The sequence below is a fragment of the Diospyros lotus genome, chromosome 2 (genome assembly GCF_014633365.1).
Source record: "Diospyros lotus cultivar Yz01 chromosome 2, ASM1463336v1, whole genome shotgun sequence".
Classification (NCBI taxonomy): domain Eukaryota; kingdom Viridiplantae; phylum Streptophyta; class Magnoliopsida; order Ericales; family Ebenaceae; genus Diospyros; species Diospyros lotus.
In genome coordinates, this window is record NC_068339.1 from 25058376 (window position 1) to 25130464 (window position 72089).

Genomic DNA, 72089 nt, shown 5'->3' on the forward strand with positions numbered 1-72089 from the left:
TCAAAATAAATATACTTTTTGCATAAGTAATAAAAGCATTTATCAATAAATGAAAATTAGAACATAAATTTTTTAGACATAAATTATCAAAAGAAAGAAACATGTTTAAGGACAATCCACCTTTAATTCTAAATAAATTTACTCTTTATACTCACTTTTAATTCAAAATAAATTTATTTTTTTTATATGAGAAAGAAATACATTTATATCATAAAAATATTTTTGTTAATCATTAAAACTTAATTAATATGAGCAAGTTGGCTCAACATTCTTCATTTTTTTGATGATGACAAAAAACTGATTTATGAGGTGATTAATGTGATAAAAAAAATTGAACTCCCTCTTAATTTTATATTATAAGCTCCCCCTTTCAAAAATACTAATATCATAAAAATATTTTGAATATACCTTAATAGGTAAAATAATTTTTAAGAGTTTTAAAGATCAAACCTAATTGTCAAATCTGATTGTCTTGATTGCACCTGGTTGATGTCTTATCTCTCAGATATACTATTTCCTCACATACACGAAAAAATATCATAATATATTTTTCTTCCCCCATACAAAAATAATATACAATTCACACTCTCATACATACAATCTCTCATCTCATAACATCTTATTCCTCTCCCCATTTTTTGTCATAATCAAAAAGACATTGTTAACGAAGAAAATAGAGATATATAAACAATATAGCTCATGAGAGGAATATATAGAGCATAATTCAAGATTACACAACATCAAAGAAAGTAATCATAGTATAGTCAAGGGATATAGTAACATTATAAAATTTACAAAGCAGTAATCTAAGGCACCCATGTTGATAGCTTTGGATTTCGTTGATTCTCAATGCTGATGATGGTTGCCGAACACGACGGATCCAAGTTCATCTATATCACCTGAGAATTGCCATTGACTACTGCTAGTTTCGACTGGAAAATGTTGCAAACTAACCTCTTGGAAATAAGGAAACGATGCATTTTCTTCTAGAATGACTGGGTTTTCAAAATTCCAAATAGGGTTTGGATCATCCACGAGGAAAGATCCATTGTCATAATATGGGTTTGAATTGGTTTCTGGGTGAAACCAATTTTGAACATTGAGAGGGTTTGCAAATAGTAATTGCTCTAATAAAGCTAGATGAAAATTGAAGATCGACAACTTGTTGTTGGAAGGAAAAAATATAAGATATACAACCATAAATAGGATCTTGAAGCCTAGCTTGAGCTTCATACAAGAGTGTAGCGACAGCTCCATAACGATCACTAATTGGAAGCTGGGACAAGAACTTTGAGGCATTATTGGCACAAAAAACCTTATGGATAGTTGCAAAATTAGTAGGTCCTTCTTCATGGTAGAAGAAATGGGAAAACACGCATGATTGGGTACACTTTGTTCTTAATACTTTGCTGGCACCACACAAAGAATCGGGTCCTGACATGATCTTCTAATTTTTTTAATTTTATTTATTTATTTATTATTATTATTATTATCATATATATATATTTTTAAGATTGGGCAGATCTGGATACTAGATAGATCTGGGTAGATTTAGGTAATTGGTAGATCTAACCGGATCTAGGTAGATCTGGATGGATCTAGCTGGATATTGGGTCTGGGTAGATCTTGGTAGATCTAACTGGATCTGGGTAGAATGGGTCGGACAAACAGACGGACAATGAATAATCGAGAAACCCAAACAAGAACAGTCACAAAGATAGAAAACAAAAACGAATAGAGACTCATTGAACCTTGGTAGATCGAGTAACTGAGGCGACCATGGATCTAGGAGGCTGCAACAGAGGCTGCGGTCTGAAGCCTGAGACGTCAGAGAGGCAGATTTGAAGGCCGTGATGATGGAGAAGCAGCGAATGCAGTGGAGCTGAAGGCGTGGATTCGATCTAGCGGGAGCAATGGCCAACACAGGTTTGGGCGACGACAATAGCGATGGCGAATGCAGATCTTGAGGCCGCAACGGTGACGAGCACGGATCTGGGTGACAACAACTACGGCGATGAGGCGACGAACGAGAGGATGATAGAGAGGCAACGAATGAGGGGACGACGGCTACCGGTTGAGAAAGAGGCAAGCGAGGGCGACGAGAGAGAGAGAGAGAGATATTGGTTTCCGGAGACAAAGAATAAGAGAGAAAGAGAGAATAGAGAGAGGATTCAGGTGAGAGGATGAAAAGAGTGAGAGAGATAAGGGTTTGATTTTTTTTTTAATTTAATTTATTTATTTTTAACAAAAATGAAATTTGCACATATTTTTTTTTTTGTTGTTAAAGGCTATAGCATTTGTGTTAAGCACACAACATATTTCTTCCAAATACACTTAGCATAATAATTTCTTAATAGATTAATGTATACTATTATACACTTAGCATAATAATAGATTAAATAAATATTCTTAACTAAAGCTTTTAAATATATAAATTATTTATTTATTTACATGTACGTAACATATGACGTAACTCACACACACACACACACACATATATATATATACTACAAGGCCTAATACATTTATAAATGAAACATTTAAGCACACAACATATTTAGACCATTTCAAAAAATAATAATTCTTCTAGAAAATAGGGACTAAATTGTCCAAAATCTCATTTTTCTTCCAAACAAACTAATTTTGCTTGCATTGAATGACTCCAAAAATATATCTATCACAATAGGTCATGCAAGTTGGATCAACATTATGGAAATGTGGGTTTTCAAACAAAATTTCAAACATTTAAATACTATGGAATAAAACCTAAACATAAGCATGAAAATTTTTATTAAGCCTAGTTCTTTTATAAGCCACAGGATGATTTTTCACATTTTAAGGCATTTGACAAACTTAGATTTCAAGCCATAATAATTTTAGAATTTAGGAATGAGGTGATTACCCAAAAACCAAACCTCTCTTATTTCCATTTATCCTAATGGCTTTTCATCCTATTTTTTAGAGTGAGGTTTAAACTATAGAACTCCTCACCTCTCTTGTGCCATGAGTTTCCACTTAAACAAATATAACATGTTTCCCATGTGGATCTCATGCACATTGGCACACATAAGGCTAAGTTTTAGCCTTGGGTACCCATCCATAGATGAGACCTTTGGCTTTTGGCTCTTGAATGCCCTTTGCCTTAGTGTTGGACCCTGTAGGAGGATCCAAAACTCTCATTTGTTGAATAACCCCTTTTGGCACCCAAATTTTGATTTCATTTCTCTTAGGGGATTGGGAAGTCCATCTATATGGTTTCCAAGATTTCTTTTGATATTTTGGCTTTGGCTTTGGCTTTGGGGGATTAGAATTCATTTTCACAATTAAGGTTTCCAAAGACTTATCTATTACACCATTTTCTAATGTGAGCTTGGAGTTTTGAGCTTTTAAAACCAATACTTCTTTCTCCAAGATGGGGATTTTTCAACCACTTTATCATCTATTTTTGCTTCATTTTTCTTTTTAAGCTTTTATTCTAGGACTTCATTTTCTTCTTTGAGTTCTAGAATCTTTTCCTTTAAGATCTCTACTTCATTTTTCAAATATTCATTCTCCTCATCAAGATCTTCTTTTTCCTTAGCAAAGAATTTCTTTACATTCTTAAACTCCTTTTAAGAGACTTAAATTTAACAAATAATTCCTTAAATGACTCTTGGAGTTCATCAACTCCTACATTCTCTTCATTTTCATCCTCAAAGGCCATGAAACATACTCTTGCCTCTTCTTTTTCAGATTGGAAAGATTCACTTGATTTACTTCCATCCCATGCATTGAAAGCATATCTTTTTGGATATTTTAAATGTTTCTTCTTCTTTTTATATTTATTTTCTTTCTCTTTCTTTGGACACTTATTTTTATAATGCCCACCGTCTTGACAATTGTAGCAAATAGGAAGCGATTTCTTGCTATCCTTACCTTGCTTTTTCATTAAACTCTTTAAAGTCTTTTCTAGGGGAATTACATCATCAGTTTTACTAAAAGACTCTTTAGCATCTTCATTCATTTTCCTTAGCATTCTAAAAATATTTGAGGCTTTTTCAAACCATCCATTCAAATTACTAATTGTCTTACTAAGCCATAACTTACATATTTGATATTGAGACATAAGAAAACTCATTTTAAAATTATTGGTTCCTTCATGAATTCTCTCTAATTCTTTTCATAATTCATGAGATGTGGAGCATGAAGATAATTTTCCACACTCACTAGACATTAAAGAACTAAGAATTAAATACCTTTCCCTATGGTCCATTTCTATTTTTCTTAGGGCTTTATTTGACCATTCTTAGGGCTTTATGGAAATGATATAGGATTCCATCCTACTCTTCCAAAAGCATAATCCTTTCTAATGAGCATTGGAGGACTAGAGGGGATTGAAACATCATCTAAGGATTGGCTAAAATAAGAGGCCATTATAAGATCTTATCCTAAGATTTGAGATTGATAATCACAAATATTTAGGACCAGCTCTGATACCAATTATTAGTCCCTTAGGGTATAGCCACTTAAGAGGGGGTGAATTGAGTGATTAAATTTTTTTTTAATTTTAATAAATATTCTTAATTAATGATTTTATTGAAAAATATATATTTGATAAATATAATAAATTATATTTGAGATTAATAATAAATGTAAGCCATAAGATATAACAAAAATAAATAAAATGAGGCACAGGACAATTTATAGTGGTTCAGTGTCTTCACATATACCTAGTCCACTCTCCCAAGGTTTAACCACTATTGGGGCTCCACTAAATCAAAATCACCAAGGTTTTTACACTAGCTCACATTAGAAACTAGATACACACCTAAATTACAATAGATTCTAGGCAATCACTACACTGAGATTTTCTCTCTAGCTTACCTTGAAAACTAGATTCACCTAGATTTTAACGGATCAAGAAAACCTATACAATCCTCAACAATAATTTAAATATTTACAAATAATTTGTCCACACTTGTACACAAATAAACAATTAAGAATAAATTATACAAGCCAATAATAGTTAAATAAATAAATAGATTTATAACATCAAATGGAAAAGTTCAGATTTGGCGTAAAAGACTTGAAGAACTTTTCTCCTCTTGCCTTGTAGCTCTTTGGTGGATGAACAATAAATCTTTGAGAGCCTTGAAATGCTTGAAAATTAGCTTGAGAGCTTTTGGGAACTTTGGATATGAAATATGTGCAATGGATACTCAAAAAATGAGTTTGGGAGGTATTTATAAGCATTTTAGCCACTAAAAAAGGGTTAATATGAAGTTTAAAATTCAAAAAATGTTTAGACTTTCTCCAATAATAAGAAAACATGTTTCACATTTAATTCAAAATAAATTTACTTTTTGTATGAGAAATTAATATTTGAAAATTCAAATATAAGCTTTGAGATATAAATGATTGAAACAAGAAAACATGTCTAAAAACAATCTCCTTTAATTCAAAATAAATTTATTTTTTGCATGAGTAAAAGAAAATATGTCTAAACCAATTCTCTTTAATTCAAAATAAATTTACTTTTTATATGAGAAAAAGAAAGCATGTCTAAAAGTAATTCTCTTTTAATTCAAAATAAATATATTTTTTGCATAAGTAATAAAAATATTTATCAATAAATGAAAATTAAAACATAAACTTTTGCGACATAAATGATCAAAAGAAGGACACATGTTTAAAGACAATCCACCTTTAATTCAAAATAAATTTATTTTTTTATATGAGAAAGAAATACATTTATATCATAAAAATATTTTTATTAATCATTAAAACTTAATTAATATGAGCAAGTTGGCTCAACACTAACTATTATTAGAATCCAAATATTACTTGTATTTTCTCTTGAAATATCGAATTTATTGATATTTATTTGTTTTGAGGGTTGCAACATAAAGACTTCCCAAGGGGTTCACCCATCCTATCACTACTCTCACCCGAGCACGCTTGACTTTAGAGTTCTTATAATATTGGTTGCAAATTTGGATGTAATGCATGAAAATTTGGATGTGAGTGGCTTGCACACTAGTACCATTTGAATGGCACCAAAATCCATTCGAATGGATTTGGCAAAACTCAAGCATTATAACGTGATTTTGCAAGGCCATTCGAATGGTATACTAATGTATTCAGATGAAAGGCTCAATGCTCGGGAGACCATTCGAATGAAAGGGAGGCCATTTAGATGATACAAGAGACTTATTCGGATAACATCAAGAACTCATTCGGATAACACTCATGTCATTCGAATACTACTCACATAAACACTTAAAAGCCATCCGGATATCTCTTAACTTATCCGAATGCTACTCACATTCTTTGATAAACCATCCGGATATGAGAAGGCTCATCCGGATGATTGCAACTTAAAAACCAAGAACATGACGATTATAGAGACACCGATCTGGTTCAAAACTTAATGAATCTATATCATTTCGAAAGAAATCTTGGCAGAACAAATCCCAATCGATATAAAATAATATCAAGATGACTCAACGATCATATTAGACAGGAAACGCTATAAGAAATCATGCATAACTTATTAAAACTCATTGTATGTTGATGTAACTGCATGTATATAAATATGTATACTTCTCTATAATCGATAAAACTTTGAGAATTGAATGAGAAATCTTGAATAACTGATAATATGACTAAAACAAGATCCTGTTAGAATGAATTATAGGGATGGATACTTGCCTTGATAATTCTAATCGACTCAAACGATTTTGACGGAAGCCTCATATGTAAAGACACTATTGCAGTTCTTGAGTTTTCTATTTTTCACACAGCGTAAAGAAAACTGAGATCTAAATATATATATATATATATTATATAATGGAAAGGCAGCCCTAAAACCCCACATCTCCTTCTCCTCCTTTAACTTTAAGACTTACCAATCCTAATCCTCATGTGTGGCTCTTCTCATTCTCTTAATATCACAAAATAACTCTAATTAAATAATTAAATGCTGAAGATAAATTCTTAAATGACCATCATGTCCTTGCATTAATTTTCACATAATTAAATGTCATTTAAATGCTAATTTCTCACTTAAAGATTCTTAAATTGCCACCTAGGCAAATTCTCATAACATAAGAATTAAATAAATAATTAAATAATTCTTAAATAACTTCTGGATCCTCTAATGGGTCGTTACAGGACTGGTCCTCAACTACTGCTTTATATTTACTTGAAATGACACGAGAGTACAACAAGGTAGGCCACAAGGCTCAATAAGTATATTTATAAAGTATGGAGATATAGAATCAAAGGCATGGATAATCAAGATAGAGTAAATTGTTGTTTTACTTTTATATACTTAGTTTTGATGATGAAAAACAATATTTTATTTAATCCCTAAGTTATGAATCAAGGTTGTGGTTTTCAACATAAATCAATTTCAATATTAAGTATTATTTTGTGAGAATGAAAACTAAATGAATTTCAAGTATCAAGAATTCAAAGTCATATTTTTCTAAGTCTGGAAGGTTAGAGCACCTTATAAGGAGACATATATAAAAATATTTTAGTTTTAGAAAACTAACTCCCAGTAATTCAATAGTTAACATTCATTGGTGATAAAATGATTTTTAACGAATTTTTCAAGAAATAGAAAGTGTATATCTTAGAGGTGGTAAAATCGCAAAATCCTAAGTTCCTACTAAAATCCAAATTCTACCTTTTTATTCTTATGGATTTTGATTTTTTTGATATTTTTATTGAATCCAAATGGGGGGTACTTTCTTATTTACATTTATGTATTAAAGTAAATGGAAGGTAAAATATAAATTAAACAAAATGAGATGTAAATATGTTGTAATGTTTTCAAAATTCATTATGTTGACTATATCTTGCATCTGTCGACTATTTTTGCATCTGTCGACTATTGTGAAAGGATAGTCGACTATGCTATTTCATCTGTCGACTATGTTTGTACATGATATTCAAAATTTTCTTTGTAATTTTTGATCTGTCGACTATGTAAAAGGATCTGTCGACTATGAGAAGTTTTGGTTGAAAAATAGTCGACTATGCTTTCTCATCTGTCAACTATCCCTAGTTTTATTTGAAGAAATAGTCGACTAACCCATTTGATCTGTCGACTATGTGTTTCACAGAAACTTATAACGGCTAGTTTTTCAATCTCCAACGGCTAGTTTCTCATTCTTCAACGGTCACAAACGGCTTCATTTCTCTTCAATCTTGTGGGAAGCTTATATATACATATCAAGGAGATCAAGAGAAGGCTAATGGACGGGAATGAATTAATTTGAGCTTACTGTTACTCTCGTTTGTATTTACAGTGATTGTGCTTCAATTTTTTCTCTCTTCAAGGCTTTGATTTTAACTTGTATTAATTCATTCAAGCCTTGTTTTTATTGTGAGAGAACTTGTAACTAAGAGTGCCAACTCTTAGCATCTTGTTTACATTTGTATCACTCTTATTTTCCTAACTTTGTGCTAGAAGACTTGCTCGTTAAAGCAAGTGGCTGTAATTCCTAGCTAGGTGCTAGAGGGCTTGCTTGTATAAGCAAGAGGTTGTAATTCCTAGTCTTGGACTAGATGACCTACTTGGTTTAAGTAGGGGGTTTTAGTGGATGGTTTGAAAAATCCTTAGTGAGGAGCTAAAGTAGTGGATTAGGCTTGGTTAAGCTGAACCACTATAAATCCTTGTGTTTTCTTATGCTTGTGTTCTTTGATATATTTATCTTTCCAAGCATTTCTTAATTCCTCACTCGGTTCTCATATTTATCTTTGTTCATTTGTCATTTTTATGGTTTACGTTTTAAAACTCTAAAACCTCAATCTGTATCAAAAAGTTTTTATTTTAAGTTCTATCAATTAAAATTTTAAAATAACCAATTCACCCCCCCTCTTGGTGTGTGCCATAGCACCTACCCGTTCTAACATAAACAACAACTCTATGAGAAGATATCAGTATAACACAACTCATAAGTTTTCCATTTACATCAATTTTCCCTGCTCATGCACATACACCAATAGTAAGGAATTTTTCAAATAATTTTCAAGACTCCCACGACCAATATATCCATACATGAATATATATGCATCATGAAAATACATCAACAAACAATAACAATTTGAGACTCGCCTATTGGATTGATGGTCACCTTACCCGAGTTAGGTACTCATAGGATATCATTTTCTCACCCATGGATATAGCCACCGCGCAAAATAATAGGTGCGCAAAAATAATAATCATGCATCACACATACATATCCCAATTTCATGTCAATCCTTAATGATTAAGAAAAATCCCGCATCATGCTTATTATGCACAATTACATAAATTAAGGTGTGCACTATCTCATGATCACATGGAAAATTTTTACCCTAACAACAACTGCAAAAAACACCAAATCTTACATGACTCTAGACCCCAATCAATAAATGTGTCTTTACTTAAGAAATATAGGGTAATACAAAACCCTATCAAGGCTTCCAACAAGACTCCACAAAATATAAGAAAATTCCAAAACTTAGCAAAATAAGGGAAATACAACCCATTCAGCAAAATAGGGGGTTTTTCATGGGAAAAAACCATGATATTAACATAGGAAGTGTAGCAACACAACAAATTCTCAAAATCTTTAGATTTCAACTGCAACTTCGAAGACCTATTTCTAGCTCATAACTTAGTTAAATATTATGAATAATATAACCGAATCGAAACCCTAGACCTCTAGTTTCTAAAACAATAAACTAATTCGAAATAAAAAATAATCACAATGAGTTATTGCCCAATAATAGAACCAAGGTAGATTACGCCGTACAAGAAATTTCCAATTTTTTGGATAGAATTTAACAAGGTCATTACAAGTCCAAATCATAACCAAATAAGTCAATTAATAAACCAAAAAGAATCCTATAATGTCTAGTTTATAGAGTAATAAACGAATTTCAATTTAGATATGAACACAGAAAGTTATAGGCCAGAAACCGAAGCAATAATAGATTACACAGAAATAAAAATTCCAACTTCGAGTAGGTTTTTCACAGGGCACATGCAGGCTCAATACTTGGCCAAAAATTCCAAGTAATATATCAAAACTAAGCTTAAAAATTCTAGTTTACATCACAACAAACGGATCTTGATTTGGATGTAAACATAGAAAGTTATAGGTCAAAAACCGGAGTAATGACAAATTACACAAAAATAGAACTTTTAGATTCGAGTAGATATTTCACAGGGCACTTATAGGCTAAATACTTGGCCATAAAATCCAAGTAATATATAAAAATGAAACTCAAGAATTCTAGTTTACATCACAACAAATGGATCTTGATTTGAATATAAATACGGAAAGTTATAGCCTAAAATGTACAACATGCGCAAGTTGGTCAAAAATTTAATAATTTCAAAATGAAGAACATGAAGGAATGGAACTTTCCTTAGATGGAGAAACTGAATTTAGAGTAGAAGAAGTCTGCTAAATGCTGAAAAGCCACACCATTATAGCTAAAAATTAGTAAAAGAAAAAAAAAAGAAAGTAAGAAGTTGGAGAAAAAGAAGAAGAAGAAATACTAACAGGAGAGAGAGAAGGGAGAAAGAAAGCAAGAAGGAGGAAATTAAGGAGGGAAATGGGGGAATGTCTACCCCACCCCCCATTTATGCTTTCTCAACTTTGCCCCTCCACTTGCACACACACACACACATATTTTCATGCCCTTTTATATCATTTGGCACTCATTTAATTTTCCTTTTAAATTTAAATCATCATTTTGTAAATGGGCTCAAGCCCAAACCCATTCATCCTTCACATATAATTTAAGCCCAACTCATTTAATTAGGACCACATCTCATAAAACCCAAAAGGCTTATTTTCAACTTGGTCCAACACTTAAGGCCTAAAAGATCTATTTTCCACTTGGTTCAATCCACTTCATTTAAAATAAACTATGGACTCTCTATACATAGTTAGGCCCAATCTATTAAAATGGTTTCATTTAAATTCTAACTACCATTTTCCATGGGCTTTCTCACATTGGCTCAAATCTAGCTTCATTAAACCCTCAATTCATTTTATTTAATTTTAAAATAATACCATTATATATATACACCAAAATGAAATAAATATCAATAATGGCATAGACCCAATAACAGGTCGTTACACGAGATTTCTATTTGGAGACAGATAATGGTTCTAGTCTTGTGTTGTGTTGAGAGAACATCTGCCTAAATTTGATTTTTACAAATAGACTTGATGATGAAGGGTTATGCAACACCTTCAATAATGGTTAATGGAAATTCACTAAAGGTGTTTTGGTAGTTACTAGAGGAAAGTTGTCCACACTATATTTGATGCAAGTAAGGCTCTCCAAAGACATAGTGAATGCAATAAAGAAAGGTGATATAGTTGAGTTGTGCCACAAGAGACTTAGTCACATAAGTGAAAAAGAGATGAGATGGTTAGTCAAGCAAAATGTGCTAATTGGGATGGACAATGTTCTTTTGAAAAACAAATGTCCTTATTGTCTAGTAGGGAAGAAAAACAGAGTTTCTTTTAAGAGTTCCTATCCTTTTAGAATGAAAAATGTGTTTAGATTTAGCATACTCTGATTTATGTTGTCCAATGCTAACACACTTACTTGGAGGTGCCTTTTACATTGTGACATTTATTGATAATCATTCAATGAAGATTTGGGTTTACATCTTGAATTCAAAGGATCAGGTATTATATGTGTTCAAATAGTTTCAAGCCTCAGTTAAGAGATAAACTGGGAAAAAGTTGAAATGCATTAGAATAGACAATGGTGGTGAGTACATTAGACCTTTTGAAAACTATTGCAAAGAGTAGGGTATTTGACATCAAACTTCACCTACAAAGACACCTTAGTTGAATGTCTTCGCTGAGAGGATAAATAAGACATTAATGAAGAGAGTGATATGCTTACTTTCACATGCAAATTTACCCAAAACCTTTGGGGGTGAGAATCTAAGTACAGTTGTACATGTATTAAATCTCTCACCATGTGTTCATTTATAGTATGGTGTTTCAAAGAAAGTATGGTCATGTAAGAATGTTTCCTATGATCATTTATTGGTCTCTGAGTGTAAAATTGTTATGCTTATTCTAAAAGATGAAATGTCCAAACTTGTTGTCAAAACACGATAATGCATGTTTATTGGCTAGGGCCAAGATGTCTTTGGATTTTATGATCCAGCTCAGAAAAAGTTTATAAAATGTCGTGATTTTGTGTTTGTTAAAAACTAGACCATTCAGTATAAAAGAAAGTTGAAAAGTCAATTCCACGAGATATTAATGATCCAAATGACTTTGATATAAATCCTCTAGTAACAGTACCAGAAGGAATTGAAAAAGAGATACTAGATGACCGGCAAAGTCTAGGTAATGTTGATGCTCCCATGCAGTTGAGCTAGATCACAACAATCATAATCACTCATCAATAACAGTGGATTCACTTCCCCTTATACTTAGGAGATCTATTAGAAATAGACAACCTCTACTAGATATCCTAGTAGTCAATACACATTATTGACTTATAGGGAAGAACCAAAGAGTCAAAGGTGCTATGAAAGATGAAAATAAAGAGAAACGGATTGATGACATGAAATATGAGCAGTCTTTGCATGAAAACAAAACCTTTGAGTTTGTGAAGTTGCCTAAAGTTAATGGAGTTTTAAAGAACAAATGGGCATTCAGGGTGAAACATGAAGAACATAGCCAACACCCACGATATAAAGCTAGATTGGTTGTCAAATGATTCAGGCAAAGAAAATATATTGATTTTGATGAGATTGTTTCCCTACTGTGAAGATGTCATTCATTTGTGTTATGCTTGGTCTAGCAAATAGTCTTGATTTCGAGATCCAAAAGATAGATATTAAAATTGCTTTTCTTTAATGTGAACTAAAGAAAAAGATATACATGAAGTAGCTATATGGTTTCAAGGTTACAGGAAAAGAGGATTATGTTTGTAGATTGAAAAAAAGTCTTTATGGCTTGAAATAGACACCTAGATAGTAGTATAAGAAGTTTGAGTTAGTCATGGAGTAGCAAGGTCATAAGAAGATTACTTATAACCATTTTGTTTTTATACACAAATTCTCTGATAATGATTTGATAATTCTTTTTCTCTATATGGATGATTATTGATAGAATGCTTCTAGGATTAACAGCTTGAAGAAGCATTTCAGCAAGTCTATTTCCATGAAAAACTTAGGACCAACAAACTAGATCCTTGGTATGCTAATTATTCAGGATAGAAATGCCAAGAAGCTGTGGTTATCACAAGAGAAGTACATTGAAAAAATATTCCAAAGTTCAATATGGACAAGGTTAAAGTGATTAGTTTTCCTCTTGCTAATCACTTTAAATTGAGCACTAGATAAAATCCTTCTGTAGAGCAAGAGAAAGCAAAGATAGACATAGTTCCATATGTTTCAGTTGTTGATAGGTTAATGTACTATATGGTGTTGCCAGTCGGTTTCTTTTAAATTCGAGTAAAAAACATTAGACTGTAGTTAAATGAATTTTTAGGTAATTTCGAGTTACTACCGGTGTATTTTTGTACTTTGGCAATTATGCACATATATTGCTTGGTTATATAAATGCAAGCATTTGACTCTAGAAAGTTTACTTTAAGGTACTTGATCACTTTTGCAAGGGGAGCTGTGTCATGGAAATATAAATTGTAAAAATGTATTACGCTTTCTACTATTGAAGTAGAGTTGTTGTATAGCCTACAGAAAAATGGTAAAGAAAAATAGAGGATTTTTTAAAGCAAGAAATGATCTTTAGAAAGGACCTTGCAGTAGAGAGGGCCTTGCAACAAGGTGGCTCTTCCGGCATGGTCTTGGCATAGAGGGATCATTGCGGAAATATGCCTTGCGACAAAGGTGTAATCTCAACACGGATTGGTCTTGAAACAGTATGCCTTGCGGTATTGTACCTTGCGACAAGGGTGTAATTTCAATGTAAATATGCCTTGCGGCAGTTTGATACTTGTGGCAGTATGGCTGTAGTGGCTGAATAATCCTTTTGGCAAAGAGTTTCACAAGGCCAAAGACCCTCGCAGCAGTGTGATGATGTTCACTTTGGGAATTATCTTAACAAAAGCCTCGCATGACCAAGGTGCTTGTGGCCATATAATCCTTACGGCAATGTGATTCTTATGGCGTAATGGTCTTATGGCATAATGGGTCTTGTGGCAAAGGACTACTCTCATCAATACCAAGGCTTCCTCTCAGCAAGTAACACGTGTCAACACCTGATATTCTCAGGATTCGCACCCTATAAATACCCTGCTACAAAACTCAGAAAGATATCCAAAAATTTTGGTTAACTCTAAACACTCAGAGCATTTCTACTGTTTCTTTGGGAATACTTGTTTCTCATGGGTATTGACTTAGGCATCGGAGAGTCATCGCAGGTGAGGATTCCCGTGAGCCTTCTAATCCTTTTTTTTGTGAGTATCAATAGGAGAATGGAGAATCCTTGGGGCATGCCCAATTTCTTTTGGCAAGAGACTTAACTTTTGCAGCAAGCCCAATTCCTTTTGGCATGAGGCTGAACCTTTGCGGCAACATCATCCTTGCGGCAACAACATCCTTGTGCCAACTGAATCCTTACAGCAACCTCCTTAGGGAAATAGAATCCTTGTGGCACTCTCATTCTTGTGGCAGTTACATCCTTGAAGCAGTCTCATTCTTATGACAGCTTTGTTTCTCTATACAATCATCGTACTCTCAGTAGCCCATGCCATTCCAGGAACATAAATTCACTTTTGGTAGTATCATTTTACCTGGACATCAAGCTTAAGCACACAACTGCAAGTTTCATATCATAAAATCTAATTGTTATATTTTTTGTAACAACAAAAGTTTATTGCAAGAACAAAAACCTGTAAAGAGTTGTTATGGAGGAAGAAATTTGTTCAGGAACTTGGTTTCAAACAAGTATAAACTATTTTGTAATAGTCAAAGTGCTACTTACCTTGGTAAGAATTCTAATTTTCACTCTCGATCCAAACACATTAATGTGAGATATTATTGAAATATAAATGTGTTAGAAATGAAATAGTTACAAGTTGAAAAGATCAATAGTGATGACAATGAGTATGATATGTTGACAAAATCTTTATCAGGGGAGAAGTTTGAGCTATGTTATTATGTAGTTAAGATGACTACTTTCCCATATGAGCGTGAGGCTGTGAAGCATGGAAATAACTCATAGATGTTGAGTTGTTTCGGCGTTTCCGAACTGTTTCCCATTTCAAAAACAGGGAAGACGTCCCAAAACGATTTTCAAGTTATTTTTGTAAATTGCAAAACGTTTTGAGTCCGTTTCACAATTTAATTTTTTTTTTTATGTGAAACGCGTTTGCATTTCTAGCGATCGTGGTGAAGCAACCGCCTGCAGTGAGGAAGACGAGGGTCACCAGATCTACAACTTAGCGATGGTCGGCGGCTAGGGTGAGAGGCGGGACAGATCGACGGTGAGAGGCAAGACGATGGCTAGAGTGGTAAAAGAGATAAGGCGGTGTGTCGATGGCAAGGGAGACAACGGCAACAACAGAGATAGATGATGCAGCGACGGTCGACGATTGGCAACGAGGCGGCGAGACGGGCTGATGGCGACAATGACAGCGACTGTAACATCTCGTTCGAGCAATAGGAAGGACCGGAATAACTTACCCTGATGGGCCTACACGAACTTCCCAGGGGGGTCACCCATCCCTGGATTACCCCAAGTCAAGCACGCTTAACTTGGGAGTTCTTTGTCAACATTCAGCCCAAAAAGTATCCAGCTGGTGTTGTTTCCTTTCTTACACTATCCTCGATATATTCTAACTTCTCTGGGCTCTCGGGGTATTACATTCTCCCCCCCTTAAGCACATGACGTCATCGTTATGCGACCTTACAACTGGTCCCAGATCTCCCCCCGTGCATGGCCGATGTGGGATTCGCCTAAGGTGCCTACACGCACCCCCCATAGGGGCCTCACACCCCCATCGGGACTCAGCCTCCTCGCTGAGGTTTGCCCCACCACCACCCTCAGAGGCTCGGGCGTCGGCTTTGATACCATTTGTAACATCCCGTTCGAGCAATAGGAAGGACCAGAACAACTTACCCTGATGGGCCTACACGAACTTCCCAGGGGGGTCACCCATCCCTGAATTACCCCAGGTCAAGCACGCTTAACTTGGGAGTTTTTTGCCAACATTCAGCCCAAAAGGTATCCAACTGGTGTTGTTTCATTTCTTACACTATCCTCGATATATTCTAACTTCTCTGGGCTCTCAGGGTATTACAGCGACAATGATGCTGCTCCAAACCTTCAGACTTTAACGAACAGACTGCAATTGTTTTGCAAATTTGTAATATACGGTTTACTACTTATAATACTATTTATATCATATAAATTATAAACTAATTTCACATGCACCCTTATTTATTTTATTTTAATAATTATATTTTTTATTATTTTCATGTATATCCTTATATTTTTTAAATTTACAATTTATCTCGCATTTTTATTTTCTACTTTTTTGAGAAAATATCATTTCTTTATTTTCATTTTTTTGCAACCTAGGCGTGAGAGGATAATTGTTAAATAGTGTCCCGCCCATTGTGGCCTATTTAGAAATAAAAAAATAATATATATTATATATAAAGGTGTACACATGTGCGTTAGTGTAATAAATTAAAAAAACAAAAAGGAAGAAGAAATTGAGAAGCAGCGAAGAGTGAGAAGGCATGAAGAAGAAGAAAAAAAATAAAATGTTTGATTTTGTAAACTTTTGGCCAAAATTAAGTGTTGATTTTAGTTTCGATCTTGATGAATTTTTAGTACGTTGTCATGTTTGCTAAATTCTACAAGGTGTTTAGCTCGTTTTAGGTATTTTTCATATTTCTTGTTTTAAATATTCACAAAAATACCTTTCTTTGTGAATGACATGAACTTGATTCTTGATATTTAATTGAGAAGTTACGTCTATAGTTTAGCTAAAAAAAATTTGTCTTTACCCATTATTTTGATAGTGAATGATTAATTGACTTGTTCATGTGATTTTTACTTTCCACGGGTATTTTTTATGTAAATATTATATTTAGTATTAATTATTTATTTACTGTGATTTTTAGTTAATTTGTTATTTTTCGCGTGTTTCTAACAAATGGTTCCACAAAAATATATGTTGATCGATAGAATCAGGCCGTGGATAGAAAACCGCAAACATGATCAGATGAAATAAACCGGGCATTTCTTATCTCTGTAACTGGCCAATATGAGGCCGTCCGGTCCAACACCGGCGGCGCAGCTGGCGTGCATCTTGTGGCGCTTACTCGTCCACGACACCACCTTAAACCGGATGGTCGACGTCAATTGCAGCCGGAAAATCACCTCCCCTCGCGACCGGTCCGCCTGAAACTGCATCCACCGCTGGTTGTTCACCGTCAGCGTCGCGCCGCCGCTCAAAATTCCGGTAAGCGCCGTCGAGTTCTTGGGCTCCTCGTAGAACGACCCCACAATCAATGCCCCGCCGATGTTCTGATCCTGGTAGTACAGCGTCACCTGCGTGTAGAGGTAATTTCACAATCAAATTAAGTCAATTAACTGATTTTATTTATGATATAATAGAATCAAAATTTTAAACAAATTCTTTGAAGTTCAAAATGAACTGAATCATTTAAAATTAATCGATTCGATGATCGAATAACTAATGCTCGTCCTACCTCCATGGCATCGTAGTAAATCCCCATGTTCTGGTTCGAATTCCGAGCCGTCACATTGAAGCTCACCTGGGCATTCTCGAAGCCGTTGGCCTGGGCCAGACCCGGCATCGAGAAGTCCCGGATATGGATCCTGGGTCGATGCGGGCGCAGACTGAGCCACAAAATGAAAACAAGGAGTCCGATGATGAAGAGAAAGGTTAAGAATATGGTACAGATGAGCTTCACCACCCTTCGGGTCAGGCTCTCCCGGACCCGGTGCGCGTAGTATCGGGCCGTGTGGTTTCGCTTGAGCTCCCGCTCGTCCTCGCTGTGGACGGGTATTTCGTTGGACTGCATTGTCTCCGGCCGGCGATAAGTCGATCGGAGAGATGACAAGGGCGAGAAATCTATCGGAGACTATATATATATTGAGAGAGAGAGAGAATAAATATGTAGAGGAATCTGGGCTTGATTGAACCTTTTGGACAGGGAAAGAAAAGAACAAGCTCAGTGCGCTCGAATGCATGGCGGAGAGGCGAGGAAGAGGTAACCTGGAGTGCAATGAAAGCACAGATACCAAGTCTCTCCACAATATAGTCTTGTAAATTATTCTCCATGTTGTTGTTCATTTTTCCAAGTCCCGCGCGTGTTCTTATTTCGAAAGACATGTCATTCAATACTTAGGTTCACAATTGAAAAAGAAATTGCAAAAGTTTTTTTGAAAGGGTGAATTAAACCACATATATATATATATATATAATTAAGCATGGAGAGGAGCCACTTTCAGCTGAGTAAATCACGTGATGTGGAGCATATATACCTTTGAGTTGGTTGTCCAGTATTTACTGCATATGAATAGGCACAACATCCAGCACGTCAGTCAATCTATTGTGCCCCAAAATATAGTAACTGCAAATTTTTAAAAAATAATAAAACAGCTATATTAATTTAAGACACTCATTTCCAAGGTCACCACTGTGAGACTTATTATTTTTGGGCAATATTACAATAAATATATTTTCTTTTAAATAATATGCAATAATTATATTTTGTTTTTAGATAATAAAGGATTTTTTTAACCTATACTTGAGACACTCGTTTAAGATGTATCTAATACATCTTGTTTATATTTTATGCTAATATATAGATGTTAATCAAAAGTAGTGTCAAATATTCATTGAAATTTCAGCATCATTTAATAATTATTTTATTCATTTATTATTTAAGATTAGAAATTTTACAAGAATATTGTTATTATATTATATTTACTTTAAATGTTAATGAAACAACCGTATGAAAGAGTTTTGTAGTTAGAACTTAGAAGTTGATCGGATCCCATTATTAATAAACTTATATAATTTTCTTTGAAAAAAAAAATCTATTCACACGACATTCCTCTGCAACAGCCATCGCCGGCGTAAAAGTTTAAACCCATTTGGAGCCAACATGTTCCTGAATCCGCATCTCTTCTTCTAATTACAAATCAAACGAAACTCTTAAACAAATCCGACTTCGAAAAGAAAACAGGATCATATCGACGGTGCAAACTGAAGAGAATCAGATGAAATAAGAAAGGCATCTCCGATCTTTGTAACGGTCCAAAATCAAGCCGTTCCGGTCTACCCCGACCAGACAAATGCTGTGCATCTTCCGGCGGCTAGTTTGCCTCTGGAACACCCTGAACCGGATGGTGGACGTAATCTTAAGACGAAACGTCACTTCCCCACGCCGGCGATCGGCCTGAAACTCCATCCATCGCCGCTTATTTACCCCCATCATGGAGCCGCTAAACACCCCGTGGAGCACCGTCGTATTATCCGGCGGCACGTAGAACGGAGCGAGCAGCTTCGCGCCGCCGAGGGTCCGGTACCGATAAGTTAGCGTCACCCGCATGGCATCGTAGTAAACCCCGATCATGTGGTTCGGGTTACGGGCGGACAGGTGGAAGTTCACGTTGGCGTTGTCGAACCCATCTGGGTGGGTCAGACCCGGAACCCAGAAGTCCCGAATATAGATCCAGGGCCGGTGCGGGCGGATACTGAGCCAGAGAATGAAGGCTAGAATGGATACCAAAAGGAGAAACCCGAGGAAGATGGTGCAAACAAACTTGAGGAATCGAGTATTTAGGTGTTCTCGGACGTAGTGGAAACGACCCGAGCGGTGGGGCCCTGATTCGGAGTCGGAACGGAGCATCTTTTTTTGGAGAGGTTTTAGGTTTAAGAAAAGGTTGATGGATGGACCCGCTTGGGAGAGGCAGCGTATTTATATTTAAGGGAAAAAAAATTGAAAATGCTTAAATATGTAATAGACTTTCTGAAGGGGCAAAGAAAAGAATAAAGCAAATTGTTTTTGGAAGTGGGAGCGGTAAAGGCCAAATGGGGGGCTTCTTAGAGTACATGGAAAGTATACAAAAAGACATTTTGGACAATTGATTTATGTATATATTTGTTATTTATTTTTATAAAACTATACAAATATACATTGTGAAATTAATTAATTAATTAATTAACTACACACTAAAATGTATTACTCTTAAATTTTGAGTGAAATTTTGAAATAAAAAATGAATAAATGACTTTTTTATATATTTAAATTGAACTCATAGGAGTATATAATAGAAGTTCCTTATTAAATGAAACATAGATGGAGATCTAAGTATATGAACCGATAAATACAAATAGTGGTGTTAGGAAGGAGCATCCGATTATATACATTCCATTACCATTAATCCCAATTAAGTTTCTAGTCACCCAAGTAAGTTTTTTTTTTTTACCTACAAAACGAAGTAATACGAATGTATGACAAGTCTTTTTTCCTTTTCATACAAGCAAAGAAAAGAATCCCCCCCCCCCCCCCCCCCCCAAAAAAAAAAAAAAGAATAGCTACAAGAAAACAAACTCCTTGCTATCCACTTATTGAGAAGCTATAATACCCAGTGGAGATGGAGTGTGATTTTGTTCCCCCCCCTCCCCCTCGCAGCTTAACGAGGGCAAACATAACCCTCATTAAAAAACTAATAGGCCTCTTCTTTCCTTTCCTCTCTCTTCTTTCTCCTTTTCCATTTTCTTCTCTAGCAAGCCTCTCGCCGTTACTTGCCTCTCCCACGTCAACCATCGCAGAGAGAGAGGATGCAGCGGCAATGTCATAACAGCAAGAGGCTTGCCAGAGAAGAAGAAGGGAAGGAGAGAAAGGAGAAAGGAATGAGGAGATGAAAGAGTACATCTAATATATGAGTCTATAGAGAAAAGGAATGGCTCAAATGAGCTAAACCATCCACCACAAATTTTATCTCTTGAACTAGTATCATGACCTTTGAATCAATAGTTGAATCTCCTCAATTAGGGCTCCATAAGGAGGAGAAATCAAAGATATACCAGAAAGAAAAAACTGAATAACCACTTAAAAGAGTCTAAATAAACTTCAAGGGCCCAAATATCCTTTTCCCAACAATGGAAAAACCTTTTCGCAATGCATTAAGTTTTGCTACAATAATAATATTAGTTCCAATGTTTACCACAAATCCATCGCCTAGAATGATCCTAAACCACTCCTCTAGTCATTGTTGGCTTAGGAATTTAGTTGTTAGCATTCGATCAGTTCAATTAACAAACCAACCAAATTATTCATGATGAATCACGTGATCATTCTATGTTCAAATATGTGCATTTAGTTTTAATGATGAAAAATGTATTTTGATTTTTCTCAAATCTATTATCGAAAATGAAAACCATTTTTCATTAAGTTAAGCAAAACGTTTTTGGTAAATCTAGCCATCTTGATCAAATTAACATTTATACATATAGTTATGAAAAATTATATTCAAAAGATTGTATATGTAATATCCCATATTTTCAAAAGGGTTTAAGAGTAATTTTAACTAGGGTCATAGGTGAAATTATCAAAAGATTTGGAACTTAAGTATAATTTCTTACAGTTATCAGTACCGAATCAACTGCAGGGAATACCCTGGAACATAGATGTCTAAGAAAATTAATATGGTATTGACGAATGTTCCGAAATAGGATTTATGGTATTAAAAGAAATCTGAATCAAAATTATTTTCGGTAGAGCTAAAATGTAACACTCTACCTTCCAGGGCATTAAAATATATGCTAGGATTTTTTTTTTTTTTTACATCAAACATAAATCAACAATAAATCCTCAACATAACCTTTATATATAACACTCCCAAACATAGCGAATGAATGATACATTTTTAACATAAGCGGAAACAAGATCAGAACCAGCTGTATGAAACCTCAAAAACATAACAAGGGTTTATAAACATCATTTACCCAACAAATCCTTACAAGCATTTATTTAAAATTCAAATAATACAGCCGAATGAAATATATGGTCCTAGTCCCATATGAGACCCACAAAATTTCCATCGCAATCAGGCTTTGATCACCTTTTTGCCCTTTCGGCCACTTATCTCGTCTGAAATGTAGAATATTCCAGGGACATAGTTCAATATTAGAAGATGAAATCTTCTAAGTGATGGTTAGATAAGCATGAATGAATGAATGATGCATGGACATTTATAAATAGATACCCTAGTGTAACTTCCCTGACCCACCAGCCTGGCACGGAACCCTGGGCAGAATCCCGAACCTCCCCAGGATAAGCCTAACGTTGTTTCATTAATTGCCCTTGAGGAATTACGGCTAGACTCTTAAGGCGACATCTCAATCCCATTTGCGAGTTTCAATATGACAATAATGTCGTACCATGTGAATATCACAATTTTTCATGCAATAGAGTATGAACAAATATGACGAAGATGATCATAACATACATAATATCATGCATAGAAAGGTATTCATGTCGTATACGGGTTATAGCGACAAAATTACTCATCTTTCTCAAAAATCAAGATACCTCGAAAACCATGTGACTTGCTTCGTTTTTCGTGCCAACTTTGAAATTCGCACCAATTGTTTCACCTCAAATCCCAAGGAACCCTAGGCAAGATATTTATTTAAATTATCAATAAAAACTATTTTTCCTCATTTTTCTTGCCATTTTCTCTATTTTTCTCTAATTAATTTCACTAACAAATAATCTAAAATAAATACCTACGTCATCTTTCTTTCAAATCTTTTTTCACAGAAAATCCTAAAATAATTTTCCAAGAATATTAAAAAAAAAATTAAAAATTAACAAGGCCCCACGCGCCTGCACGCGCCGGTGCGTGATAGGGTTAGTGAGACTAGAGCGTGAGCTTCACACACCAGTCATCTTCCTCGGCGACAGCACACTGGAAAATTGAGATTTTTGCATCTCGACGAAGCCTAGACCAAGTCGATCATGATGGTACCTAAGATGGCTCGAAAGGTGGTCGAGAAGCCGGTCAACTTGAAGCTCGAAGACTCGGCTAGGCGGTCCGCCTAGGTTTCAGTGAAGCCTCGGATCTCCTTCGTTTTTGCTTTGTTGCTCGCCAAATTCTCCAGAAATGCTCTCCAACCTATGGGCAACAAAACCCCTCTATTCTTACTTCTCAATTCGTTCGAAAATGGCCTCGATTTTGAGCTTCAATTCTCTAAAATTTTCGGCCAACACATGCTCTATATATAGGCAAAGTTGAAGCTCGAAATGGTCTTGGCCGCCTCACCCATTGCCTTAAACGTCCTCACCTCCCCTGGATCGATCTAAAAGCATCCACCCGTGCCTAAAAAAGCAAGTTTTAGGCATTGTTAAATCGACTAGCTTTCTTGGCCAAATTTCTAAAAAATCCAGCCACCCCGGTGGCCATTGTCGACTCATCATCACTCCTTGGCCCTCCACGACCACCTCTCATGTGAACCCAGTGGCTTTTGGTGACCCCTCGTGGCCTGGTCGAATTCCATAGCCAAGATCTTCATTTTTTGCACTTTTTCCCACTATTTTTTTTCTTTTCTGATTTGACCCTCTTTCACAAAAGCCCCCCAACTTTTGAATATTTTCATGAAGTCCCTCAAGTTTTAATCTTTCTATATCTCCTTTGAAACTTTCAGAAAAATGTCATTTTGACCCCCTCCAGCAATTTTGAAAAATTACACTTAGGCCCGCTTCTTCGTTTTGGCTGTAAACCTACTTGTTTCTTCCTGATGTCACTGAAGGGTTGTTCTACTCGACGAATTGAAGCTTCCTGAGGCTTCCGTCATCACTTTGAGAGTCTCCTACAAGAATTCAATTTTTAAGCCCGATCCATAGTTGTATCTATAATGGTTTCTAATTTGATTTCTTTCGGTCTTTAAAAATCATGCCTCAATATGCTCGTTAAAGGTGTTCCTATTTCCTTAGGCATTTAAGATTCAGGGTACTCCCTTCAGCTGATTTGGTAAATTTTTTGGGCTTTTCAGATACCTATTTTCCCTGAATTTCTATTTTTCCTTTAAAATAATAACCCAAAGTTCTTGGGTATTACATTCTCTTTCCCTTAAAGAAATTTCGTCCTCAAAAGTTTTGCATTCATATCTACTAAAACATCGATATCTAGCTAACAAATTATAAGAGCAACGTCTTCCATCTCTTAGCCAAGCACTATCATCAATCTTTTTGCAACCACATCAATTTGCACTACTTACACAAAATAATGCCTATCGGGCATACTATGTCTTTTACAGAATATCCTATTGTAGCTCCTTACCATGGGTCACACACATCAAGAATAGTCTATATTTTCTCAAATGTAAACGTGCTATTCATTATTATTTCTTTATTTCACAAGACTCTTGGTGTATTTCATAAAAACCACAAAATTTTTCTATTCTCATTCTATTTCCTCGAATAACTGGGGATATTTTTCCCTAATCGTATCCTTGAACTCCCACGTAGCTTCTTCTTCAGTGTGATTTCTCCATTGAATATTTACCAGTGAGATGACTTTATTCCTCAGAGCTTAGTCGCACTGATCTAAGATTCACTCGGGCGACTCTGGATAAGTCAAATTGTCTCTTAGCTCGATTACTTCCACTCGAATTTCCTGGGTCGGATCTTATATGTGTCTCCAAAGCTGAGACACATGGAAGACATCATGGTTGTTGGATAGGTTAATAGGAAGTTATAAATGGTAAGCTAACGGTCCAACTCGTCCTTTGACCAGATAAGGTCCTATAAATCAGGGTCTCAACTTACCTTTCTTATTTCCCCGCATTGCCAAATGCTTGGGCGATACCTTTAGATACACATGATCTCCTACCTCGAATTCTAAATCTCACCTCCTTTTGTCTACATAAGACTTTTATCGACTTTGTGTTGTTTGAATTCTCTCTTGTATCTTCCAAATCTTTTCTGTAGTTTGCTGAACGAACTCGGGTCCCAATATTTGTCTCTCTCCTACCTCGGTCTAACAGATAGGTGATCAACATTTTCTTCAATACAGAGCCTCATAGGGTGCCATTCCGATAATGTTATGGTAACTGTTGTTATAAGCGAACTCTACCAAGGGCAGATGCTCTTCCCAGTTACCCTCAAAATCCAAGGCACATGACCTTAGCATGTCTTCTAATGTTTGAATGGTCATTTCAAACTGTTCATCCGTCTGCGGGTGATAAGTCATACTAAGATTCAATTGGGTCCCCATGCACTCCTGTAAGCTTCCCCAAAATCTTGAGGTAAATCTCGGATCTTGATCGGAGACTATGCTTACCGGTGTGCCATGAAGTCTGATTATCTCTCCAATATACTGCTTCGTAAACTTTAGTACTGGCCTATCCATCCGCGTAGGCAAGAAGTGTGCTGATTTCGTTAGCCTATCTATGATGACACAAATTGCATCGTTACCTTTCTGTCCCTTGGGAAACCCTGTCACGAAATCCATCATGACATGCTCCCATTTCCATTCTGGGATATCTAATGGTCTCATGAGCCCAGTCGGTCTCTGGTGCTCGATTTTTACCCTCTGACACGTATCACATTGAGCTACTTTCCTTACCACACTTGTTTTCATTCCCGGCCACCAATAAACCTCTAGGAGATCTTTATACATCTTCGTGGCTCCTGGGTCTACTGTATATCGAGTTTTGTGGGCTTCATTCAAAATTCTTTGCCTCAAGTCCTTCAAGTTTGACACGTAAATCCTTCCTTGAAACCTTAGTATGCCATCATGCATTTCAAAATCAGATCTCTTAGGCTGGTCATGCTCGTCCACCCATAGACGTATTCGCTTATCATCCACATATGCCTCCCATATTTCATTCACCAAATCCAGCTGAACTGTCATGCCAGCGATAAGGACGAACGATTCCTTCAATACTACATTCACCGTCAAATGGGTAAAAGCCTCCAACATCTGCCACTCACGGGCTATCATCTCGGCCATAGAAATAGGCACATTCCTACTCAGTGCGTCATCCACCACATTGGCACTCCCCGAGTGATATCGAATGGTGTAGTCATAGTCCTTCAAAAACTCCATCCACCGTCGCTGTCTAAGGTTCAACTCCTTTTGCAAGAACATGTACTTCAGGTTTTTGTGGTTTGTGAACACCTCAAAGGTTTCACCATACAGGTAATGTCTCCATAGTTTCAGAGCATATATCATGGGTGCCAATTCCAGATCATGCGTTGGGTAGTTTACTTCATGCCTTTTTAACTATCACGATCCATACGCATTCACTCATCCTTGTTGCATTAACACGCAACCTAGATTTATCTTAGAGGCATCCGTATACACAACGAATCCTCTGGGCCCACCTGGCATTGCTAAAATAGGTGTTGTGGTTAGTCGATCCTTGAGCTCTTGGAAACTTTCCTCGTACTTGGCAGTCTATTCAAACTTAACATCCTTCCGAATAAGCTTCGTTATAGGTGCGGCTAATTTCAAAAATCCCTCCACGAATCTTCGATAGTAACCTACCAATCCCAAAAAGCTTCACACCTCCATCACGCTCGTTGGCTACTTCCATCCCTGAACAGCCTCATCTTTTGCCGAATCTACCGAGATTCCTTCGGCAGAGATCACGTGTCCAAGAAACGCGACTCGGGGTAGCTAGAACTCGCACTTTGGGAACTTGACGTACAACTGATGCTTCCTGAGAGTTCCTAGCACCGCCCTTAAGTGCTCCTCATGATCGCTCTCATTCGAGGAAGATATCAATATATCATCTATAAATACGATCACGAACCGATCTAAATAGGGTCTGAACACCCAGTTCATGAGATCCATAAATGCTGTTGGAGCATTCGTTAACACAAGTGGCATCACGAAATACTCAAAAATGGCCATACCTTAACCGAAAAGTCATTTTTGGAATATCATCAGGCTAAATCCTCAACTGGTAATATCCAAACCTCAAGTCAATTTTTGAAAATATCTTTGCTCCTTGTAGCTGATCGAACAGCTCATCAATCCTCAGAAGTGGATACTTATTCTTTACCGTGCCTTTATTCAGCTGACGATAGCCGGTGCACATTCTCAAACTTTCGTCCTTCTTCTTTACAAATAGCATCGGCGCACCCCACGGTGATGTGCTCGGCCTAATGAATCCCTTATCTTTCAGTTCCTAAAGCTAACTCCTTAATTCCTTCATTTCTGCCGGAGCCATTCGATATGGAGGAATTGATATCAGTTTGGTTCCTAGCACTAGCTTAACTGAGAGCTCGATCTCTCGAGGTGGCGGTAGTCCTGGTAGTTCTTCCGGAAACGCATCCTCATACTCTCGTACTATCCGCACCTTCTTGAGTTTTGGAACTTCTTTCTCTTCCAAACAAGCATAAGTTATACATCCATGGGTTCCTTAGTTTATCAACTTTTTTGCCTTCTCGGCCAAAATCATTTTCCCATTCTCAGGGTCACCCTATCCTCTAAATTTGACCCATTCCCCTTGGGTTTTCTTTATGGTCATTATTTTTCTTTAACAATCTATGCTGGCATCATATCTAGACAAGAAGTTCATTCCTAAGATTACGTCGAAGTCATATACTTCTAGCAAAATTAGATCAACTTGAAATTAAGCATCACTTAAGCTAATTTCACATCCTTTTAACACTTTTGAAGACCTTGCACTTTTACCCATGGGCGTTGAAATTACTATCGGAGACCCCATAGGTTTAGTTTCTACCCCCAAACCCTCAGTCAAATCATATGTTATAAATGAATGCGTTAACCCGGGGTCTATCAATGCATGCACGGGGGTATCCAATATAAAGAGCGTACCTTGTATGATTGCCGGATATGTCCCCACATCTTCCTTGGTGAGGTTGTAGACTCATCCTTCATGAGTCCCACGAGCCTCCCTTGTTCTTTTAGCTGGTCCATCTGCTTGTCCGAGTTTAGGCTTATTCAGACAGTTCCTTGAATAGTGCCCTTGTTGATCGCACTGAAAACACACAACCTTCATTAGGTCTTTCACTGGAGGTGTTTCTTTTCTCTTACGACAGTCTCTACCTATGTGTCCTCATTCTCTGCACGAGTAACAGCTAGATATCCCTACCAAGCATTTCTTCTCTGGATGGTTCTTCTTGCATTTAGGGCATTGCCTGCTATTTTGGGAACTTTTATTTCCCGGTTTCTGTTCCTAGTTTCCCTTCATTTCACCACACCTAATAAGCTTCACTCGAAGAAGATTCCTTTCTGTTGTCAAAGCTTTACTCAAGGCTTCTTCATAGGAGTCGATCGACTAAGTGCTCAAAGCCTGTAGCAGCTCTACTCGAAGCCCTGACATAAACTTCTGTGCCTTTTTCCATTCATCGTCATCAGACATTGGCACGTACTTAATGAGCTGATTGAATCAGGGTGTCATATTGAGCCATCGACATTTCCCCAGTCTGCTTTAGGTTTGAAAACTCCCAGCTCTTCTCCTGCTTCCAACTAAGAGGGAAATACTTATTGTTGAAGGCCTTCTTAAATGCCTCCCAAACTAATACCGGAGTCTCAACCGATTCTGATCATCGCCTCGAGTGGGATCATTGTAAAGCTCGTTCTACTGTCTGCCACCATCTTCCAGCTTCTTCCTCCAACATGAAAGTGGCACAATTCAATTTGTCCTCATCATTGTACTGTAGATGTCGAAGCAACTTCTCTGTCTGCTCGAACTAGTACTCGGCCATGCTGGGGTCATCATTGGGTTTCCCCTTGAACGTTGGTGGTCGTTGTTTCCGGTACTATTCCAGCACATTATTAGTGTGCCTAGCTAGTTCTCCCCTGGTCGTGTGGGTTATGAGATTCTTTATAATCTTCTCAATTCGATCCAATCATCCTCGGGAACTGTTGATTCTGTCTCTTGTTCCTTAGTCTAGATGTTACTACTATTAGCGCGACTGTAGTGGTAATTCCCATTGTTTCTTACATCCTTGATTTCCTGATTGGGGTTGATAGGAGTCACGTTCCGTTGTTTCCTTGTAGTTACCATCTAAAAGATAAGACAAAATCTCATTCCACGAGAATTTCTTCAAAACAAAATTTCATTTCAAAACATGATATATATAACATCGTTTAAGAAAAGCACACAACACATATCTGACACACTAATAAGCGAAATAAAATCGTCTATGATTCTTCCTATGGGTTAGCTGACTTCCAGACCCAAGCATCGTCGTTCGCTATGTTGTCTTCAGACTCGGTTACAGGTCCCTCGAGGTCGTCGTGCACAGTTGCTTTTTCTTCTTCGTCGTCCAAGTCAAAGTAGCTGGCACCCATCATATTGGCTTCGGCAGCCTCGATGTCATCCCAATCTCCATCTGAGTCTTCTTCTTCTATTATGGCTCCCTCGAACAAATCAATGAACTGATCGTGGAATGGCATATAGAAGAAATGTAGAGATGCGTAATCGCCTTGCTGGCGTATCTCTTCAGCTATGGCTCTCCATTCTTCTTCCATATGATTTACCAGGAACTCTACCTGAGCGTGCATTAGGCTTGGTCGCATGAAGCTGCTTGGCAGCACATCCCTCAAGATGCCTTCTAGAATTTCAAGGCGACCGAAGACGTCTCCCATCATTGGTTCATTGTCTGCCCATTGGTTGGTCCAGTAGGTCACCCAGAATTGCTTAAGGTAATCTCCTTCCATTCTGACATTGAAAAACGGATTAGATTGTCACTATTCACCAAGAGTAGTAGTCACATAGTGTCTGTTCATGAATAGTATACCAGGTAAGCTCCCAGAAAAGAGAGATGGGTCACAAACGGACGCACTTAAGTACCAAGTCTTTCCTTAGTCAAAACTTTCCTAAACATGTACTTTCACTACAGCACACTTAAGTCCATAATCTCTAGATAAGGATTTATTAATCTAAGTTTTCTAAACCTCAGGTTCATAGATCCCTAAAGATCTATCCTAAATCTCCAAATGAAACTTTGGCTCTAATACTAACTGTAACACCTCACCTTCCAAGGCATTAAAATATATGCTAGGATTTTTTTTTTTTTTACAACATAAATCAACAATAAATCCTCAACATAACCTTTATATATAACACTCCCAAACATAGCGAAGGAATGATACATTTTTAACATAAGCGGAAGTAAGATCAGAACCTGCATGAAACCTCAAAAACATAATACGAGTTTATAAACATCGCTTACCCAACACATCCTTACAAGCATTTATTTAAGATCTAAATAATACAGTCGAATGAAATATATGGTCCTAATCCCACATGGGACCCACAAAATTTCCATTGCGATCAGGCCTCGATCACCTCTTTGCCCTTCCGACCGCTTGTCCTGCCTGGAATGTGGAATATTCTAGGGACATAGTCTAATATTAGAAGATGAAATCTTCTAAGTGATGGTTAGATAAGCATGAATGAATGAATGATGCATGGACATTTATAAACAGATACCCTAGTGTAACTTCCCTAGCCCACCAGCCCAGCATGGAACCCTAGGCAGAATCCCGAACCTCCGTAGGATAAGCCTAACGTTATTCCATCAATTGCCCTTGGGGAATTATGGATACACTCTTAGGGCGACATCCCAATCTCATGCGCGAGTTTCAATATGACAATAATGTGGTACCATGTGAATATCACAATTTTTCATACAATAGAGTATGAACAAATATGACGAAGATGATCATAACATACATAATATCATGCATAGAAAGGTATTCATGTCGTATACGGGTTATAGGGACAAAACCATTCACCTTTCTCAAAAATCAGGATAGAAAAGCGTGTGACTTGCCTCGTTTTTTGTGCCAACTTCAAAATTTGCACCAATTGTTTCACCTCAAATCCCAAGGCACGCTAGGTAAGATATTTATTTAAATCATCAATAAAAACTATTTTTCCTTATTTTTCTCTAATTAATTTCACTAACAATCTAAAATAAATACCTACATCACTTTTTTTTTCAAATCTTTTTTCACAGAAAATCCTAAAATAATTTTCCAAAAATATTAAAAAAATTCAGAAATTAACAAGGCCCCATCCGCTCGCACGTGCTGGCGCGTGATAAGGCGAGTGAGACTGGTGCGTGAGCTTCACGCGCCAGTCATATTCCCCGGCGACAACACATCGAAAAATTGAGATTTTTGCATCTCGACGAAGCCCAGACCAAGTCGATCACGATGGTACCTGAGATGGCTCGATAGGAGGTTGAGAAGTCGATCAACTTGAAGCTCGAAGACTCGGCTAGGCGGTCTACCTAGGTTTCTAGTGAAGCCTCGGATCTCCTTCGTTTCTGCTTCATTGCTCGCCAAATTCTCCAAAAATGCTCTCCAACCTATGGGAAAAAAAACCCTCTATCCTTGCCTCTCAATTCGTTCGAAAATGGCCTCAATTTTGAGCTTCAATTCTCTAAAATTTTCGGCCAACACATGCTTTATTTATAGGCAAAGTTGAAGCTCGAAATGGTCTTGTCCGCCTCCCCCATTGCCTTAAACATCCTCACCTCCCTTGGATTGACCTAAAAGCATCCACCCATGCCTGAAAAAGCAAGTTGCAGCATTGCTAAATCGGTCAGCTTTCTTGGCTGAATTTCTCTAAAATTCGGCCACCCCGGTGGCCATTGTCAACTCATCATCACTCCTTGGGCCTCCTTGACCACCTCCCATGAAAACCCAGTGGCTTTCGGTGACTCCTTGTGGCTTAGTCAGATTCTATGGCCAAGATCTTCAATTTTTTTGCACTTTTGCCCCACTATTTTTTTTCTTTTTTGATTTGGCCCTCTTTCACAAAAGCCCCCCAACTTTTGAATATTTTCATTAAGTCCCTCAAGTTCTAATCTTTCCATATCTCCCTTGAAACTTTCTGAAAAATGTCATTTTGACCCCCTCCGACAATTTTGTAAAATTATACTTAGGCTCGCTTCTTCATTTTAGCCGTAAACCTACTCGTTTCTTCTTGATGTCACTGAAGGGTTGTTCTAATCCATGAATCGAAACTTCCTGAGGCTTCCGTTATCATTTTGGGAGTCTCCTACGAGAATTTAGTTTTTTAGCCCGATCCATAGCTGTACTGAAAACGGTTTCTAATTCGATTTCTTTTGGTCTTTAAAAATCATGCCTCGATATGCTCGTTAAAGACGTTCCTATTTCCTTAGGAATTTAAGCTTTAGGGTACTCCCTTCAACTAATTTGGTAAATTTTTTGGGCTTTTCAAATACCTATTTTCCCCGAATTTCCATTTTTCCTTTAAAATAATAACCCAAAGTTCTTGGGTATTACATAAAATACAACTATGATTTGCTCTAAAAAATTGAATTATCATAGGGGACTTTTGAAAAATAAACAAAACCTTAATGGGGCTCTAATTTTACTTAAGAATCAACCCTGAAGTGGTTTCGGGATGAAACAAAGGTCTGGTGAAGGCACATGGACAAAATCGTCCTTATCGAGTAAGCCATGAGTTATTAATTTTAGTTTTTTAGTATCGTAATACAAATTAATTTGATATTTGAGGATGTAGATGCAATTAGAGAATTGTCTAAGTGAAATAAAAATAAATTTTGGGATTTAAAGGTGTATTTTTCTTATTATTATGGGGTAATATATATAATGTTATATATATATATATTTGTGTGTGTATATCAGTGTTCGCGTGATAGAGCCTCTATGAGATCTTTATCCGAGATTTGCCCAAGTTGGAGAGATATGGCAACAAGATTTGAGGAGATGGCAGCAAGATTTGAGGGAGTGAGGATTGAGATTGGATGTGATGTATATATATATATATATACATTTTGCGTGGAGCTCAAACTGTCACTACCTATAAATTGGCAGTAATCTTGGCCGAGAGAAGATAAGGAAATGGAAGAGAGATTGAGAAAGAGGGCTTAGGCTGAACATGGCTGAGAGAGAGAAGGAGATCAAGAGGGAGAGATGGAGTGGCTAGGCACGGCCATGGCGGCCAATGCCTCAACACAACAGTCATGAGAAGGCAGGGGTAGCGGCAGTTACACGACGCAAGGGTGGCCTGAGGCGGTGGTGCTGGAAGCATGGCGGTCGGGGATGGCCATCAGCAGCGGCGACGAAGGTGGGTGGCGAGTGGTTGCGGGGACTGGTGCGCAGGAGGCGCACTGTGCCCGCGAGCAGAGGAAGAAGAGAGGCGGAGAAGAAGAAAAAGAAAAGGAAAAAAAGAAAAGAAAGGAAAGGAAAAAGAAAAAGAAGAATATAGGAAAAAATACGAAAAAGTTCCTGAAAAATTTTAGAAAATTTTAGGAATTAATTTGGGACTTGATGAGTATGTCTGGAGTCAGGAAATTGACCGGGCACGCATTTTGAGATCAGGGCACGCATACTAAGGAATCTTGAAAGGCTAAGATAATGTGAGTAAAATTTCTTAGAAAATTCCATAAATCAAGAAAGTTATTTTATGAATTTTATAGAGAAATGTTTGAGAAAATATTTGAGAAATATTTATTTTGGATTTATTGAGGAAAAATATGAAGAAATAGAGGAAAATTATGAGAAATTTAGAAAAAATAGGATATTGATATTCTTGTATAAATATGATGGCCAGGGTATGTTGAGGATCCAAATTAAGTATGTTAGAAGCCTGGCATAAGAATCAAATTGTTATGAGATACGTACGAGATAAGTGGTTCAACCCAAAACCCAATTTCATGCAAATGTTTTGTTATCATGTTGTCATGTCTTGGTATGTTATGCATCATGTAGAGTGCATTTATATTTTTTGATGATGAAATATGCATATGTGCACGATGGGATTTTTTGGTCATACGCTGTGTGGGTTTGGAATTAGGGACTAGCACCATTATTTTGTCAAAGGTGAACCCATACACATTGATCTGGCAGGGAGACTGTAAAAATGGCGGGCAACAATTGGGTGCGGTCGACCCAAATATAAAGTAATGATGAATGTGCATTAAATGATGTACCCTTATTTAGATGATTTAGCATCTAATGTGGGCTTTGCCCCTGAAATATTCAAACGTTCCATATGGAGATTATAGCAGGAACAATAATGAAAGTGACATGTAATGGCACTTAACAAAGTGCATGATGTAATGAATGCATGTTATGTTATCTATGTATTTAAGTTCTGCTACTTTGAATTCTAAACGTTTTGAAGAGTGATGATGTATAACATTTTTATTGGTTAATGTTAAAGTTATGGTTCGATTCTAACTTCCGCAATTGATGTTTATGATGTTCTTATTCGAGATAGATGAATGGAAATTTTGGGATAGATATGAAGAACGAATGATGCTTATACATCTGGAAAGTGGGGTGTTACAGTATGAGCCATCAATCAAAAAGGTTTTAAAATGAAGGAAAAAATTTAAATTATTAAGGTCATATGTCAGCCGGTCATAGTTTCCTATCGATCGATTTTTAAATCTTAGCACATATGTCAATCGGTTACCCGTGGTCTATCAACCGACAGAATGGTTGCTTGTTTGTATTGACATTAATTATGCATCTGTCGACTAGCAATATGCATGTTCTGAAGACTGGTCTCATCTGTCGACAGACACCTCATCATCTGTTCCCCAGCCTTATATTTTTTATGCATCTATTGACTGGAAGAATGTCAATCCTTGGTACTTCGATAGTTTGCAAGCCATCTGTCGATTGATGCTTATACATCTGTCAATTGACAAATGCTTGCACAAGGAACTATCAAGAGTCTCAAATGAACTGTCAACCAAATTTTGAATATTTGCTAACATGTCGACCGATACCTTGCATTTGTCGACCGTTGTTTTTGCAAGGCTATTTCTGAAGTGCATTTAATGAGCATCCAACCACCCCCAATGGTTAGATTTTTGGATGCTAGTTCCCACAACTTTAAATGGTCGTTATAAAGAACATTTAAAGTTCTTAGATGATTCAACTACCAAGCTAGCAAGTGTCCAAGAGAATTTATTGAGATTTCATTCTTTTATCTCACTCATTCATTGTAAAGGCTTGTAATCAAAATTGTTTAATTTCTTTCAAGCCTTATCTTTCATTAAGAGATCAAACTCTTAGAACTCTCTTTACTATTGTGTTCATTTGTTTCCAAACTAGTTGAGCTTAAGGGCCTATCTAGTTGATAAGGGGTTGTACCTTCCTAGTCTTTGGACTAGAGGACCCACTTGGATTGTGTTTTAAAATTATTAGTGAGGAGTTAAGATAATGGACTAGGCTTGGGTAAGTCGAACCACTATAAATCATTGTGTTCTTGTGTGCTTGCATTACTTATTTTAATTTTTTTAACCTCTATTTCTTACTCGTTTTTGTATCAATCTTTCTTTGGAAAACAATCTACATTGTTTAAGATTTTGAAATTCATTTTTTTTAAAAGAACCAATTCACCCCCCTCTTGGTTTGTGCCCTACAACTACATTTCTATCAATTCAAACTAAATAGACTGAATTAAACCAGATAATCAAACCAAATAAATTGGATTGTTTCTCAAATCAAATAGACTAAAAAAAATTTGGTTCAATGGATTAACCAAACAAATTGAAGCTAAAAGAATTACAAACTCACCTCACTTGAAGGCTAAAACCAGACATGGACGAAGAAGACAAGTTACAAATAAGAGGATTCCTTTGTCTGAGTTTGTCTACATTGAGTTGCAAAGGTACGGGGTCGACGATAACAAGTCACAGAGCAAAGGGATAAAGAATGGAAAAAGACAACGATTGACGATGGTAGTGAGTTGTAGACTAAAGAGACAAAAAAACTAAAGTCGACAAATCACGGAGGGTGTGGGTTAATGGTGGTGAGTTGCAGACTAAAGGGACAAAGAAGATAATGATCGACTAGTTGTGGGGAGTGTGGGTCAACAACAAGTCAAAGACCAAATGGATGAAAAAGATGAAGACAACGTAGAACAAAAAAAGAAAAAGAAAAAGAACAAAGAACAAAGATATGTTAGTGTGACGGAAGATGACGTGTTGCAAATCACAATCCAGATTCCAAATGGAAGATGTAGAGAAGGAGGAGGAGGGTCTGAGGTAGGGGAGAGCAAAAGTTTGGTCTACCCAAACTAACCGACTCAACTTGTCAATTCGGTTAATTTTTTTGCAAAAGCTCAGGTATTCAACTAATTGAACTGACAAAACTTTAAAACAACGTCATTTTGATAGTTATATGTTCTTGTATTTGATTTTGGCCATTCGATTTTTTGGTTATTTTTTTGGTTTTTGATTTGTCGATTTCTTCAGTTTTGTCCGTTATTTGGTTTTTTCGGCTTATTTGGTCTTCGGTTGGTTTGGTTTTTTGTTTGTTTGTTTGGTTTATTTAGTCGGTCTAGTTTTTTTTTTTAAATCTTTAGTTTGTTCGATTTTTTCATTAATTCAATTGGTTTAGTTTTTTTAGTCCGATTTGATTTTTTCAATTTTTGAACTTCAATCGGTTTGATAATCACATTGCCTGTTTGCACACCTTTAATACCCAATATTTAATATCAAATGTATTTTTTGAAATTGTGGGGTCAAAATGAAGTTTGTCGAAGTTTTGGGCCAACGTGTAATATCCAAAACATGAATGAAAGGCATGTGTTCATGTCAAAGCAAGTCAATGAAGTTAAAGTTGCCCAAATAAGAAGGATTTGTCTAAACCAAGAGATTTACAAAGGTTTGAGGTCAAAAACACGCGATTAAGGGCATTTAGGCCAAAGTGCAGAAAATGTAAACTGCTCAAGGGAGGTCAAAATGACGTAGTTCTAGAAAATTCTTGAGGGAAATGAAAATTTTGGAACTTATAGGCCATAGTGGAATTGTTAGAAAGTCTAGGGGTATCAAGGAAAAGGGAAAAATGAAGTTGGAAATTAATTGAGGGGTGAAAGTGCAAATAGTACAAAAGTAGTGGGAAACCGACCAGTCGCCCTATGGCCGTCGGGAAGCTTGCCTAGAGGCTTCAGAATAGCCTCCAAGTGATGGTGATGCAAGTAGGAGTGGCCATTGGTGGATCATGGCGGCAATGTGACCGGAATTAATGGCGGAAGTGACCCATGGTTTGGCCGAGATTTTTGAAAGATTTTTCTCATGATTTAGGGCTATTAGATTGATTTAAACGCTAGATTTGGTGTTTAAGAGATAAGAACAACCAAGATTTGGTGGATTTTGGCGTCAAAAATAGGTATAAATAGGGGTAGCAGGCCGAGGGTTTCAAAACAAAAATTGAAGAAATTAGCCACGTTATAGCTTGAATCGAGCAATAAGGTTAGAGGGTTCCTTGGGTTGTGGGGAGCAATTCTGAAAATTTTGGGAGAATTTGGTGTAGAGTTAGCAAGGTTTTAATGACTTGGTCGGAAAGTTAGGCCTCGCTGGAGCCGCACTTGCAACCGACCTTTAAAGTTTTTTTCAGTGACTTTTTTCGACATTTAAGGACACCCCCAGGTTCGCCTCAAGGAGAGCTTCAAGGCGGTGCAATCAGTTTGGCCATCGGAGATCATCGCAGCCGACCGTCGTTGGAGAAGACAGTTTACGCATATGCACGAGTGGACTTCACTCGTAAGCCAGTCGCCTAGCTTATGAAGGTACATGTTTAATTCGAAATTAATTTTTTAATTTTCAAAAAAATATTTTAAGAATATCTGTGCAAAAATATTTGGTGAAATTGGGTGTTAAGTATTATCTATGAATTTTTCAAAAAAATAAAGGTTATGAAAAATAGAGAAAAATGTAAAAAATTGAGAAAATTTTGGAAAAAATAGGAATATTGATTTCTATAGACAAGATGATGATCATGAGATGAATTGACTGTTATAAGAAGAGATTTCATGACTTTCGAGGTCTAACACGCTTTACGAGGTGAAAATTGACTTTTTTCAAGATAAGGTGAGTGGTTCGATTCCAGTTTTACCTTTTGTCTTGAAAATGGTTTGGTGTGTATGTAGTGGGTTCAGGTGAGCAATTCTACCTTCCCGAGCTTTGATTACACTTGCTTATACCAATTCCAACGAGCAATTATACCCTCCAGAACTTGGGATGTGGCGTGTAGGCATTTTACTTAAGTGCTTGTGGCATCGTATGCATATTGAACTTGTGGTGTATTGCATCAACTTTTTTTACTTAAGAAAGAGTCGGTGCATGGCATGTGATTGTCTTATCATCGTGGTGTTGATTTAGTGTCATTGTTATGTCTGTGGAGGATGGGATAGGGTATGCTTGAGAATGGGGCAAGGTTAATCCCAGTGATTGGGTGACATGGATAGGCACTCGAGGATTAAGTATGTCGTGGCAAGATCAATTCCAACGGTGTGTGGAATGGATTTTCCATGGGAGGTTGAGTATGCTAGGAAGATTTCTCAAAGTTAGATGTGTTGCATGTTGTTGTTGTCTGTATATGCCATACTCGTGTGTTATTCATGCATTTAATAAACTGTATCATGCCATCACTTAGATGTTTTATCATCTAATCTGGGTTATGCCCCTAGAACATTCAACGTTACAGTCAAGGACTGCTACAAAGGCGAGGACATGGCCAATTGAGGGCCGACAGTGTTTAGTGTGATAGTTGTTGTATCATTTTGAAGTAATAGTGCTTATTTTGATATATGTATGAACGATTGCGTGTTAGTGTTATCGTTATTTTGTTTGTAACGTTGTAATACTTGTTTGATGTGAAAACACTATGTATGAACCTCATGGTAGGCCACAGTATTTTGATGTTATTATATCCACTGCGTAATATTATGTCTTGTTTAGTTTAAGACTATTGATCTTGTTAGTTAAACAGGCAAGATTAGGGTTTTCGGGATCTTGTGTGCATGTGAAGATTGTTCTTGGAATCACCGTGGGTGCCGGCCTATGTGTGCATGTGAGGATTGTTCGTTGAATCATGTATGGGTCAGGCATGTTGAAGCATGTGAAGATTGTTCTTGATACACTGCGTGTAATGAACTTGAAAAAAAATAGATTCCCGAAAATTCCCTTATAATAACGCGCCCGAGTAAGATAGGGTGTTACAACACCCCTCGTCGAAGGAGGATGACAATGCTTTTCTTTAATCAAAATTAGAAATGGCAACATCTAAAGCAAATCAGTTCAATGATATTTAGTTAATTTAGTTAAAAGCATCACACTATTGTTTTTAAAAAATTTGGTCGTTCAATTATTTTAATTTTTTTGTTTTGCAAAAAGACGAAACCAAACTGAATTAATTGAACTAATCCAAAAACCTAACCAAACTGGTCTATTCTACAAAATGAATCGAACTGAATCGGTAATTTTGATCAATTCAGTTAAGTTAATTTGGTTTAACCAAATTTTTACGCATCCTTACGTAAGATTACCCAAGCAATTACTACTTACATTTACCAAAAATGTGGTAAATGTAATAAAGACCCTTTTGTAGTTAAAAATTACTTTAAAAACTCTTATGATTTACATTTTGTGCTTTATCACCTCTTTCTTCAATAATGACATTAATTAAAATTAAATTAAATTACCTTAAATAATAATTAAGTAAAAATGAAAAACATTACAATAAACGATTTTAGAGAGATAATTTTTTCAATCTCTAATAGAAACGGATTTCGCAACGAATTTGAAAAAATAGTCTTAGAGACAAATTTAGAGAAGAAAATTAGTTGTCTCTGCTTTAGAGATGGAATTAGAGATGGACTTTTTCTATCCGTCTTTGATTTTTTTTTATTTAGAGACAAAATTTTACTGTCTCTAAAATCAAAAACAAAAAAATTGTCTCTATATTTTTCCCAATCAGACCCTCAAAGACGATGTCTTTGCCCTTAACTTTCTGTCTCTATTTATGCAAAATAAAATAACATAAAATCAAAATAATAAAAAGTGAAAGCATGCACGTAATAATAAAATAATTAATATTTTAGAATATAAACAATTGATATTTTAGAATATAAAGCATGCGTGCAATAATAATTGTTATTTTAGAATATAAAATAAATAGTATTTATATTTTAAAAAATAGTATATATAAAAATATCTGAGTTCAGAGATGAATTTTTTTTTCTCTAAACTCGTTAGTGGTGGAAAAATCTATCTTTAATAACGACATAATTGATTTTCGTTGTTAATTGTGACGGAACATTCTATTATCATTAGAGACGGATTTAAAAATTCATCGTTAAGTAATTAGCGACTCTTGCTTAAGTGACAGATTTTAATTTGTAGTCAATTTGATCTTTAATTATTTAGTGACGAAAGTTTAGATATTTAGCGATAGATTTTTTGTCATTAAAAGTCAACTTTTTTATAAATAAAAAAAAACGCTTGGCTAGGCTAGAAACATTGCGGAAAATGATGGGCTCCGTTATGACACAAAGCTGTCAATTGTATGGGCATTCATTATGACATAAACCTGTAATTTTAGGTTTAATTTTGTGATTTTTTGAACAAACCATTCTATTCATCTAAAGTTTGACCTAGTTAATATATAAAATGTGAGTTTCTCTTTCTAAAATATGTAACCTCTTTATTTTTCTACTTATTTTCTTTCTCTTTTTATAAAATGATAATTTTTTCAGATCCATCTCTAAGATAATGATTAATGATTTAATATAATAATATAAATATTTTGAGTTTAAACTTCCTTCTCAACTCGATATTTATAAAAATTGACAAAGACACCCTGATATTTATAAAATCATGTGTTTGAATATTTAATTATATAGTAGAATTTAAATAAATACAAGTGATAGGTTCATCGAATATATAACTATCAATATTAGATTCGCCCCACAAACCCATTTAGAAAGGTAAATCAAAATGAGTCACGTGTGAAAGTGAATGAGAATTGATCAAACATATGTTTCTTTCAGTTAGACTATTCCCACTTCACCGTCAATGGACAAACGGTGAGGCTTTAGTGGAGAAGACAATCATACCATTACTGTATAACTTCTTCGTGCCCTTTCTTTCGGTTTTCTTTCAGTTAGACTATTCCCACATCACCATCAATGGACAAACTGTGAGGCTAATGGCGAGGCTTTAGTGGAGAAGACGACGGTTGACGATGGCAGTGAATCGCAGACTAAAGAGACGAACAAGGCTAAAGTCGGTGAGTCGTGAATGGTGTGGGTTGATGATGGTGAGTTGCAGACCAAAGGGACAAAGAAGACTGCAATCGACCAATTGTGGGGGGTGTGGGTTAGCGACGACGAGTCAAAAACCAGATGGATGAAAAAGATGAAGACAACGAAGAACAGTGAAAGACAAAGAACGAAGAAGACGTCAGTGTACGGCAGACAACGGGTTGCAAATGACAATCTGGATTCCAAAGGGCAGAGGCAGAGAAAGAGGAGGAGGGTCGAAGGAAGGGGGGAGCAAATATTTGGTCTACCCAAACTAACTAAATGGAACTGACTTAATTTATCGATTTGGTTCATTTTTTTTCTTACATAGATTTAGTTCAATTAATTTTTCACAAAAGTTCGGCTATTCGATTTCAGTTTTTTTTTTTGTTCAGAATAATTAAACCAATCGAACTAATCGAACTTTAAAACGACATCATTTTGATGGTTATATATTTTTATATTTGATTTTGTTCATTCGATTTTTTCGGCTTGTTCGGTCTTTGGTTGGTTTGGTTTTTTTTGTGTCTGTTCAATTTATTCAGTCGGTTTGATTTTTTTTAATTTCTGTTTAGTTTTTCGATTTTTGATTTGTTCGATTTTTTTGATTAATTCAGTCAATTCAATTTGATTTTTTCGATTTTTGAACTTCGATTAGTTTAGTAACTGAATCGACCACTTGCACACCTCTAGTCGAAGGGGGATGGCAGTGCTTTTCTTTAATCAAAATTAGAAATGGCAACATTAAAGCAAATCGGTTTGGTGATGTTCAATTAATTTAGCCAAAACGACACTACTATTTTGAAAATTTTGGTAGTTCAATTATTTTTTTTTTCTTTTGTAAAAAGATAAAACCAAACTGAATTAATTGAACTAATCCAAAAACCTAATCGAACAGAACTATTCTAAAAAATAAATCAAACTAAATGAATCAATTTAGTTTGATTAATTTGGTTTAACCAAAATTTTACTCATCCCTAAGTAGGATTACTCAAGCAATCACTACTCACATGTACCAATTTTTTTGGTAAATTGCATAAAGACCCTGTTTTAGTTTAAAAATTACTCTAAAAGCTCTTATGATTTACATTTTGTGCTTTTAGCACCTCTTTCATCGATAATGACATTAATTAAAATTAAATTAAAATAAATTACCTTAAATAATAATTAAGTAAAAAAGAAAAACACTACAAAAAAGAAACAATTTTAGAGAGAATTTTTTTTCGTCTTTAATAGAAATGGATTTAGTGACAGATTTGGAAAAATAGTTTTAGAGATGAAAATTAGTTAGCTCTACTTTAGAGATGAAATCAATCTTTGATTTTTTTCGCTCAGAAATAGATTTAGGTACGAAAATTTTGTCTCTGTATGTTTTTTTTGACTAGTCCCTTAGAGACGGTGTCTTTGCCCTCAACTTAGAGACAAAATTAATCCTGTCTCTATTTATACAGAATTAAACGACATAAAATCAAAATAATGAAAAGTGAAAGCATGGGCTCAATAATAAAATAATTGGTATTTTAGAATATAGAGCATGTGTGCAATAATAATTTTTATTTTAAAATATAAAATAATTGATATTTATATTCTAGTATATGTAGAAGTATCTAAGTTCAAACACACAAAAAAATCCAATCTCTAAACTCAATTCAATTGCTAATTGAGACTGATTATTAGAGACGATTTAAAAATCCATCCCTAAGTAATTAGACTCTTGAAAAAAAAAGAAGAAAAACTTGGCTAGGGTAGAAACATTGCCAAAAATGATGGGCTCCATTATGGCACAAACCTGTCAATTGTATGGGCATTCATTATGACATAAACCTGTAATTTTAGGTTTAATTTTGTGATTTTTTGAACAAACCATTCTATTCATCTAAAGTTTGACCTAGTTAATATATAAAATGTGGGTTTCTCTTTCTAAAATCTGTAACCTCTTTATTTTTCTACTTATTTTCTTTCTCTCTCTACAAAATGATAATTTCTTCAGATTTATCTTGGACCGTTCTGGCCCGATCGAGCCCAGCCTAGTAGAAGCCCAAGACCCCTACCAGTCTCTTAGCCCAATCATGACCTTTCTCTACCTGCTAGCGGTGATCATCATCACCTCTGTACCTGCAACACTATTGTGCCTGCCCCAGATCTCATCCTCATTAATGATAGATCACATCTGCATTTAATGAAGGTCTCGTCGGCACCATGCCACCATTAGGGAGTCCCGTCAGCGTCGGATATCTAGTCCTATCATCATGCAACGCCCGATGCAAACATGCATGCAGGAGAATCTCTCATCCCTCTATTTAAATCAACTTTATCAAGAGCTAATATATGTTCTTTTCTAGCCTTCCAATACTCTGCCACTTTATTCTCTCACTTACTTGAGCATCGGAGTGCTTGCAAGTGCCAACCACCCCCTGACGTCTATTCCCTATCACTACAAACTCACGTCCGATCACCTCTCTAGGCCAAGAAGGAACATTTGGCGCCCATCTTGGGTCACGATAAAGCATACCTACTCCACACACCCACCCAAATCTCTCAATTTACCCTTCAACCAGATGTGAATAGAACCAAAAGCCAAAACAACTTCATTCCCATCCCAAAAAACTTGAATGCCAAAAACCACCAACCAGAAAATCCAACCACCATGGAGGTCCTCTTCTGAACTGTTCAACAACTTCAAAACCAAGTTACTAAGCTAACCCAAAATCTGCAGCATGACCAACGTAACGAGTGGGTCGGTGGCGACACAGAGGGTAGTCATCGTCAACAACACCAGGCTACCCATGTTATACCCCAGAACTTGATATAAAGCTTGGATGTTGTAATGGAAATTATAGTAGCAAAATGAATGGTATTTTGATTCAAGACATTAACGTAACAATTAAAGGAATGATTGCAATGATGATTACTTATCCTAGAAGACATGACTTGGAGAAATAAGATTGGATTTGGGAACTTTACCCTAAAGTCTTATGAAGGAATGATTGTAATAATGAATTTTACCCTAAAAGTCTTAAGGTGGCATGACTTGGAAGAATAAGATTGGCATGGAAAAGAAGAGATAATGGCCATAATGGGTTCTTATCCTAGAAGTCACGTGAAGGTGAGATTTGGAGGCTTGGGACTAGAAGGAAATGAAAACTTGAATTGGAAGATAAAATCAAAGGGATAATTCAAGTGTTGTAATGATGGCTTGGAAAGAAAAATGGGGTGACTTAAAGGCTAAGGGATATCTTATGATTTGGGGTCTTGGGAGACTATATAAAGGGGAGGGGGAGAGACCCACGTGAAGCTAAAATATAGCAAGTGAACAAGTGCGACAAGGAGAAGAAAGAAATCAAGGAAAGCAAAAAAGAGAAAGGGTAAAGACACCTCATCGAAAATTAGCAAAAGCAGTTGGGAAATCAAAGAGGTAAGTTGATTTTATTTTTTTAGGATTGTAGAGCACGAAAAGGAGAGTCCGTAGGTTCAAACGGAGAGTGAATCAGAGCAAAAATAAGCAAGTTATAGCATTTTTAATTTTCAGTTGCAAAATCCGTAACAAGGAAGAAGACGACGCGTGACCACTCTTCCAAGGGCGGGTGAAGGCGTGTCCAACCTCCGTTTGACCTGAAATTTTTATCATAATTCTCCTATTTTAATTATCTACAACTCCATATAAACATATTTAAGGTTTGGTTCACTGAAATGCGTGATTTCTGCAAAAACAGCCCCTCGTGCTCGAAATCGGGCTGTAAACGTGCTATCGAAGGGGAAACGATCAACGTGAGTGATTCCTGCATGTTTTGTGACACTTTGAGCATTTTTTTCTTCACTTGTGTGTAGATGTTGGCTTGCATATCATGCCTTTGTGGCTTACATGTCATATTTTCCCTTGGCTATGCATATTTCTTCTGCTTTGTCATATATCATGTTTGTGTTGGTGACTGTGGCTGGTTGTTGGGCCATCATAGAAGAACTCGTGCTCTTACGGTGAGCCAAGGAGTGACTATGATAACTGTGGGGGTGATTGCAACACCCTGGCATTGCTACCACAGGGGTGGATTTTATAATGGCATTATTCCATTTGCACGCAGATATATTTCCTTTTCTGATTCACTCACTTAGATGTTATTATCTAACTTGAGTGTTTCATACCCCTAGGACATTCAATGTCCCAAGTTTATCAGAAGTGTCAAGTGTTCTAGGTTCTGGTTCGAGCAAGGGAAAAAATGTGGTGCTTGGCTAGCTTTGGGTTTTGCAGCTAGCTTTTGGTTTTATTTTATTATGTTCCCTTATAACCAAGTGATATATTGTAATAGCAGCTAGGACACTCAAGATTGTAAAGGGTGTGTGTGGGGGTGTCCTACAATTGTACCTGCTGTGATGTGTTGTGTTTTATGGAGTATTGAAGGTCGTATGCATTTCTTGAACTTACAAAGGAAATCTAGTAGAAACCCCTTTATTTAGCTTTGGTTAAGCTTGCAGGTTCAATCAAATGCTTTCGTTGGTAAGTGTTTTCATAACGCCCGTAGGTGATGTCTTAATTATATTTCAAGTTTTTGCGTATTTGGAAAAGTGGGGCGTTACAACCCACACTCCCATTCTTTTACCTTTCGCATCCTTATGTGCTTCGAGCCACCCCTTCTCGGAGTTCATAATGTTTGTGCCTTTGCCAAATGGCTTACGCCTCCCCAACACCTTGGAACCATATGAGGACACCTCTGACCCTTAAGAGCACCTAACCATGTTTAATGCCATGATGTTGTTAAGCGGGAGCACAAACCTGATCATGTGTCGAGCATTTCCCAGCACACTCAAAAAGTTAGCCATGTTGTGGTTCTCGTCCTTAGAACCAAACTCCATTCATGACTTCTTCAAGCTAACCACATGCTTCGTCACCCACTTTTTCACCAACTGGGCACATCGTAAAACGTTAGCAAGCCTCATCAATCTAAAGTAAGAAGAAAATGAGTCACTCCGAGCCTTCCTACATAGATTCAATAAGGAGGCTATTCAAATCAGGGATTTAAACCTGGTCGTTTCCCTACATGCCATTATAACCGGGATTAAACCAGGGCCCTTTGTCGACTCGTTAGCTCGAAAACCTCCAGCTAACCTAGACAACCTCAGAATATGGGTCGTGGGTTATATAAATGTGGAGGAAGTCTCGATCGTCTGGCATCACAAACCCTAACCAAAGACTAAGCCATAGATAGCCCAACGACCAAGACCCTTTACTGAGCATCAACGTCGCTATGAGAAAGACTTTGGTCGAGCACGAGAAAATAAAGACATCCATGGGGGATGCAGAGAGCCAGCCCAAATTCTTGAGCCACCTAGGTTGTGCTATCACAACTACACTCCTTTTACAGCTCGACAAGATCGGATCCTCCGAAAGGTTTACAATTCAAAGGTTGTCTCATTCCCCAGGGCAAGAGCTTAGCCTAATTCTGATCCTGACCTAGACACCAATAAGCGCTGCGATTACCACAGGATGTTTGGCCATACAAATGAAGAATGCATAGCCCTCAAAGATTAGATTGAAAGACTGATTAGGAAAGGTCACCTTCAATGGTATGTCTACCAGATGTGAGAAAGGAACGTCTAGCCACGTGACACCTAATGTCTGAGGAAAAACCACAACTTGTGAAACAAACTTGGGGCTAAGGAGGATCGGGATGCTTGGTCATAACCTGCTAATCAGATAAGAGGGGTCATTGACTGTAACACCCCATCTCCTAGAACTACCCGAGAAAAGGTGCTACGAGAAATAAAATAAAACTAGTTGATAAACTGAAATCTGATACCATAAAGGAATATCTCAATCAACTGAAATAAGAACTTTGAGTCAACATAAACTAGAACCATAAACTCTGTCTAAGGGAAAATCCCTCGACTAAAATATAAACTAATACTAAACTGACAAACACTATAAACTAACAAACTCCCAGACATCTTTAGTCTTGAGCGGTTCCGCATACACACACTACTGACCACTGCTGCTAGGCTCCACATCTGATACTCCCCCATTAGGACCTAGAATGGTGAAGAGTACCAGATGAGCTACAAAACTTAGCAAGTAATAAGCTGGAAAGAATAACTGAAGCTGAATCGAAGAATATTGATACTGATAAATACTTACTGAACTTGTACTGAGTATAATCACTATCTATTTGCATTCATAAAAATGTAATGCACATAAACTGTAAACTAAATCCAGGTATGCAACTTTGGCTCATAGACCCACATAATCTGATAATACATACTTGTTTGATCTGAATCCTGCATACATAAAAACTGTAAGCACATAGTGTGGGCAATATGCCCCTAGCCCCCTGGTGGCCACCAAGCGAGCAACTCACACTACAAAAAATCAGCGTTTTAGCGACGAAAAATTTCGTCTCTAAAACATCAAAATCCATCGCTAAATTTTTTAGTGACGGATTTAGTAACGGGTACCTTTCCGTCACTAAAAAGGGTGTCGCTGAAATTTAGCGACGGGTATTTTTTAGTGATGAAATTAGCGATGGGGGTTGTACCCGTCGCTAATTAGCGATGGAATTTTCGTCGCTAAATTTAGTGATGGGGTTTTCGTCGCAAATTCCGTCGCTAAATTTTAAAAAAAATTAAAAAATTAGCGACGAAATAATTCCGTCACTAAAATACATTTTTCTTGTAGTGTCATAAACTGAGCTGAAACTGAAACTGGTGGGATCCCCGCGGACAAGCCGCCTAACACACATAATGTAATGCTAATATTGGAATACAAAGATTCTATGAATTATGATATGGGCCAGATTAACTTGTTCTATTCTAGCAATAAACTCGTTACTGGAAGATATTGAATAATTTAACTTTATTAAAACTTGAATTAAACTATTCTAGAAGTTCAATTAGATTTCTGGAGAAGCCATTTGAATATCAGAAAGGATATCTGGATATGAAGAAAGCTCATCCGGATACACTGACGCTTAAATAAGAAGCTGTTCGGATATGCTAGAATATATTCGGATAGAAACTAGGACATCCGGATATGATTTAGGTCATCCGGATATCTCACTGAGGCATTTAGGTATAACTGGAGGCCATTAGAATATAAATTCAACTTTGGAAAGAGGCATTCAGATACAAAAGGAAGCATCCGAATATACTAGACCTATCTAGATAGAAGAAAGGGCAATTGGATATGAGCTATCCGGATGTGCAAAAAACCATTTGGATATCGTACGCAAGGAACTAGAACTCATCCGGATATGAATCAATAAATCCAGATATTACTCTCAACGAGCACTGGACGCATCCAAATACAACTTAAGGTATCCAGATATTACTCACAAGCTTTATAAGACTAATCCGGATGTGAAACGAGGCATCTGGATATCTTTTGACTCATCCGGATGTATGAGAAAGGCATCTAAATATCACACTGAACACATTCGGATATGACTCAATGTATCCGAATATCGCTTATAATAGACACATCCGAATACGGCACAATGTATCCAGATATCAGTCATAAATTAATATTGGCATATCCGGATATGAAAACAAAACATCCGAATATCACTAAGACCATCCGGATATGAATAATGGCTATCCGGATGTCACTCACATAAAACTTTTTGACTCATCCGGATAGCCTCTAGGTCATCTAGATATTACTCACATGGTCTCAAAAATCCATCCGGATATAAAGGGATGCATCTGGATGTCTGCAACTATTTTTGACGAACATGAACGAACACAGAGACCCTATTCTTGAACAAATCTTATTAAAACTACATCATTTCGAAAAGAATCTTGGGAAATCAAATCCCAATTGATATGAAACAACATTAAGGATGATTCAATGATATATTTGACTGAATTGCTATTAAATCATGCTTGAACTGTCATGGAACTTACTATAAACGCATATAGATATATATATATATATACATATCTGTAAACTGAAACTCAACAAGGATACTTGTTTAATCCAAAAACACTGATATGAACCTGTAAAGGAAAGATTTACAGGGAAGATACTTGCCTTAATCTTCTTAACTGGATTGCAAAGATTGCAAAGCCACTTCTCCTATCCTAGACACTGCTAAGGCATTTCTTCTTCTATCTTCTGTTCTTCACACGGCGTGAAGAAACTATGGCTAATGGGATTATATATAGAGAGAGAAGGAGAGCAACCCTAAAGCCCTCACAATCTCCTTATACAACTTGGATTCCTTCTCCAAATCTAACTGGGAGATTCTTAATCCAAATCCATCTCATGCATGGATTCTCACTCTCCCTTAAATACATAATCTCACTTAATCAATAATAATACAAAAATTATTATTAAGACTCTTAAATCATAATAAAACTCTAGAATTACTTTCATACCCTTGCATTTAATTTTCACTAAATAAATTCCATTAAATGCTATTTAAATACTATTCTCTCAATTAAAAATTACTAGATTGCCATCTTAGCAAATTCTTCTAACTCCAAAATTAAATCGAATTAAATGATATTCTTTTCCTTCAAAATCTATAAATTGCTACATTAAATAATTAATTGATAAAATCTCTTAATCAAATACTTCAACAATTAATTAAATAATTTTTAAATAAATACTAGGCCCTCTAACGGGTCGTTACATTGACACAATCTCTAGAGGTTTCGCAGGCGAAAACTCGAGCTCGGCAAGGAAATGACATCTTCGAGTAGTAATGTCGGTAGGCGATACCGAGAAAAAGTCAAAGAGGATAGCCCGACATCCGATGATTTCTTTCACTGACCAAGACTTCGAAGAGATTGACCAGAACCTTGATGATCCTATGGTGATATCAGTCGTCATCGATAATGTTTTTTTCCAAAATGGTATTTATTGACCAAGGGAGCTTGGCAGACGTGTTTTATCTATCGACTTTCAAGAGATTGCAGATCCCCAAAGAGAGCCTTAAACCTTTTCATGGGAGCCTACACTACAAGAAAAGTAGTTTTTAGTTGCCACTTTTAGTGGCGGCCAAAAGATATTTGTCACAAATATAACTATTAGTGGCGGCCATAAACTATTTGTCACTAAAAAGGCATGTTTAGTAGCGGCCAAAAAAATTGGCCACTAACGAGCTCATTATTTGTGACGGCCACGATTTGTGGCCACTAAAGGTGCACTATTGTGACAGTCGATCATGGCGACCACTAAAAGTTTTGGGTGTTGATCATGTTTATTTTGTGAGGGACAGAATTGACAGTCACTAAAAGTAGATTATTTGTGACGGCCATGTGTGGCGGCCACTAAAAGTGAATTATTTGTGACGGCCATGGGCGACGGCCACTAAAAGTGGATTATTTGTGATGGCCGAACATAGCAGTCACAAAAACAAGCAAGCTTATTTGTGAGGGTCGGTATGGGTGACCACCAAAAGTACATTATTAGTGACGGCCATGGGTGGCGGCCACTAAAGGTGGAGTTTTTGTGGCGGCCACTCAAAGTTTTAGGTGTTGATCATGTTTATTTTGTGAGGGGCGGCATTGATAGTCATTAAAAGTAGATTATTTGTGACGACCATACATGGCAGTCACTAAAAGTAGATTATTTGTGACGACCATGTGTGGCGGCCACTAAAAATGGATTATTTGTGACGACCGAACATGGCGGTCACAAAAAGCTTGGGGATATGGAAGACACTCAAACAAACTTATTTGTGACGGCTGCAAATGGCGGCCACTAAAGGTTTATTATTTGTGACGGCCAGAATTAGCGGTCACTAAAGGTGTATTATTTGTGATGACTAGAAATGGCCGCCACTAAAAGATTGGGAGAGTGGTTTGAGTCATTATGCTTGTTTGTGAGGGCCGGGGGTGTGGCCACTGAAAGATAACTATTTGTGATGGCCAAATGTGGCAGCCAATAAAGGTGGATTATTTATGACAACTGAACATGGCCGCAACTAAAAGCTTTTGCCATAACTTTAATTTTAGTATACTTATTTGTGATAGCTAGCTTTGACAGTCACTAAAAGTAAATTATTAATACAGAAAAGTATAATAATATAAAATATAATTAATAAGAAATAAGAAATATTTTTACTTTTAATAACATTCTTCTTTCGATATTCTTAAAAATTATATTTTTTTATTTTAATATACTTTTATAATTAATTATTAATAATATACTTATTCTGAAAAAGTATATTTTTATATTCTTAAATTATAAAATATAATTAATAATTAAAAACAAAGTATGTTTTTATTTCAATATACTTTTATTTCATTCTTCTTTAATATTCTTAAAAAGTATATTTTTTACTACTAAAAAATTTACAAAAAAAAAGAAAAAGATATTTTGTTTATTTTTCTTTTCCTTTAAAATATAAAGAAAAGTTTAAAAAATATCTAAAATTTTCAAAAACAGAAAAATATATTTTGATTATTTTTTTCTTTCAAAATATAAACAAGAGTTAAAAAATAAAAATATATTTTTTTATATTACCCCTTCATCTCCCTCCCTCATCTCTCCCGCCTCCTTCATTTCCCTCCATCTCCCTCTGTCTCCTTCTCTCCCGCCTCATTCACTCCCCATCGCCTCTGCCACCTGACTGTCGCTCGCAACATCTCCTTGTCCGGCTTCGGCTCCTGCTCCGTCTCCTTATCCGCAACATCTTGTCTCCAAACGAAGTGAGTTCATCATTTATCTATATATTTTAGTTTCAAAAATCATATTTTTTATATAGAGTAAAACCTAATTTGTGATCTAATTGTTGGCGAAAATTAATGTGTCAGAGCTCAAGTGATAGGATGGCTGCCGGTGAGATCGTTCAGGAAAACCGCGATGAAAACAAGCAAGTACGTGAAGGTGGCCATGGATGAAGCTCTGTATCTGAGAAAGCTTGACTTGGAGACATACAACAGCTACCAGCAGCTGATGAGTGCTGTAAACGACGTGTTTGGCGTCTTCAGCATCTGTATGTAGATAGTAGTTCACATGTTTCTGTGTTCATTATGATTTTTGATCTGTTTGTCCATTGTTTGTGGTTTTGCAGGGGTAATTAATTTGGTCTTTTTAGTTTTGCCTTTGTTCAGGTAATGAGAGGAAGCTTCTGGACTCCGTAAACGGATTAGAGTATGTAGCTACATACGAGGAGAAGGACGGAGACTGGATGCTTGTAGGAGATGTACCATGGAAGGGAGTTTACCCATTTGCTCATCCCTGTCTAAATAAAAAGTGCTATTATTTAAGTACTTAATGTTAACATTAATTATGCAAAGTAAAATCATAGGTATTAAAATTATATTTCTTAGGTCGATTAAATTGCTTGAATCCTCAATTAGTTATTATATATATTAATTTTTAATTAAAAAAACTTGAATGTGTATAAATTAAAAATACAAAATCATTTGAAAAGGAATTTTTATTTATGTAATTAAGTTTTGAATTGAATGAGCTTATGTATTTATTTATTCTTTTTTTTTTTTTTGTGATTGACAGAATGTTTGTTGAATCGTGCAAACGTCTCAAGTTGATGAAGACCATGGAGGCAACTAGGTAAGGTAAACCCTATTATTAATGAACATTTATATATTATATATAAATTAAGAACCATCAAAAATCAAGATTAATATGCAAGAATAACATTTATGTGAATAATATTAATAAAATATTATTTTATGTATAATTAGTTATAAATTTAAAATATTGGTTATTGGATATACAGGCGCAAAGATGTCTCCAAATCCAAAATGCTCAAGCGTCAGTTACTGAAGAATGCTTAAATGCTTGGAAGAGTTGCATCATCAGTGTATGAATGAATGTACAGGCAAAAAGGTTGTTGCTTTGTTCCCTTCATAGATGTCTTTTTTTTATGACAATGTGAATGGAAATTGCTAGATGTCTTTTTTTTTTTATGACAATGTAAATATAAAGTGCTAGTAAATTATTAATTGACTAGAGTTGTTTGCTTAATTGTCATTAAATTTTAAATTATTGTTATGAAGTTTCTTGATGATTAAAATGATGTTTATTTTGGATGTAATGTATTAAGTTTATAGGGTTTAAAATATAGAAAAATAAGCTAAAAAACACTTTTTGTGGCGGCCAACAAAAAGTGGTCACTAAAAATGTTCATTTTGTGGCAGCCAAAACTATTATTAAAATCTTATCATTTGCGACAACCAGTGAAACCGTCACAAAAAATTCATTATTTGTGACAACGGTGACCCTCACAAAAGAAAATTAACAGTGACAGTCACTACTGGCCGTCATTGAAGAGTGATTACTTGTGACGGCCATGACCGTCACAAAAACTGACATTAGTGGCGGAGGACCATGGTTCTCACTAAAATTTTTTTTGTGACAGTCACATTCAGTCGCCACTAAAGGAGTATTTTTAGTGACGACCAGCCAATAATTGTCACTAATACTATTTGTGACAGACTTTTTAGTGACAGCTTGTGGCAGCCATTAAAACTTTTAGTGACGAGTTTTTATGTTTTTAGTGACGGTCCTGGCCATCACTAAAATTCAAAATTCTTGTAATGCTAGTTGGTTTCTTTCGAGAACAAGTGAGCATCAAGGGTTACATCGAACTACTTACCACATTCGGCATGACCCCTCTCCAAAAAGCCATCAATGTCAGGTACACTACAAAAAAATTGATTTTTAGCGACGATTTTTTTGCGGCGGTTTCTAAAACTGCAGCAAAATACTATTTTAGCGGCAGTTTTTTTAACATTTCGCGGCGGTTTTAAAAAATCGTCGCAAAATTCATTAAAACATTCAATTTTGCGGCAGTTTTTAAAAAACCGCTGCTAAATTTAGAAAATAATTAAAAAATTAAATTAAATTTAGCAGTAGTTTTTGAGAAATCGTCGCTAAATTCAAAAATAATTAAATAATTTATAATTAAAATTAAATTAATATTTGCGGCAATTTTGAAAACCGCCGCAAAATTCATAAAAAAATTTATTTTAACGGCGGTTTTGAAAAATCGCCGCTAAATTCAAAAATAATTAAATAATTTAAATTCATTAAATAATTTAATTTAACGGTAGTTTTTAAAAACCTTCGCAAATTTCAAAAATAATTAAATAATTTAAAATTAAAATTAAATTATAAATTCATTAAATAATTTAATTTAACGGCGGTTTTTAAAAATCGCCGCAAAATTCATTAAAAGTTTTAATTTAGCGACGGTTTTGAAAAATCGCCGCTAAATTAAAAAATAATTAAATAATTTAAAATTAAAATTAAATTATAAATTCATTAAATAATTTAATTTAACGGCGATTTTTAAAAACTGCCGCAAAATTCATTAAAAATTTTAATTTAGCAGCGGTTTTTAACCACCGCTAAATTTAAAAATAATTAAATAATTTAAAATTAAAATTAAATTGAATTAAATTAATAAAAAGAAATATAAAATCTTAAAAAGAAATTAAAAAATTAATTTAAATTAATTATAAAATCTTTATATATATAAAAGTAGGATAGTCTTGAAAAAAGAAATTTCCTTCTAAAACTTGTATTAATTAATGATTTGCAATTAATACTTATTGTATTAATAATTTACATTTTGTAATTTGCATTAATAATTTAAAATTTTCAATTGCTTTGAAGTAATAAGTAGTAATAAAATTTTCTCCCAAAACTTGCATTAATGATTTGCATTTAGTACTTATTGTATTAATAATTTATATTTTGTAATTTGCATCTTTATATATATAAAAGTAGGATAGTCTTGAAAAAAGAAATTTCCTCCTAAAACTTGCATTAATTATTGATTTGCAATTAATACTTATTATATTAATAATTTACATTTTATAATTTGCATTAATAATTTAAAATTTTCAATTGCTTTGAAGTAATAAGTAGTAATAAAATTTTCTCCCAAAACTTGCTTTAATTAATGATTTGTAATTAATACTTATTATATTAATAATTTACATTTTATAATTTGCATTAATAATTTAAATCTTTCAATTGTTTTGAAATAATATGTACTAATTATTGTAAAACTAATAATAAATTTTAAATATATGAGTTTTTCAATGCTAATTGTTTTGTATTAAATTTGCATGAGTTTTATGAGAAATATTAATAGACAATTTAAACTATTAATTAAGTCATAGAAAATTATTCATTTATTTAAAATATTATTTTTATATCTTTATTCTATGTATATTTATATAATATTAAAATATGATAGTCAAATAAAGTATTTTTCCAAATGTCAATCAATGATGAATTTTTTCTCTAAAAAACTTGCATTAAATCAAAGGTAGTGATTAATTAATTATTAATTACTTTAATAATTATATTATAGTTTTGAAAATATGATGTCTTAACAAATTCATAAAAAATTATTCAAGGTTGTCAAATGCTACAGTTTTTCAATGCTACGATTTTTCAATGCTAATTAATATTTAAGGTATCACATTTTTAAGACTATGGAAGAAATCAAAATTATTTTTTTTAAAATTTTGTTATTATTGAAAAAACTTATTATTACTCATATTTAAGAGTTTTAATTTATATTTATAATTATCATATAATTAAAATTAAATAAAAATCTTAAATATTAAAATTCATTATTTCATAAAAAAAATTAAATTTAGCTTAAGAAAATAATTAAAAATTAAATATAAAATCTTAAAAATAAATTTAAAATTGCATTTAAATTAATAGCAAAATTAATTAAAAATCTAATTTAAAAAAATCTAATTTAATATTTTTTGATAATTTATTTAATTTAACTCAATTAATTTATTCTATTATTCTTTTAAAAAATAATCAATTAATAAATGTTTTTAATATATATTAAAAAATATAAAATATAATTCTGAAATTTTAATAAATATAATTCTGAAATTTATTTATAAATAAACTTATTAAATGTTAAAAATCTATTTATAAATATAATTCTAAAATATAATTCTGAAATTTAAATAAACTTATTTTAATAAATATAAAATTAGTTGTTAGAAACTTATTTTCAGAATTATGAAATTTTAATATAGATTTTTAATAAATTAAAAATCTATTTTTAATTTATTCTATTATTCTTTTATATATTTGTTTTTAAAATATATAAAATATAATTTTGCTAATGTATATAATATATATATGTCCACATATGTCAAGGAGTGTTTCACAGATCAAGTGGTTCGCGCGCGTGTGTGCACAGTGAGAGTTTTGGGTTCGAAACTTGGGGAGGGGGAAGGTGCGTGGATTTAATTTCCAGTATCGCCACGTGACGCGCGCACAGATGGCCATGTGGCGTGCAAGGGTTGGGCGAGGGCAGGGCTCGCGGGCGCGGGTCGAGCGGCCGGGCGCGGGGCTGGGCTGGCCGGCGCAGGTAATTAAAAAATTAATTTTTATTTATTAATTTTTGCGGCGGTTTTGAAACCGCTGCTAAAATTAAAAAATTTAATTTTTTTTATTAATTTTCGCGGCAGTTTTGAAACCGTCGCAAAATTAAATATATTTTTTTAATTTTTAAAAATAAAATTTTAAAAAAAAATTAAAAAATAAAATTTTAATTTTAGTGGCGGTTTCAAAACCGCCGCTAAATATTATAGAAACCGTTGCTAAATAACTTATAGAAACCGGCATTTTTAAAATCGCCGCAAAATTTAAAATTAGCGGCGGTTATTCTAGCGGTTGCAAAAAATCGCTGCTAAACGCTCCGCGACGGCTGATTTAGCGGCGGTTAAAAATCGCCGCTAAATGCAAAAAAAAAACGCTGCTAAATGCTGATTTTTTTGTAGTGAACGTACCTGGTAATTGACTGCCCAAGTCCATACAATGTGCTCCTTGGCCGCCCTTCTGTCAACGCCTTGGGCGCGGTAGTCTCCACCTCACACTTAGCAATGAAGTTCCCAGTATCAGTTAATTAGAAAGAGGCCCAGTAATGCTACAACGATAGCCTGAAGCCCTAAAACCCTAAGCCTCGCAGGGAATTCGGTAGTAGCCAAAACCTTGGCACTGACGTTCCCAGCACCAGCTCTCGACCTCCCCGAAAGTGTAAACATGGTTGAACTTGATCCTCGAAGTGAGCTCCCTGATAGCTGCCCCTAACCAGCAGAAGAGCTATTTGCTATAAATTTGGGGCCCTGCCTAGTGCAAATAACCAAGATTGGTGCTGCACTCATTTCCAACCTTAGAGAGCAGCTAATCAAGCTCTTGTAGCAAAATGCCGATCTATTTGCCTGGACACCTACAGATATGCCTAGGATCGACCCTAGCTTCATCTACCACAAGCTGGCATTGGATTGGGCAGCAAAGTTGGTCGCGCAAAGGAAAAAAATGCTAGGGGAAGAAAGACAGAAGCCGGTGGCTGAAGAAACATCCAAGCTACTAAAGGATAGATTCATTAGGGAAGTGCCATACACCACGTGGTTGTCAAATGTGGTGATGGTCAAAAAGGCTTCCGGCAAATGGATGATGTGCGCCAACTTCACAAACCTAAACAAAGCATGCCCGAAGGATTTGTACCCTCTACCAAACGTTGATAGATTTGTCGATGGAGCTTCGGGGTATAGATATCTGAGCTTTATGGATGCATACTTGGGCTACAATCAGATCATGATGCCCTCGAACGATGAAGAGAATATGACCTTTATTACAGAGAATGCCAACTCTTGCTACAAGGTTATGCCCTTTGGATTAAAAAACACCAGGGCAACCTACGAGCGGCTAATGAACAAGGTATTTTTTGAACAAATAGGCCAAAATATCGAGGTATATATGTCAACGACATGGATACAAAAACCCCAGAAGACAAAAATCACTGCTTGAACTTGACCGAAATCTTTTGGCAAATCCAGAGACAATATGAGGCTCAATCCAGAAAAATGTGTCTTTGAAGTATAGGTAGGAAAATTCCTCGAATTCATGCTCACCAGTCGAGGCATAGAAGCCAACCCAAATATGGTGAAAGAAGTGCAACGCGTAACCGAAAGAATTATTGCCTTCTCCCGGTTCTTGCCTAAATTAGCCGATCGACCTCAACCATTCTTTCAATGCCTCAAAACACCAACAGAGTTCCATTGGACAGAGCAATGCGAAGCCGCTTTCCAAGAGTTGAAGCACTTTATGGCCAGCCCCCGATCTTGATAAAACCAAAGTCAGGCCAAGAGTTTCTGCTATACCTCTTAGTAACCGAGAATGCACTTAGCTCAAGGAAGAAGGTAAGACACAATGACCAATCTAGTTCGTCAGCTAGTTCCTGCAAGGGCCTGAGGTCCGGTACCTCTCAGTAACTAGTCCTGACGCTTGCTCTGGTGATAACAGCCTGAAAATTAAGGCATTATTTCCATAGTCATCAGATTATCGTCCAAACTGACCAGCCAGTCCGACAGATCCTCTAGAAGCCCAAGCTCTCTGGAAGGATGATTGCGTGGTCAGTGGAGCTGTTCAAATTCAACATACAATACCAACCCCAGGAGCATATCCAATCTCAAGTACTATCTGACTTATGTGTTGAGTTATCCTCTCCTACCCGAACCCCGAATAGTGACCCCTAGGTTTTGTTTATCGACCGAGCATCTAATATGGCAACGGTACCGACATCATTCTAAAAGGATCTAAAGGGGTACTGATTGAACAATCGCTCTAGTTCGGCTTCAAGGCAAGCAACAATTGGGCAGAATATGAAGTTCTCATAATCAGACTCATCTTAGCCTCAAAAATGGAAGCTACACAGTTGGTAGCAAAGAATAACTCCTAGTTTGTTTCAAATCAAGTCAAAGGCAATTTCTAGGAAAAATACCCTCAGCTCGGTTGATACCTCAACAAGGTCAGAACTTTAGCCATGTCTTTTGAATACTTTTATATGGAGTACATTCCTAGGGAGAAAAACTCATGAGAAAACCTGCTCTCAAAACTCGCTAACACAAAAAAGCCTGAAAATTACCAGTTTATTGTACAAGAAGTCTCGGACTCAAAATTACAAGAAGTCTCGAGATCAAAATTCTGGGGGTTCTAGATCGCCCAATTCTTACAAGATAAGACGCTCCCCGCCGACCTCGAGGAAGCCAAGAAGCTTAAAAAGCTGGCTTGCTTTTTCACCCTGCGTGGGGATCAACTATACAAAAGAGGCTTTTTCACACCACTCCTCAAATACGTTGACACCGACCAGTCCATATGCATCATGGTCGAGATGCACGAAAGAGTGTGCGAAAGTCATCTCGGAGGCCTGTCCCTAGCAGCAAAGGTATTGAGAGCAGGATATTATTAGCCGATGATGAAAAATGATTATTTAGCCTATGTAAAGCGTTGTGACAAATGCCAGAGGTTCGCAAGCGTGCATCATTTCCCTCCAGAAGAGCTCCACAATCTTAGCAACTCCTGGTCGTTCCATAAATGGGGGATAAACATACTCGGGCCTTTCCCGATCACCTTAAGATAACTTAAGTTCATGGTGGTGGTAGTGGATTATTTCACCAAATGGATCGAAGCCGAACCCCTAGCCACCATCATTGCTGAAAAAATCAGGAAGTTCATTTTGAAAAACATCGTCTGACAGTACAGCCTACCCTGAGTGCTCACCTTAGACAATTATACCCAATTCACTAACAACAAACTCTGGGAATTTTGTAAAGAGCTCAGCATCCACCAAGTCTTCACTTCAGTAAAGTACCCTCAAATCAATAGCCAAGCTGAGGCTGCTAACAAAATCATCTTAGCTGGGCTCAAGAAATGACTCAATCACGCCAAGTGTGCATGGCTAGAAGAACTTCCTATGGTCTTCACTAAGTCTTCACTTCAGTCGAGCACTCTCAGACCAACAGCCAAGTTGAGGCCTCCAACGAAATCATCTTAGTTGGGCTCAAGAAATGACTCGATCACGCCAAGGGTGCATGGCCAAAAGAACTCCCCATGGTGATGTGGCCATACCATACCACAGCTCAATCCTCAACCATGGAGACATTTTTTCGACTCACCTATGGGTCCGAAGCCATGATCTCGATAGAGATTGGGGAACCCAGTCTTAGGCAGCAATATTTTCAGGAAGACATCAACAACGAGGAGCAAAGAACCGACCTCGATCTCATCTAGGAGATTTGAGAAAATGCTCATATCCGCAAGCAAGCTGCCAAGTAAAGGGCATCTCGAAAGTTTAATAAGAAGGTTAGTCCCCGAAGATTTGAAAGAGACCTGGTCCTAAGGAAAATAGAAGGAGCAAGGCAACAACCCAGAGAAGGAAAGCTCTGTTCCAACTGGGAAGGCCCTTACCGGATCATTAATAATCTTAACAACAGAGCCTACCACCTTGCCCAGCTCCCGGGGCAACCCTTGTCAAGATTATGGAATGCAACCAGCCTACGAAGATATTATAGCTAAGCCATCATTTGAGTTTCCCCTATTATTAGTCAATTTCATACAATAATTTATTCATTTAACTCAAAGATTTGTTGTTCGTTATAACAATACGGGCCTAAGACCAAATTTTATCCCATTTCCTTTTAGCATTCAGTATTCTCATATCATGCCCTTGCCTATGTATTGTGCAATTACACATTGTCAAATAAAATTAGAAGTTTTTTAACTCAGATTATCTTTATTTAGAAGATCAGTTGCTTTGAATTTCTCTTGGTTTCTATCTTACTGCACCATCTCCCAAGATAGGAACGAAAATCAATCAGCCTACCTCCACCCAGGTCTATCCCGAGGGACAAATCTCAAGTAACCTTAGTCTTGTTCAAGTCATACCTTATAACAAGCACCAATAAACATTGAGTAACCTCAGTCTCATTCAAGTCATGCCTTATAACAAGCACCAACAAACCTCGAGTAACCTCGGTCTCGTTCAAGTCATGCCTTATAACAGGCATCAACAAACCTTGAGTAACCCCATTCTCGTTCCAGTCATGCCTTATAGCAGGCACCGATAGACCTCGAGCAACCTCAGTCTCATTCAAGTCATGCCTTATAATAGGTGCTAATAAACCTCGAGTAACCTCGGTAGCTAGACTTTCCTCGAGATATGAATTCGAAAAATACTAGAGGAAAACAAGAATAGAGAAAACCAGAAGCTATGAGGTATTCGAAAAATCTTTCATTCCATTGTAAGGTTTAAATTGCAAGGTTTACATCTTTGATAATCAACCTAAAACACTATGAAGACAATCAAATAAAACAACCATAATCGCAAAACTTGCTCTCTATCTTGTGATAGTTAACCTACAATACTACGAAAATGCAGCCATTGAACATTCTCCTATTATTCCATTGGTAGAAACTCTCACAACATCTCACGGCAAACATTCACCCAGCTAGAAACCTGGCTATGCATCTCAGTTGGGAATGTTGGGATGACCCAAATCAACTAGAAGTCTTATTGGCCACGCTTTAGCTGAATGAGCTACCTAAAGAGTACATGGTGATTGTAGATTTACGAACAGGATGCGATAACATAAGCCCCAAAGTGGACTTAAAAAATTAGTGCAATCACCCATTCTAGTATCACTTTCTCCCCAAAACACCCATTCTAGTATCACTTTCCCCCAAACACGCTTAACTCCTGCTATGGGTACCTCAGCTGCCTTCGCAACACCGCCAACGAAAACACCACCTTCAATTGGCAAAGCCTCAAGTTAAATCAACAGCCTCATCCCTCAAACCCTAGGGCTCCCCAAAAACAAGGCCAAGAGCGATTACAAGGTGTGCAAGAATAAGGTGAAACCCCCGTTCTTTATAGGCATAATGAGGGACATCCAACAACCCAGGGTTGTCCGTCATCACACCCGATATGATCCTGCCACGTGTCTTGACATTAATGCTGTAACACCCCACTTTCCTAGGAGTGTTATAACTTAAGAAATTTTAAACTATCATTTTTTTCAATAGAAACAATCTCAACATAATACGAAACTCCCAAAATTTCCATCTAGTTAGCTAGCATGAGATTCATACATCATATAAGCTAGGCTAGATACTTAATCGCAGAAGACAAGAATCGAACCTTAACTTTAACATTAACCATAAATAAGGTTACACATCATCATTCTTTAGAACGTTTTGAATTCAAAATAATAGAAATTAAATACATAGGTTGCATAAACATTTAGCCAATACAACACGCACTTGCTAAGTGCCATTACACGCTTCTTCCATGCTTGTGTCTATTACATCTTTATCTAGAATGTTTGAATGTTCTAGGAACAAAGTCCAATTAGATGCTAAATCATTTAAGGGTGCAAAATTTATATTTCATGCATGTATGAAAAATGAAAAATGTCTTCATTCTTTTCATTTGAGCCGACGAGGCATTAACCACACTTTAATGCTACTCCCCATTTTACAACCTTTTTAGCAGGCTGAGGTGTTATACAACACCCGTGATAGAGTAGCGATGCATGTCTATACTTTCAAAGATATGCGATACATGATCAATAATATCATCGTGAACATATGCATATTTCATCATCATGACATGTGAATGCAAACTGCATGATGTATACATATCAAGGCATATTAATATGTCAAAACAGATTGTTGAGTGTACTTGTATATACGAATCATACTGATTTTTAAGGCATACTATTTCCAAACATTCGTAGACTAAATCCTTGCATAAAATAAGCTAGTTTGGATAGAACCACTTACCTTGAATGTACTTAGAATTCCTCAAAATTTGTGTTTATCCTCAATTTTTGCACCAGACCTCAAATAATCGTTTCTTAAGCCTCAATGTACCCTAGCCATCATATTTATTCCAAAATATCAATATTATATTTTTTTCAATTTTTCTCACAATTTTTCTCTATTTTCCTCCATTTTTTCCAATAATTCTAAAATAAATACCTTCTCAAATATTTTCCCACATATATTCCAAAAATAATTTTCTAAAAATTATAAAAATAATTTCGGAGGAAACCCGTACCTCACGTGCCCTCATGCACCCAGTGCATGAATTGTGAGTGGAATCCGCACGTGTAGCTCACGTTAGTTGTCTTCTCAAGCTAGACTCTCGTCGTCAGTACCCTACAAATGCCTTCGATTGCTGATTTCCTCCCCTCCCTCCCTTGAAGAACACCTCAAGATGAACCTAAGGGTACACTTAAATGCCCGAAGTAGTCATCGAAAAAGACCTAAACGGCAGTTTACTGGTTCGTCTCTTGCGAAGCTCGATTTTTCTACCAACTCACTGAAACTAGCTTAAACCTACACGAAACCCCACCAAAATTTTCAGAAAACCCTACAAAACACAAGGAACAAAAGCCCCTTATCTAGCTCCCTCAATTTTACCTTGAAGGCTTGGATTAAACTCTTATAATCCAATGAAACCCTTGGTCAAATTCTCGATCATTTATAGTTGATTTCGTTTAACCCACCGGCCAATCAGCAGCCAGGCTTGGTCTCCAAGTTTCCTAGGCCATGATAAAGCTACCCCTGCTTGAAATTCCTGACCTTTAATGGCAGTAGTGCGGCAGCCACCATGTGCAAGTTTCACGCTATAACTTTTTGAAATTATACTTTGACCCCTTAGCTTTTTCCTCTTACATTTCGACCCTCCTTTCAAGTCCTCAAGCTTTGATATTTCACCACTTGAACCCCTAAGTTCCATGCTTCTCAATTGGCCTAACAAATTTGAAAAAAATATCATTTTATCCCCTTTTGAACTAGAATTAAAAATTACACTTAGGCCTGAATATATGTAAGATCACATTTTGTTCACAAATCCTTTTGTTTCATCCCGAAACCACTTTAGGGTTATTCCCTATACAAAACTCGAATCCCCTCAGGGTTCCATTGACTCTTTAGAAGTCTCTTACAATTATTCAATTTTTCAGGTTGAATCATAGCTATACCAAAAATCATCTCTATTCTGATTTCTTTTAACGCCATAAATCTTATCTCAAGACACTCGTCAATGACATACCTTTTTCTTTAGATATTTACATTCTAGGGTACTCCCTTTCATTGATTCGATAATTAATTAACTAAATTCTCAAACTGATTTTCAGTTCTTTTAACTTACTTAACACTATGCAATACGGGGTATTACAAATGCCCTACATCCAGGAGATGAAGAATCGCCATTGCAATATGGCCACGTACTTGGATAATTAATATCCTGACGCTACATCATAGGGAAACGGTGTATTCTGCATTGGCAAACGTCGCCTCATCTTCAGGAGCACATGCTTCGAGCTCCATGCCGAGCGTGCGGCCCAACCATAATATCCAAAAGGCTATCCTCAAAATTGATTTTAGGGACCAAGCACCGAAAACTCCATCTCAGGTTAAAGGTCTCGGACATGAGACAGGGGCACCTCAGTCCACAACCAAGCACTTAGGTCCATCTCAGCACTCGAACCTCAAGTTTACCCCAACCTTACCCAGGACTGATCAATTGGCACAAATGTGCGTAGGCCAATCCTAGCGTACAGGCCTGCCTTGGACAACCCGGGCTATCCGCCCAAAAACGACCAACTCAAGTTAGGAACAATACCTTAATCCTGGGTCTACCCCCAATACACCGTGATAGTGTCAAGAATATCAGAGAGGCATGCCCTACCCCGACCTAAAGTGTAATACCCAAAAATTCCTTGGGGACTTAAGTGTAATTTTTATGAGCTTAAGTGTAATTTTTTTATTGGGGTGTAAGCTAAATTTTTCAAAACATTGGGGCTAAAATGTAATTTCTCAAATTTGTGGGTGACCAAGTATAATTTTCTAGAACCTGAGGACTTGAGGGAAAGGGGCCAAAGTGTCAAAGAATGAAAGATAAGGGACCAAATAGCAAATTCACAATGTGAAACTGCAAAATTGATTAGCCGCATTGTGGTTGTCGGCTAAGGGATCAAATCCCGACCTTTTGAGGGTTACCTAGGGCCATCATGGACTAGGCCGAGACCTTGTGGTGCAAGACATGGCCATGGTTATCCATAGAAGTGGTCGGAGGGCCTATAAATAGCTAAAGTTGGGCTGAGGTTTTATGAAAAATTTAATCAGGTAATCCGAGTGTTTGGAAAAAAATTGAGAGGCATGGATAATGGGATTTTGTTCTCCAAGTTGTGGAGATCATTTCTGGAGAATTTGGTGAGTTTTCATGTCGATTTAAAGCTTGGCCAAAAAATTGAGCTTCGCTAGAGCTGATCCTTAAATGGCCAAATTGAGGGGGTTCGATCAAGTGTTTCAAGCCAAGGGTTGTACCATTGTGTTTGGAAGGTCGAGTAGGCCAAGAGGGAGGAAGAAAACCAAAGGAGCCAAGCCAAAACTAGTCACCGACAACAAAGGAGAAGCCAGAGAAGATGATTGGCTTTAGGCACCTGAAAGCACGTGCCAGGCGTCTGGGCAAAGCGTGTAGGTGAGAAAATGGGAAAAAATAAGGAAAAAAAAGATAGAAAAAAAAAAGGGAAAAAGGGAAGAAAATGTGGAAAAATTTTGAAAATTTTTGGAAAGATAGGAAATTTAGTTTTATTAATTTTTTAAAAATATTTGGCTAAGAAATTATCCGAAAACGTGTTTCGAGGTTAGGGTGTGTATACCAAGGAAGCTTGAGGAGCTAAAGCAAGGTGACTGGTTTTCCTGGAACTTTATATGTGATATTATTTGCTTAAGTGAGTATGAAAATGTGAGGATTATGTTAAATTTTTTTTAACATATGTGCATCTCGTCATACATGTGCATAGTCATTTTATATTACCTCGATAAATGTGATTTTTCATTGGGCATGATATTATTGGCATATCGTATTTTTGTCATTCATGTTAAACATGATGAGGTGGGATGTTGCCCTAGTAGGTTGATCTGCATTTCCCCAAGGGTGATTGTCGGAATAACCATAGGGGTATCTCATGTTGGGTGTGTTTGCTAAAATGACTACCTTAGTTTTCATGCCAGGGAGAATACTAGTGAAAGCTATACTAGGGTGTCGATTTATTTATGCCGTTGCATCATTCATTCATGAAATTTATTTTAACCCTCACTTAGAAGATTCATCTTCTAATTTGGATTTTGTCTCTGGATATTCCACGTTCCAGGTGAACTGAGCTATAAGAAGGGAAAATGAGTGGTTAAAGCATGATTTAATTTCAATTCGTGTTTGAAGCCTAATGTTATATGTTGTTTCCCTTATTAGATATAATAGTTGTATGTTATCTCACTTACCGGACATTGTAATTTATTAGCTATTGAGAACAGTAGCGTGCAGTTATGCTTGTATGGAATTACAATATCTTTCATGTTTTGATTCTAGCTTTCGTAAGTGTTTAAGTTACCCTTCCCTAGCATCCATATGGAATGCTAAATGTATTTATGGAGATTTTATATTGAAGAATTTGTGATGAAAAAAAAAAAGAAATCTCGAGAATAACAACACGTTGAGAAGGGCGAGTCGATACATAAATTATACACAAGAACAACCTAGTACTCGGAAGAAAAAAAAACAAAAAATACTCAAAAAGAAAAACATGAAGTACTCGGCATATCCCAAAGTCCGTACGTGACCAAACAAAGGCACAAACACAGAAATATAAAAAATAGTCTTTTTTTATGTTGAATGGCGAATTACAAATTGTGAAGGAAAAATAAGACTTATACTACTACGAAAAAGGAAAGGCTACAGAAAAGGGGGTCCGACAACAGGTTCAGCGGCGGCAGGATCGGTCTCCCGAGCTCCTTTCTCGACCTAACTTGCTTCTACCATGTTCACCTCCATCGAGGTCTCGGGCTGATCATCTACAACTGCAAACGGAGGCACCAGTTGACCATCCCTAACCTCTTTGAAAGGCCCAAAGGTCGAAAGGTCGTGGCCAGGGAAGAGAGGTCTAAAGTCAGACAACGTCACCTTATATCCAGCTATGAACTGCTCTGCAGCCTTTGTGATCAATTAGCAGCCCGTACCTTGTTAACCTCCCCTTTTAATCAAGACGCCTTCTGCCTTGCCTGCTCCTCAGCGGATTGAAATTTGGCCAGTTCAACCTTTACGGATGCAAGATAAACCTTCACCATCTCTAACTCAGCCTCTGCCTTCAACTTTGCCTCTTTGGCTACCACTAAGCTCACCCTCATTTCATTCTTTAGTTTTTCCAGTTTGACTTCAGACTATTTTTTGAGTTTTTCAAACAACGAATACTGCTCGTTCCTGGAGGCTTTAGCTTCTAGCATTCGCTGTCTTATCCCTGTCGTCGCCTCTGCCACAACCACCTCCAATTGTTTTTGTGCCACCTCATATGTCATTTTCCTCTACCTTACTCATTGGAGATAAGTCTCCCCCTCTAGCATCCAAGCTCTCACAGCCAGCTAAAGCGCCTGTGCCTCGAGGGCACGGAACATGTCAGACTGACCCAATGCTATGAACCTCGTCCGCTCCTCCGAGCCGATCAGTTGTTCATCTATCAACACTTCTTCCTGGAAGTCAAAGTCACCAAGGATAGACAAACTTACTTTAGAGGGGGAAATTAGATCGAGGCTCCGCCCAACTCCACCCTTTGTCACTTCTAATACCGCGTTGACTCAGTGATGATAGTGGCCTCCTTCGAGCTAATGGAAGCCTTGGCAACAGTTGTAACTGATTGTGAAGATGGTGCGGCGATAGGAGATGATGATGTAGGGGTCGCAACCCTTTTTGAGGAAGATGACACAAGGACTGAATGAGGAATAGGTGGCCTTGTTGCCAACTTAGGCACGTTGGGCTTCACCCCAACAGCCTTTTCAGCACCCTCCCTGGCAGAGGTCAAGCCTGCCTTCTCGGCCACCTTCTCTTCCACTTTCTTCCTTTCATAATGAGCCATCATCATCTCCTTGTTCAGTAAGGAGGCCATTTTCCTTGAAACAAATAAACACTAGCATAAGTAATGATTAAAGGTATAGAAGAAAAATAGGCTACACCCTTATGCAAATAGTCAGCCAAACCCTTCTTGTCCCAGCCTAGTCGGATCAACTTCTTACACTCCAAAAACCCTAGGAAAATCTCCAGTACATCCACCAAGCATTGATCCCCAAACAACAAGCTCTCATACTTGGTCGGCACAAAGGAGCTCAGATCATTATTCCCATAGGAAGGATATTGTTTCTCACCTCGGTCATTCAGAAAGAATGGGAGCTCGATCTTAGTAGGTTTAACCTTAAAAAATTGGTCCTTAAAATGCTTATATGTGTTAACTGCATTCAACAACTTCTACCTTGAACGCCCATGCAACGACACCCAGCCACCCTTGTTGGCTTCTTTAGGGTGAAAATAATAAAAAAAAAGGCCTCGTACTCTCATGATCACTAAGAAAATTCAATAATATCTTAAATGCACGAATAAATCCCCAACTATTTGGGTGAAGTTGTGTGTCAGTGCGACATTCAGGCAGGCTAGAACCGAGCTCTCAAAACTAGTGAAGGGAAGTCGAAGACCAAGACATGAGAAGAAGGTCTAGTATATAAACACACACCCTACGTCCTCCCCTGACATTAACTCTATGAAGACTCTATCCTTCGACTTGCACGGATAACACTTGAGTTGGCCCTCCTTTCCAGTGGCTAAAAAGGTAATTTATGATCGAAGCACGCGGATGTCATCTATTGTGCCATAGACAGAAGTAACCTTGGACACATCTTCACTAACCTAATCATACTTGCCAACACTAGGAGAAGTCCCAACGAGCTCGGCCCTAACCTCTCTCACCCTGGTAGCTTTCCTAGCCATGGGCGTACTACCTATGCTGTCCTTGGACAAATCGAGGAAAATAGAACCTAGGAATTAATTCTGAATCACACCTCGAATCACCTTATCGAGGCCAAACTAGAAAGGCCCTGATGACCGTAAAGGCCCACGCCGGTGGCCCATAAACAAACACACTCTCCCCTTCAAGACGCTTGCCAAACTCCACCATAACATTCTAGAAAAGTATACATAGAAAGGTTAAAGAAGTCCCTACTAAGGGGTCAGAGGGAAAAAAAGGTAGGTCTTCAAACTGAGAACACGAAGCAATGGAGCGGAGAGGGGACACACGAATTCAAAAAGCCAGATAAGTAAAAAGTAAAAGGAAGAGGCGACGATTACCTTTATATTGCCCTCATCCGAAGCATCGGGCAGATAAGAACCACTCATCACTAATCATTGGCTAGGATCACGCCACGTGTCGCACATTTGACACTCAAGTAGTAAGCCGAAGCCTTCTTATTCGCAACATCCCATCTCCTAAGCTTGACGTATTAAGCCTCAACACTACATGTGCTATCAAAACCTCAAAGAAAGTCACTCCCATCATTGAATACAGGTCGAGTCTTGGTAATCAAGTGTTTAGTCTCTTCCATCATTTCGATCACGAACCATTTTACACCAGCCTAAGCTCCACCACAGACGACCTTCCTGGCTATGCCACGTGTCCAATATAGCCATCCAACCTCAATTGTATCTGTCAAGCCAGCAGAAGCCACTTGTCCCACAAGTCGCCCATAGTAGGCTAAAAGGATGTGTCTCGCATTTAGATTAGCACCTCGGCTCGCACAACTCGGATCTCGGCCACCCAACTACCAAGGGCGCCATCCTTCAACTATGGTTTGAGCAAGTTTGGTTTGACCCATGACTAGAGATGAGTTGATGAAAGGAAAAATGCAAAAACGCATACAAAAATCCAAAGGATAGTAAGATAACAAGCCATAGTGTCAAGTAAAGTATATTTTATTGGGTAACCAAAGAATTTCATTGTAACAATTTACACAAGGCTTCCTACCAACCTACACTAGAACTATTACAAGTAGGTCAAGAGTCGATGGGATCGAGTAGGCTCGGCTATGGGCACATTAGCAGAAGCAGTAAGACCCGAAAGGGGGCCCTGGTAACTTTATTAGGGTCACGTCTCGGTCATCTGAGACTAAGTCCACAATCTGGCTATTAACGACCTCTTTGAAAGGGACGTAGAGTGAGAGATCAACCCTAGGGTGGAGCACTCAGACTTGAGACAAGGCCGATGAGAAGCCCTCAAAAAACTTATCCACGATTTCATTCTTCATATGCTCCACCATGATGGCCAGCTTCGTCGATTTCTCCCCCTCTTCCCAGGTAGTAGCTTCAGTGATCTCCAACCTCCCCTATAAGGCACTTTACTCCCCCCAAGCCTGGTCTCATTGCTCTAGTAACTTTTGGGCAGTGTTACGGTGATGAATGGCTAAAGCTTCAGCATCTTTGGCTCTTTTTTGGAGAGACTCCATCTCGGCAGCCACCATTTCCCTCGCCCTCTCATCTGCATCCTTGCAAACTCCCCTAAGCCTTTTCAACCGAGCCTGGGTCTCCACCTCCAGGGTCTGGAAAACGTTCACAAGATGAAGACTTTGTGTCTCGGCCCAGCGACACAAGCCTTTGAGTCCCAAGGCCCTATGCCTCTTACAATCGGTGGGAAGCGCAAGGTGCTCCTCAATAAAGTTGTTGGGGTGAAACTCCCTTCTCCAAAGATTCCTGGGGTTGGATTTAGCATCATCACAACCCCATAAAGCAAGCTCGGCTGGAGCCTGGTCCATACTCGAAGGTTGCTTAACCAAATCTGGGGATTGTTCGACAACACTCAATGTTTGCCCCATGACGACAGGCAACAATTCGACACCTGGGCTTGAGGCCCTTGGAAGCCCGACATTTCTTCGTCAACAATTGGGCTCAGGGTCCTTGGAAGCTCCAGCACTTCTTGATCGACAGCCAAACCCAGGGTTGTTGGAGCTCTGGTTGACTCCCCCCAGCTAACCTTTGTCTTTTTCGCGACCCTCTTGGTCTTTTCTAAATCCAACCTAGAAGTCGGACCACCAATCCCCTTCTCCTGCACCCAGTACTGAACTTCAACTTTGGTCATTCTTGGAGCCGTGGTCCATGAGATAATTTAAACGAATCAACATGAGCAGCAATAAGTGGGATGTGATCGCGTTCTTTGCTGGATAGCCCTTAGGTGACCGAGCACCCTTCCCCTTAGCAACCCTCTTGGTCTTTTCTGGATCCAACCAAAAAGTTGGATCACCAATCCCTTCTCCTACACTTGGTACTGAACTTTTTCTTTGGTCACTCTTGGAGCCGTGGTCCTGAGACAATCAAAATGAATCAAGATGAGCAGTAATCGGTGGAGATTAAGCAAGGCAAAGTAAGCCAAAAAACACAAGGAACTTATGCATGTATTGTGCCAGTTTCTCTGGGTCATCCCTAAACTCGACTAGTTTAGCCATTTTTAGCTACGAGGAAAAAGTAAGGAGATCCACCAAAACTTGCCCTTCCAGATTGAAACTCCCATAATCGATCTTTGACATGATGGTCGGCTTGCGCTGCCAAAACAAGGGGTACCTCGAATGTAAAGATCTGGAAAAAAAATAATAATAATAATAATAATAAATAAATAAAAAGAAAAGAAAAAAATATAAAAGGGGAAAGGGGGCACGCGTGTAGCCCCCAGATCGATTCTCTCTCTCTCTCTCTCTCTCTCTCTCTCTTAGGTTTTTAGTGATTCCTCATGATCCGACCGTTCGATCTTGCATCCGACTTCACTTTCACAATTAAGTGTTTTGGTTTGTTCTTCAATGGTTTTTCTGTTGTTTCGTGAGATGTATGTATATAGGTGCGATTTGGGTTTTGGCTGGATGTTTAAACTCAAATCTATAGAGATCTGACCGTTGGATTTTGTGGGTTTTGGGATATGTTGGTCGGAATGGATGAGGGTGTTGGATGGTGGTCTCAAATCGCCAAAAATTACGGGCTTCGGTGGCTAGCGGTGACTGGCAGCGAGTCATCTATTTTGGCTAAAAATTAAATCCCAAATCTATGAAAATCTAGCTGTCTGATCTTAGCCTTTTTGGATATGTTGGTCCCCTTGGTGTAGCGCACCTCGTGGTAGCCTCTGATTGTCATAAAAGTTACTGGTTGTCGGCAACCAGTGATGAATAGAACACCTCCCTGTGTTGGCCGAAAATTAATTTTTAGATCTACTAAAATCTAACCGTCTGATGGCTCTCATTTTGAGATATGTTGATGTTCATGGAGAGGGCTTCGAAATGGTATACTGGTCGGCCATATCATGGCTGGCCGGCGGCGACGGACTATGGGGAAGAAAAAAAAAGGGCTTTTAGGTTCGGGCAAGTCGAG

General features: G+C 36.9%; 2 protein-coding genes and 1 pseudogene across 2 annotated transcripts; 1 reads left to right on the forward strand and 2 right to left on the reverse strand.

The window, feature by feature from the left end:
- Positions 1 to 17146: 17146 nt before the first annotated feature.
- Positions 17147 to 18199, reverse strand: LOC127795417 (protein NDR1-like). The gene is made up of 2 exons (XM_052327078.1): positions 17714 to 18199; positions 17147 to 17552 (listed from the first exon to the last, which is right to left on the reverse strand). The coding sequence occupies exons 1-2, from the start codon at positions 18047 to 18049 to the stop codon at positions 17220 to 17222; spliced, it is 669 nt and encodes a 222-aa protein (XP_052183038.1). The 5' UTR covers positions 18050 to 18199; the 3' UTR covers positions 17147 to 17219.
- Positions 18200 to 19249: 1050 nt separating this feature from the next.
- On the reverse strand, positions 19250 to 19885 carry LOC127794735 (NDR1/HIN1-like protein 12). Its single transcript, XM_052325983.1, has one exon. It carries the CDS (start codon positions 19883 to 19885, stop codon positions 19250 to 19252), a length of 636 nt encoding a protein of 211 aa, XP_052181943.1.
- Positions 19886 to 35960: 16075 nt separating this feature from the next.
- On the forward strand, positions 35961 to 52795 carry LOC127794736 (auxin-responsive protein IAA1-like; annotated as a pseudogene).
- The last annotated feature ends 19294 nt before the right edge of the window (positions 52796 to 72089 follow it).

Bases quoted from the DNA above. Each gene is read 5' to 3' on its own strand.
- LOC127794735 (XM_052325983.1), bottom strand. From the start codon at position 19,885: ATGCTCCGTTCCGACTCCGAATCAGGGCCCCACCGCTCGGGTCGTTTC.
- LOC127795417 (XM_052327078.1), bottom strand. From the start codon at position 18,049: ATGCAGTCCAACGAAATACCCGTCCACAGCGAGGACGAGCGGGAGCTC. The intron at 17,553-17,713 runs GTAGGACGAGCA...CTCTACACGCAG, and splicing joins TTTACTACGATGCCATGGAG to GTGACGCTGTACTACCAGGA.